We start from the raw sequence: 71,564 nt of genomic DNA on the forward strand, positions 1-71,564 counted from the left end.
CTGTGTATCAGTTCAAGTCTTTTACCCATCTAGCATACTTGGGTTGATTGGGTTTTGTTGTTGTTGTTGTTGTTGTTGTTGCTGTTTTAATTACCAGGTAAGAAGATCTCACTATACATCATAGTTACAGGGTTTGGGGGTCAGATAGGTTTTGTGACTGTTTTCTCCCAGTCTGAGGCTGACTCATTTCTTCACTTTCTTTGTGGTGTCTTTTGGTGAGAAGATATGGCTAATATTGATGAAGTCTAATTTATCAAGTCTTTCCTTTATACATGTTTTTTTCTGTGCCTTGTTTAATAAATCTGTGTCTACCAACAAGTCACAAAGTATCCTCAAAATGCTTTATATCTTCAGCTTTTAAGTTTTGGTCTATAATGTCCCTCAAGTTACTTTCAGGTATAGTGTGAGGGAGAAATAACCTTGTTCATCTCCTCCTTCTCTTTTATGAAAGTCAATTAATTGAAACTATTTCCTTTGCCCCTTGAACTGCTTTTATTGAAAACCTATGGCCGGTCATGGTGGCTCATGCCTATAATCCCAGCACAGTAAGAGACTGAGGCTGGTCGATCACTTGAGCCCAGGAGTTGGAGACCAGTCTGAGCAACATGGCGAAACCTCGTGTCTACTAAAATGCACCTGTAGTATGAGCTACCCAGGAGACTGAGGCAGGAAGATCACTTCAGCCTGGGAAGCAGAGGTTGCAGTGAGCCGAGATCAGGCCACTGCACTCCAGCCTGGATGACAGAGTGAGACCCTGTCTCAGAAAGCAAAAAGAAATTAATAAACAAACAAAAAAACCCTATGGATCTTATAGCTGTGGGTCAGTTTGAGGTCTCCCAAGTCAGTCTGTTTATGTATTTGGGTCTCCCAATGCTGCTTGCACATTGCCTTGTTTATAACAACTTAGAGTGAGTCTGAAAGTCAGGTTGTGCAAGTCCTCTGGTTTTCTTTTTAATACAGCACAATAAGCTTTGAATTAGGTCACAACTTATGTAACCATCACACAGATCAACATATGCTGTCACCTCATCCCTCTCATTTCAGTGTGGGACACAAGCCCTCGCTCATCTATGCTGATTGCCCCCTTGGGGCCAAGGATCCTTGTTATGGAAAATCAGGGACCCCAAATGGAGAGACCAGCTGGAGCCATGGCAGAGGAACATAAATTGTGAAGATTTCATCTTAATATTTATCAGTTCTCAAATAATACTTTTATGATTTCTTATGCCTGTCTTTACTTTAGTCTCTTAATCCTGTTATCTTTGTAAGCTGAGGATGTACGTCACCTCAGGACCACTGTGATAATTGTGTTAACTGTACAAATTGATTGTAAAACATGTGTGTTTGAACAACATGAAATCAGTGCACCTTGAAAAAGAATAGAATAATAGCGATTTTTATGAAACAAGGGAACATAAGGTCTGGCTGCCTGTGGGGTCGGGCAAAAAGAGCCGTATTTTTTTCTTGCAGAGGGTCTATAAATGTACGTGCAAGTAGGAAACATATCGCTAAATTCTTTTCCTAGCAAGGAATATTAATATTGATACCCTGGGAAAATAATGTGCCCCGGGGGGGAGGGCTATGAATGGCCACTGTGGGAAGGTCTGTCTTGCACAGTTGAGATAAGAAATGAGATAAGCCCTGCTCTCCTGCAGAACCCTCAGGCTAGTAGGGTTGGGAAAACTCAGTCCTGGTATATTTGTGGTCAGACCAGTTCTCTGCTCTCGAACCCTGTTTTCTGTTGTTTAAGATGTTTTCCAAGACAATACACGTGCCGCTGAACATAGACCCTTATCAGTGGTTCTGCTTTTGCCCTTTGCCCTGTGATCTTTGTTGGACCCTTATCAGTGGTTTTGCTTTTGCCCTTTGCCCTGTTCCCTCAGAAGCATGTGATCTTTGTTAGACCCTTATCAGTGGTTCTGCTTTTTGCTCTTGGAAGCATGTGATCTTTGTACCTAGTCTCTGTTCTTAACACCACCTCCCCTTTTGAAACCATTAATAAAAACTTGCTGGTCTGAGACTCAGGTGGGCATCACAGTCCTACCGATATGTGATGTCACCCCGGGAGTCCACCTGTAAAATTCCTCTCTTTGTACTGTCTCTCTTTATTTCTCAGCAGGCTGACACTTACGGAAAATAGAAAGAACCTACATTGAAATATTGGGGGTGGGTTCTCCCAATAGATCTTCTCTTCTACCCTCTGGAGAGAATAAATTTTCAGTTGTCTGCAGGGAGGATGAACACGCAAAAAGTCCACAACACTCAGCACAGAGTCCAGATTTTAGTGGTGGGTTTGGTTGGGAGGAAGCTCACATTTCAGACCTTTCAAAATCTTAGGAAAAGTTTTCTTTATTTCTGACTGTGAAATGTACAAAGCTTTGGATCATTTATAATTTCTTCTTTTTCTAGAACGATCACAGGAGACCTAATATTTGTGTCCCCCAAAAATGCCTTGGTTGAAACGATAACCTTCCCACACCCACCCCTGGAAAGTGTTAAAATTAGGAGGAGGGGCCTTTGGGAGGTAATTAGATCCAGAGGGTGGAGTCCTCCCGAGTGGGATTAGTGCCCCTATAAAAGGGACACTAGAGAGCTCTCTCAGCCTCTTTCAGCCACCTGCAGATACAGTGGGAAGATGGTATCTACGACCAGGAAGAGGTTCCTCATCCTAATCCTACCATGCTGGCACCTTGATCTTAGATTTCCAAACTCCAGAACTGTGTGGAATGTCTGTTGTGGATAAGCCACCCAGTTTATGGTACATTGTTATAGAAGCTCCAACTAAGACAGAGATGGAGTCCCATGGAGGGTGTCTAATTTTTGATGCTGGTCATTGCGTTCTTCAAGTGGGATGTTGCAAATGAGAAACTGACAGAGAGCTGACCTTTTACTGCATATGAAAGAAGAGAATGGAGGGGCAGAGATACAGAACGGGGAAGAATAAGCTGGAACCAGAAAACTGGTTTCAGGGTCTGGCACTTGAATGTCTGACTTTAGGGAAAGAGAAGACACTGGTAGGTGTATCCAGAGAAGACCTTCAGTGGAAACAGCAAATATTTAAAAGCCATTTGGTTACATCTTTCACTTGTTTGTATGTAGTCCCTCTTTTGCCATCTTTGTAAGTCTGGCACAGATGAACTGGATGTGTTTGTCCAATGTGTTTTTGGAATGCAACTGTAAATAAAAATGACTGTGTTATACTTCAAATATTCATCCCAGAACCTCCTAGAGTTCTCTTAGGTTCCGACAACTGTGCATTGAAAGTACAACAGGCCCATCCTGGGGATTAATTTTCATTGCACATTTCTAGGAAGAGGGAGGAGGAGGAGGAGGGGGAATGTGACAGTCTCAACAACAGTTGCTATACTCTTACAGAAGTGGTTTTCCTATGTGCTTCTCAACAGATCGGCCCTTTCTTCAAATAAGAGCAGTTGGAACAACAAAGGCTGTTCAGTTGTATCCTTGAAATCCATGGAAATCCTGGGTAGGGAAGCTCCAGTACCACCAACTAGAAAGACTGGGGATTCCTAGTAGCTGGTACTGGCCGTTGTCGTAGGCTTTTTCCACGTTGACAAACTGAAGACGGGGGACATGAGTCACATTCACCAGCCAGGGGAGGACCTCCAGAGGAGGTTTGGTCGACTGCATGGTAACTTTAGATCCTGAAACCTCACAGGATTTTTCTTCTCTTCCCTTTGATCTCTCTTCCGCTTACTCAACAGGACAGGACTCGCCGCCTTTCTTTCCCATCAGAAAGGGATCCCTTGCGGACAGGACCTAAGTGAGTAGCCGTTTTCCCCGACGTCACCTTCTGGGCCTGGGTATCTCGACATGTCTTTCTGGGCCTGGGTGTCTCGGGAGCTCAGGCTGACCGGAGACCTAACTACCAGCGAGTGGGACCAGTAGGAGCCTGGAGGGGTGCGCCCCACCAGGTTGGAGATTTGGCACCAGGGTGGAGGTTTGGCGCCCGGGGTCGGGAACAGCAGTCAAACCCTCTTCTTCCCCGCATCGCGCACCTGCCCCCTCCCGCCCACCCCGCCCGATGCTGAACGAAGTGGCCCCTAAGGCGTCTCTGCAGGCCCAACCCAAATAGGCCTGAAGCTCCAGGAGGGGCGAGAGGATCCTCTTTGAGCGAAACCAGCCTTCTGCCTGGCTGGCCCTGGTTGACACACTCAGAAGAAGCTGAACTGGCGGAAAGAAGGGAAGAAAAGACCTAACGGTAGAATCTCATGATGTCGAGATGTTAAAACCCTCCAATTTTAAGGTCCAACTGTGCGGGGGAGCGAGGGGTTCTCGAGCTGGATCGACCCCTGAGCCTTAATCTGGAGAGTCCTCAGCACAAGCTCAGAGGACAGGACTATGGTTCTCAACAGGCAGCAACTTCACCCTCACATGCTTCCCCCATCCCTGCTGGGACACTAGGCCACGATGGGGGAAGCCCGTAGGGAAAATGTTAACCCCTGGTATCTATCTAGTCAGCGGAGGCGAGGGATGCTGCTAAACACCTTACAATTCACCGGAGGGCCCCTCCCCAACCCCGAAGTAGCCATTCCACGGAGGTGGAGAAACTCCCGTGTAGATCAATGCCCACGCACTTGGCCGACGGGAAATCACGAATTGGCGACCAATTGGATCTTGGATATGAGGAAAAAACTCCAGCATCAGAGGGAACTCTCGGGGTTCTGCCCGGAGCATAAGGAAGGGTGGCGTTGCCATCGCCTAAGATGGGAAAATGGCAGGTGTCGCTGGTTGCAGGGGAAGGTAGGAGACCAGTTGAGGGCCCCGGAGCCTCCCTGGAAAGAGTTTTCCATCCCATCTCGGTTTCCGCATCCGTGTGAGTCCTTTATGGTGTCAGGCATGCCAAGCTCTGAGTCCTTTATGATGTTCGGGTGCCTCGGTCTCAACCCGGGAGCCTCCTCGCTCCTACCTGCTCCTGGCTACCCGGTGCGCGGCTCTGACCCCGGCGACCCGTGACTGTTTCTCCACGCGCTGCAGCTTCACAAAGGCATATCTGTAGGTCAGTGTTCAGGTACAGCCGGGACACTGCAACCCGCTCCAGGACTCGCCTCGCGGAGTGCTGGGTGCGTCGCCTGCGGGCTCCTCTTTCGGAGAAAGGAGGGAGGAAAAGGCCTTGTGAGACGACTCCAGGAGCGACCAACGACGCCCACAAGGCCCAAGTCCTCCCAGCACACAGGCAAACAGTCACTTATATGGCAAGAAGGTTGAGAAAGACCCTCCCGTGCGCCCCTGCTGGTCTAGTGGCTAGCATTCAGCTCTTTCACCACCGCATGGGGTGCGATTACCGGTCAGGGAATTGTTTTGCACTGACCGCCTACCCGCAGGAATCTTTCTTTACTCCGCTGTCAGCCGGCTTGCTCCAAGGGCCAGAGGCAGGACAGTCTCCGCTGCGAGGTGCAAACCCTTGCGAAGGAGGGTAAGTCCTGGTGGACGGCCTCTCATGACACACCGCTCTTATTTATCTCCGTGTCCGTCATCCGCAGAAGGGGCTTTAGAGAGCGACTGAGCGTCTCGCTCAGGTGTACACTGCCGTGCAGGGATGCCAGCCCTCGTGGAGCTGCACCCAAGAAGCCCACCGTCTTTGCCGCCTCCGCCGTCCTGGAGGCGCTGATTGGGCTGAGCTGCAAATAACAGAGAGGCCAAGCCAAGCTGTGGCGTTTGTGCGTGCCACACATTGTCAGCTGACACAATCGGTCAGCTGAGCCTCCTCACCTCCGTTCGCAGCTAACGTGCTTCTTAGGCCTTGGAACAGGCGACCGGAGGCGATGTCCGCGAGGTTGGGAGGGGGGTGAGAGGCGGGTGAGGTCCTCCAGGACCGCCCGTTTGCCGATTAAGCGGCAGAGGGGGGCCATGTTCGCTTACCCAACAAAGACAGCAGGTGGAGTAGACACAAATGGAAAACTGGCCGGTTCCCTAAGCAGAAGGCAGGTGTAAAAATCACTAGGACGTCTAAACGATGGTACCACAGTCAAATCCCGCAATGTTTGTCTACATTCGACCAAGCAATTGCGCAGGCTCCCCCTTTTCCATTCAGTACTCCCAAGAAGGGTTGGGACGAACCCCGCGTCCACTATAAGCTCAGGGGAGAGCGGGAGCCAGGGAAGTGAAGTGCAGAGGCAGCGGGCAGAACCGCCGGGGTGAGAGGGCGCGGTGGCTGAGGGGCGGGAGCCGCTGCTGAAAGGAGGCCTGGGTTGTCGTGTGGGTGACTGTCGGTGGAATCTTTGGCTGAGAGTGGTTTGGAAGAATGGCGACAGGCGAGCGGAGGGGAAGGTGGTGACCCTGAGCCTCCTGCCAGGGCGAGGAGGCTGTGCTGTCCCTCCTCTCCCCTTACCTGGTGGGGGACAGACCATAGTCAGGAAGGGAGTTCTCCCTGGACGAGGCTAGTCCACCACTCTCCGGCTGCGCTGACCCCTGCGATTTCCCCACACGCGGGGCCCTCCTCCGGGATGCTGTTTGTGCCACCGGGCGACTGGGTTCGCATTCTCTCCTGACATGCCTTGGCTCACTGCCGACGCCGATATCGCCGCCAGAGACCCTTCGCTGCCCTCCTAGGGATCTTGAGGGCCTTGTTCTCACTCAAGTTCACGAACAGACAGATGTGAGCTGTCTTTTACACGCTGAATTTGGCTATCGGCAAAAAAGCCTGATCCAGAGCTTGGGTCTCCTCCCGGCCTGCACACTTCCCGACTCCGGCCTCCTAGCGCGGCTCTGGGCTCGCGGCCGGCAGCCTCCACCCAGTGTGGAACCGCGGCGGCCACAGCCCCCGCAGGCTGGTGGTCAGACACTAGCAGGAAAAGGGACACAAGGCGTCCGTGGTGGGAAAGCATGGGAGACGTGTCTTTCCCACCGGGTGAGAAGGTCTCCCTACAGTCTTTGGAGACAAGATGGTGGGAGGCACCTGTTGCAGGAACAAGGCGGCTGCTCCTGAGGCCTGGCTCTGCACCGAGGCTCCTGGGTCCCGCGCGCCCTCTCCCTACCCGCTGTAGCAAGAGCTGCTTCACACATCTCAGCCGGCTTCCTCTTCCGCCTCTGCCTCCTCTTCCTCCCCAGCTGTCCGTGGGACAGCAACGCCCCCAGCCCATGGGAAACACCTAGCCTCCTCTCCAGCACTTGTAGAGGGAGTTGGATGCACGTCTCTTAACCCCAGGAGGACAGAGACCCTGAGGCGGGAGGGGACCCCTTCCCTTGCCAGGAGAGGGTAAGGAAGTGAGTCAAGGACAGAATTTTCTTCAGCAAACAGTAAAAGGGGAAGTCTGGGGACGCTAAGAGTTTTTAAAACCTTTGCCCCACCACGTAAGTAATCTATGATTTTCCACTACACAAATCGGCACTCCTACTCCTCCCTCCTTCCCTACCCCCAATCCTGATTCCTGTTTACAAAGAATGCTCAAGAACACAGAATTATGTATAACAGTTCCCAGTTTACTCAGGAAATTCTGAGATTACAAAGAGACTTTACAAATAAACAAGTGAAGAGAAGAACCTTGGTGGGTCCAACATAGTACGGCCATGGTTTTACACTGAAAATATAGAAAGACAACCTCAGAATAAGGAAACTTTTGGAATTGAATAAGTCAAGTTTATCATTAGAACGCAGAGAAAAAAACTCTCCAAATGTTACTGATCTTCTGTTTTAAACTACTGGTTGGATTGGGGAGCGGGAGAGCAAGGGAATCCGCCAAAGATTTTTGGATGAAAATTAACCACCCCTTGTCTACCATAGTCACACCCCAGTGTTCCTCAGATCGGAATCCTTTGGAAGGAGCATCCAAGCAGTATAAAGCAAAACCAGAAAAAAAGCAAAACTCACCAATTCTGTAGTTTGTTTTCTCTCATTAAAAATACAAATATTAGGCTAACACCTGTTGACACACAATACCAGGAACACAGAATCCCTCCCGAAAGACCGACGGGCCCACGGAAGTCGCAGATGCCAAGGTGGTTGAGGAGGTTAAGTAACTTGGTGTTTGGGCACACCTCTCTGTGAGACTGTCTCCGTGGCTCCCCTCATCTCTAGGCAGATACCTCCCCACACGCTTCCCTTTTCCTTGGGCCGCTGAAGCCTCTCTGACCCACTACTGAAGAGTCTCCCCCGGCCCCGCAGCTTCTCTCCTTCCCAGACCTTCACTTCTTGATCCTCGCTCCATAGTGAGATGTGGCCTAATGTAGCGGAAAGCCCAGCAGGCGAATCTGTCTGACGAATGTCTGACGGCCTTTGGATTACCCAGGGGTTTGCCCTGAGACTAGATGAAAGTAGCAAAGGTTTTAATTCCCAGTATTCAAAACTGCAGCAACCCACCGGAAACACTCCCCACTTTCAAAGACAGGCTTCCAGCACAGGAACTGTAAACTCCGGGATTAGTTCCAGCAAAGAGAATGCTCCAGAGGTGGCACGCCCCTCAGGTTAGCTTCCAGCCTCCACAACCAAGGTCCATAAGTGCAGTACAGCCTGTGTAATATAATAACTTTGTTGGGTAGAAACATAGTAGCTCTTCCTGCCTGAAGGGTAAGAAGGCCTACATGGCCGGAAGTCGGACCCGAGTCTCCTGCATGGGAGACAAAAATTCTGCCACTGAACTGTAGCAGGAGGAGCTGAGGAGAAAACCCCTCAGACACCGAGATAGTGAAGGGAGTGGCTTTAATCAATCAGCTAGGAGGATTGGCAGGCTAGCATCTTAAAATCTGAGCTCACCAGGTGCTCAACTTCTGTCTCTTTTAAGAGCTCACAACTCTAAGGGGGTCTGTGTGAGAGGGTCATGATCGATTTAGTAAGCCAGGGGGTACGTGATAGGGGGTGCGAGCAGCAGTGGTCAAAGTGAAACAGAACGGGAGGTTTCACAATGTCCCTCTATACAACGTCTGGAATCTGTAGATAACAGTTGCTAGATCGGGGTCGAATTTTAACTACCAGGCTTAGGTCAGGCAGGCCCAGGCCTGGTTTTGGGTCTGGTTCCTTGGTTTCCGGTCTGGTTCCTAGGCACTGGGCTACCTGCCTTTAGTTTTGCTTCTCTTTCCTTTTCTGAGTATAAAACAATATAAAACAATATGAAAGGGTCTCTCTCTTCCCTCATTTCCCCCCTTTGAAACTGTCATTTTTTATTAGTGGGAGTTCTCACTCTTAGTTTTGCTACTTATGTCTTCTTGTGCAACAGACTGATAGTGATTCATATAGTACACTTGTGTTGAAACATTTTGGTGAACTAAGGTAGCAATGAAACTTATTATCATTTGAAGAAGTACAGGTAGCAAACAAGGGAGCAGTAAGCAGGTTTCTATTACTATTATAACTCCGATTATAAGAGTTTTAAATCCTCTTAGTGCTGGGAACCACCTTCTAAACATGCCTTCAGGGTCGAATCCATGCTACACTTGTACGTGCACATGTGCCAGTTTTGTCAAGTTTTTAACAATGTCTTTAACTATTTGCCTTTGATTATCCATGTGTAGACAGTAATTAGTAAGGTTAAATTTCTTATAGACCTCTCTTTCAGCTGCTAGCAAGTAGTCGAGAACCAATCTATTTTGATAGATAGCATTTCTTATCTGAGTTTCTTGCCAGGCCAGAATAGTCAAGGCTTGATCGGTTTTATTAGTGATGAGTTCTAAAACAGCTTGCCAACCATGATTCGGTTGAGCATGTAAATGGGAGTCCGGTATCCCCATGAGCCGTCTTGTGTCTAGGTGGTAGGACTATAGTATAATTTTTTAGGAGGTCATTCATCATATTTTTAATTATCTATGGCTATGTTTCGCTTTTCACGGGAAACAGAGACAGGGAAGCCCAGGAGTTTGCCTGTTTTTATGGGCAGTAGGAAGAAAGATGGTTTAATAGTGCCAATAACACAACTACCTGTCCACTGGTCAGGCAGCTTAGCATAGGCTCTATGTCTACATATCCAGTATAGCCCAGTGGGGGCCATCCAGTCCCAGTGGGATTCTGGGTGGGCCTAAACAGTCTGTAACTTTGGAAATTTACTGAATGGATTTTTATCTGTATGGTTTGAAATCCACCATGTAACTGTTTTTGTGGTACCATTATACAGTTTTTGTCCTAGGCAACTAAGTCATCCTACAGAATGAGTGAATTCTTTCCTTTGTTTAGCTATGCAATATTGTCTAATAATTGAGACTTTTAGAACCTAGAAATGATCAGGGTGATTCTTTTGGGCCAGGAATTCATCAGGAACTGGGTCTGTAGGCACTAATTCTCAGGCTTCTTATGGCCATTGATCTCCTATTACAGTTTCTCCACAAACATAACATGAAGTGACATTTGGAGACTGGGCTACATGCTTGGCTAATTGCAAAAACACATTTCTGGTTTTTCCTGGAGTCTCTGGTACTGGCACATTTAGTTCATCATAGAAAGTCTGAAATACTGGTGCTGGAGAGAGTTTACGAACCTCCTCTTTTACAAAGATATTTACTCTAGGATCTAGTCCTTTTCTATTGATGCCCAGAGATACGTGTTCTCCTTTTTTCTACCTTGGGTTTAAGGGATTTGTAATTACTAATTTCAAGGGGTTGCAGCTTCCACTCGTACAAGAGGGGGTGCCTTCTCCTTTTTGGAGCTAAAAAGGATCTTTTTCATCCTTTTTCTAAGTAGTCTAGATGACACAAGACCAGTAATTACACACATTTGCACCTGAGCTTAATTCATGGCAGGTATACTTATTTCCTGCCGTGTAACTTTTTTTTTTTTTTTCCAATTTAAAGAACCACATCTTATTGTATGCCAATTGCTATTGATAGTGGCACAAGCATTAAATTTTAGGGTTGTATGCTTGGGGACCCCTCTTTCTTCTGTCCTAGCTATTACTTTACTTATGTCGCCTAGAAAAGGACCAGTCCTGAATTTTATTTTAAAAACCGTGATCATGGGAGGCTTAAAATGGGTCATAACACACATCAGGTTGGTTATTTCCTGGGTTACATACCTTAGATAGAGTACCATTATACAAACAAGTTTCTTTTAGAGTCCCGGTACACTCATAATAACCATAAAATAATAGGACTGTAGCAATCTTTTGTCCTAACTCAGTGACTTGATGTATACACTGGGAACAGCCCTCAGTCTAAGGAAGGTCAGCTGAAGTCCTCACTGTACAAGTCCAAATTTTAAGGAAACTGAGTCCCATGATGAGTTTTCTCATGCTTCAGCCATGTGTGGGCCAGTCAGCTTCCGGGTATGACTGGAGCAGGGCTTGTCGTCTTTTTCAGAGTCACTTTGCAGGGGTTGGCAAAGCTGCTCCCTTCCACATACAGCTCCCAGTCTACTGATGTTTAAGGATGGTCTTGGAGGTTGGGCCCACTAGAATAAACTGAGTCCAATACTTCTACACAGTTATGTTTAACTGGGCTCTCGATACCAGAAGCAAGGTGGCGGGGTTTAGGGTGTTGCAAACTTCAATGCTTATGTGGGGATTTTCACAGAACAAGCTTTGGTATCTAGTTAGTCTAGCATTCATTAGCTAATGGTGTCCTTTGGTATTTATTAAAGTCACCACAGCACGGGGGACTTTATGTTTAGGTTTTGCCTAAGCGTTAGCTTATCTGCTTCTTGTGCTAACAGGGCCATTGCTGCCAGGGCCCTTGGACATGGGGGCCAGCTTTTGGAAACCCCGTCTAGTTGTTTTGAGAGATAGGTCACTGGCCTTGGCCAGGGCCCTACAGTCTGGGTTAAAACTCCAACTGCCATATTTTTTTTGACACATAGAGTGTAAAAAGTTTTGTCAGGTCAGGTAGCCCCAGGGCTGGGGCCGACCTGAGTTTTTCTTTTAACTCATGTAAAGCTTGTTGCTGTTGGTTGTAATAAATGTTGTTTATCTAATTTATGTTTTTATTGACTGTCATCTACCAAAATATTGACTTACATCCTGTAACTATTTGATTTCGAGCTTTAATTTGATCTGGTATTCCTTGTGGGGCTCCAATTGCATCTAAATAGATGTGAGAGTTGAAAGACCTATAAGGGGTTCTCTCGCTTTATGATGTCTTATTTTTCTTCTTCCTCTGGTTGATGAAATGCCAGGGTGAAAGGGATCGCCAAATGGACTAAAGCACAAGTGCCACTCTAGTTATTTGGCAGAGTGCCCAGTAAAGGTCCACCACAATACCACCACACATCTACTTGGGGATGAACAGGGGCTGACTGATTGATAAGCTCTTGAAAATTCTTAAGCTCACTGCATCCCGTTGGGTCTCCAAGGAATGCTGTTTCCTCTCTGTCATAAGAGACACGAAGTGAACTTAGTGTTGGGAGACGGAAGCTGGATGGCCCTTAGGAGCTGACCCACAGGGTGCTGGACTTTAGGATAGAGCAGAGAGAGCTTGGCACGACTTATTACTCCAGGCTGTAGAATCCTGAAAAAGAGCTACCATGGAGCCCATGTTGGGTCAACTGGAGGACCACCTTAGTGGAAAGGGGACAATCTGGGCCTCTGGCCTGCCATGTGCACAAGCATAACAACTGGTACTGGTATTTTGATTTTTTGAAGGGCTTTTTGTGTCTCTATCTCCTTCAGTTCTGCTTTGATCTTAGTTATTTCTTGCCTTCTGCTAGCTTTTGAATATGTTTGCTCTTGCTTCTCTAGTTCTTTTAATTGTGATGTTAGGGTGTCAATTTTAGATCTTTCCTGCTTTCTCTGTGGGCATTTAGTGCTATACATTTCCCTCTACACACTGCTTTAAATGTGTCCCAGAGATTCTGGTATGTTGTATCTTTGTTCTCATTGGTTTCAAAAAACATCTTTATTTCTGTCTTCATTTCATTATTTACCCAGTAGTCATTCAGGAGCAGGTTGTTCAGTTTCCATGTAGTTGAGTGGTTTTGATTGAGTTTCTTAGTCCTGAGTTCTAGTTTGATTGCACTGTGGTCTGAGAGTCTGTTATAATTTCTGCTCTTTTACATTTGCTGAGGAGTGCTTTACTTCCAACTATGTGGCCAATTTTGGAATAAGTGTGATGTGGTGCTGAGAAGAATGTATATTCTGTTGATTAGGAGTGGAGATTTCTGTAGATGTCTATTAGGTCCACTTGGAGCAGAGTTGAGTTCAATTCCTGGATATCCTTGTTAACTTTCTGTCTCATTGATCTGTCTAATGTTGACAGTGGGGTGTTAAAGTCTCCCATTATTATTGTGTGGGAGTCTAAGTCTCTTTGTAAGTCTCTCAGGACTTGCTTTATGAATCTGGGTGCTCCTGTAATGGGTGCATATATAGTTAGGATAGTTAGCTCTTCTTGTTGAATTGATCCCTTTACCATTATGTAATGGCCTTCTTTGTCTCTTTTGGTTTTGTTGGTTTAAAGTCTGTTTTATCAGAGACTAGGATTGCAACCCCTGCCCTTTTTTGTTTTCCATTTGCTTGGTAGATCTTCCTCCATCCCTTTATTTTGAGCCTATGTGTGTCTCTGCATGTGAGATATGTCTCCTGAATACAGCACACTGATGGGTCTTGACTCTTACCCAATTTGCCAGTCTGTGTCTTTTAATTGGACCATTTAGTCCATTTACATTTAAGGTTGATATTGTTATGTGTGAACTTGATCCTGTCATTATGATGTTAGCTGGTTATTTTGTTCGTTAGTTGATGCAGTTTCTTCCTAGCATCAATGGTCTTTACATTTTGGCATGTTTTTGCAATGGCTGGTACCGGTTGTTCCTTTGCATGTTTAGTGCTTCCTTCAGGAGCTCTTGTAGGGCAGGCCTGGTGGTGACAAAATCTCTAAGCATTTGCTTGTCTGTAAAGGATTTTATGTCTCCTTCACTTATGAAACTTAGTTTGGCAGGATATGAAATTCTGGGTTGAAAATTCTTTTCTTTAAGAATGTCGAATATTGGCCCCCACTCTCTTCTGGCTTATAGAGTTTCTGCCAAGAGATCTGTTGTTAGTCTGATGGGTTTCCCTTTGTGGGTAACCCGACCTTTCTCTCTGGCTGCTCTTAACATTTTTTCCTTCATTTCAACTTTGGTGAATCTGACAATTATGTGTCTTGGGGTTGCTCCTCTTGAGGAGTATCTTTGTGGCATTCTCTGTATTTCCTGAATTTGAATGTTGGCCTGCCTTGCTAGGTTAGAGAATTTCACCTGGATAATATCCTGCAGAGTGTTTTCCAACTGGGTTGCATTCTCCCCGTCACTTTCAGGTACACCAATCAGACGTAGATTTGGCCTTTTCACATAATCCCAATTTCTTGGAGGCTTTGCTCATTCTTTTTACTCTTTTTTCTCTAAACTTCTCACTTCATTTCATTCATTTGATCTTCAATCACCGATACTCTTTCTTCCAGTTGATCAGGTCGGTTACTGAAGCTTATGCATTTGTCACATAGTTCTCGTGTTATGGTTTTCATGTCTATCAGGTCATTTATGGACTTCTCTGCATTGGTTATTCTAGTTATCCATTCGTCAAATCTTTTTTCAAGGTTTTTAGTTTCTTTGCTCTGGGTTTGTAGTTCCTCCTTTAGCTCTGAGAGGTCTGATCAACTGAAGCCTTCTTCTCTCAACTCATCAGTCATTCTCTGTCCAGCTTTGTTCCATTGCTGGCGAGGAGCTGCGTTCCTTTGGAAGGAAGGGGAGAGGTGCTCTGATTTTTTGAATTTTCAGCTTTTCTGCACTGCTGTTTCCCCATCTTTGTGGTTTTGTCTACCTTTGGTCTTTGATGATGGTGACATACAGATGGGGTTTTGGTGTGGATGTCCTTTCTGTTTGTTAGTTTTCCTTCTAACAGTCAGGACCCTCAGCTGCAGTCCTGTTGGAGTTTGCTTGAGGTCCACTCCAGTTAGGCTACTCCCAGTTAGGCTTTCCCACTTAGACTACTTGGGGGTCAGGGACCCACTTGAGCAGGCAGTCTGTCGGTTCTCAGATCTCAACCTCCATGCTCGGAGAATCACTACTCTCTTCAAAGCTGTCAGACAGGGCCATTTACATCTGCAGAGGTTTCTGCTGCTTTTTGTTTACTATACCCTGTCCCTGGAGGTGGAATCTACAGAGGCAGGCAGGCTTCCTTGAGCTGCGGTGGTCTCCACCCAGTTCGAGCTTCCTGGCCGCTTTGTTTACCTACTTAAGTCTCAGCAATGGTGGGCGCCCCTCCCCCAGCCTGGCTGCCGCCTTGTGGTTAGATCTCAGACTGCTGTGCCAGCAATGAGGGAGGCTCCATGGGCGTGGGACCCTCCGAGCCAGGCGTGGGATATAATCTCCTGGTGTGCCGTTTGCTAAGACCCTTGGAAAAGCACAGTATTAGGGTGGGAGTGACCCAATTTTCCAGGTGTTGTGTGTCACGGTTTCCCTCGGCTACAAAAAGGAATTCCCTTCCCCCTTGCACTTCCCAGGTGAGGCAATGCCTTCCCCTGCTTCGGCTCTCGCTCATTGGGCTGCACCCACTGTCCTGTACCGACTGTCAGACATGCCCTGGTGAGATGAACCCGGTTGGAAATGCAGAAATCACGTGTCTTCTGTGTCACTCACGCTGGGAGCTGGAGGCTGGAGCTGTTCCTATTCGGCCATCTTGGCACCCCCTATTTTGTTTCTACTTCATTATTTTTATTTGAAGATTATTTTTACTTTTTTACTCAAGCAGAAGGTTCTATAAGCACACGATGCTTTATCTAAAATTACTGTCATGTTGAAAAATGACTGTCAAAGGTAGAATAATCCAGTATGAGAAAGAGTCTGTGCTCCTGAAGAGAAAATGGAATATTATATCATGCTAAATACTATTAAATGATGTGTTCAACACCCAAAGTTGTTAGACCAGCAAGCTCTCCCCAGATAACACTGTTTATAAGCCTCATTCCAGCTATCTAGACAAGAAAAAGTTAGTGCCAAATTTTAGTCACACTTATGAGAGTAAGATCAGACTTTTAATTTATCCTTCTATCAATCTACTCTTGCTGGAGGTTGACAGAAGTAGAAGTGATTATTAACATAAACTGTAATCACTATGAGCCATTAGAAACAAAGAATCACCCAGAGCTGAATGTTAATAGCAGACTCAGAGAGCTTCCTTGGTCTATTAGTAAAATTAAGGAGAGATGTTCCCTAAATGCCTTGTTGTAACGACATGACAAACTAGTCTTTGATGGGTTGGCATTTCTACAGCTCCATTACCTTCCTCTTTACTTCTGGAAAGTTATAAAACATTTTGTGCAAGAAATGGTTTCTTAAAATTGGGAGACTAAGAAAAGTGGATGGATCTGCCTACATTTCCTATCTCCTTCCTTAAATGACTCCTTTTTCCTCAAAAGCCATTGAAACTGAAATGGCAGATCCATTACGAGTAAGGCTTACGGCTGTCAATCTTTTGCAAATTACTTAATCAGAAGATTCCAGAGTGCTTCCCCAGTAGAACATTTTCTCCCTGTCCACTCTAGTTTGACTGACGCTCTATCTGTTATAGACACAGCTAAAGTTACAGAAACAGATGAAATTTACAATGTAATACAAGCCATGTCAACATGTGAAAGAAATAAAGTGTCATGTAAAAAATAATGGAAGGAAAAAAATCATTGTGCCCCACTTAGTTTAGAAAGGGTATTCGGTCACATTTATTATGCTACAAAGCTGTTCCACAATTCCATGTTTAAAGTAACAGAAACCTCAGCTCCTAACCTAGGAAACTTAAAACTAGAGGAAATAAAAACAAATTCATGATGTTGAACCCACAAAGCTGCAAAGCAATCTTGGTTACTTTTCACACTCTTGACTGTCAAGACATCAGAGGTACAATCTCCAGTGCCCCTCTCCTTATACCTGTCATGTTGCCACAAGAAAACATTGAGACAATGATTAAAACTATAAACATACATCTGTAACATTGCTTTTTAAACTATTCAAGCACTTCAAAGCCTGAAGCTGATTACTTCTTTTTATATGGAGAAATGTATACATACTAAATAGTGAAAAACTTAGGACCCTATCTAGTGCCACAAATGGAAGAAGCAATACCCTCCTTTGGCTATAATGAGTTATTTGGTGAAACACTGAATGTAAAGAGGGATACTACATTTGAAATTATCTTTGTAGACAAAGAATTCTGACTCTGGAAGACCATTCTAGAAGTCATGTTCTGACTAAATAGCATGACTTTGGTTTAAAGAAACCTAAAGGTATCAATAAAGAACAAATTTTAAATAGAATTTAATCTGTACCTAATCTAATTTCACTCGTGTACAACAGTCAACTCTGAGACAGTACTGGAGATAAAAGTTTACTATGATCACTTTCACAGCTTTTGCCTCTGTTCTTTAACTTGGCCTTCTTAATACTTGCAGTCTACTATTACAAGACTACTTTCCTGGTTTTGATTACCTTCTGATAAGGATTGTATCACTTTTACGAAGTCATTCTTACAGACTCTCAATCTCCTTCCCACTCTCTCATCTTAAAACGGGCATTCTTTTGATTTAAAAAATGCTCTCACTCAAAGAGGAGTTGACTGAAAGGCAAAAATAATACACACACATGCATTTATGATATGATATGGAACATATGAAATGGATTGTGAAAGTGGGGGAAGAATAAACTTTATTGGCCCACAGAAGGGATGAGGGAATGAGAAGGGGCTAGGGATAAGAATGAATAAAAGTGGAAAAACTAAAACAGAATGATTTAAAATGTGCAAATATATTTTGCAACCTCTACCATTCAATTTAGGAATATGCATGTACAGTGAGATCCATGTAGACTAAAGTGAGTTTAACTTTGTAGTTGATGCTACTTGTACAAGTTCCATCATTAGTAAGTCACCATTTAATTCTGTCAAAGTCAGACAAGGATCTTTCTGGTTAGTGCAAACAAGGTTTTCCATCCTGGGCTGCAGTCTGACCTGCCAGTGCTCAGTAGGCATGCTTGTGATGAATTTGCACAGTTTCCAGTTCCCCACCTCCAATGGCGGCCAGGGTCTCCAGCCTGTTTAAGCGGTCCAAGCTTCTTCCAAGAACTTCTTCTAGCCGACTGCGTAACACCTGAGCCCCTTCCAGTTCCACCTGCAGAGTTCGGTCTCTCTCAGAGCTGATTAAACATGCCACACGGAAGGAAAATGGATTAGCCATCAACTGTAGTGAGTCCATATTTGCTTTCAAAGAACCATCAATGCCACTTTGAGCCACACGACTTTGTAAAGTAATTGTTCTCCAGGACACAATAAATGAATGTAGTCTGTGTGGCATTTGTGTTCACTGCTGATAGATGAGTAAGGACTGATCCTTTTTTTAAAAGCTTCCCCCTTACACTAGATTCTGGGCCAATTTCACCTAAAATTATAGCTTCTAAGACTTATCTCACACACCTATACCCCAAACAAGAGATATTTCGTTATTTGACTAAAAGCTCTTGTTTCTGAAAAACTAAAACCCAGGACAAACTAAATATAAACTGGAACAAGACTGAGTGAAGTAGAACCACTACTGAAGAGACTTGTTTTCTCATTTGTTACCAAACTTGAGGTGGGATGGTGTGCTGAAAAGGAATCTGGTTCATAAACACTAAAGCTCCAGAGGTTCTTTAAAAAGTAACACAATCAACTGGTCCTATCAGACCTTTCCTCTGCCTTCATTTTCTGGTGGAAAGAAAACATTTTTAAAGCCCAACAATAAATTACAAGAAACTGAATAGCAAAAATAATAATAATAAAATTGAAAAAGAGTAAAAAGGGCTAGTAGGGAAGGCAAAATGAGAAAAAAAAAATGAAGAGAATATAAAATGATCCAGAGAGGTATCATATATGCAACCAAAAATCAAGAGGTAGAAGAAAATATATTCATCATGATAGTTATCGGTGGTCCCAGGATGATTTAGCCATCCCAATTAATATATTTTCTTCGATGATATTAAAATGAATATCAGTGTCCATTATAGCCTTACTTTTTTTTTTTTTTTTTTTTTTTGAGATGGAGTCTCACTCTGTTGCCCAGGATGGAGTGCAGCAGTGCGATCTTGGCTCACTGCAACCTCTGCCTCCCGGGTTCAAGTGATTCTTCTGCCTCAGCCTCCCGAGTAGCTGGGACTATAGGTGTACAATACCTCATCCAGCTAATTTTTGTATTTGTAGTAGAGACAGGGTATATATAGCCTTATGTTTATAATAGAACAGCTTTTAATAGGACATGGATCACAGAAGAGAAATGAACATACATTGAGTGGCTACTCTATGCAAGGCATTGTTTCAGACACCAAAGCTGTCTTCTTATTTAATCTCTGCAATAGTTGTGTGAAACAGGCACTATTCCCAACTTGAGATTTTGACACTGAGGCTCAGAGCAATCCATAAAACAAATGACAAAGTGGGTAGCCCCAGTAATTGTCCCTGTTTTTTCTCCCCTCTTCAGTATCATAAGCATCTGCACTTAATGAAGAATAAAAGGCATAAAAAGAACATGATAGTAAAAGAAATAAAAATTTCAATAAAGAATAAAAGGAAAAACAGCCACTCTCTTACCTCTCTGGATGGGCATGGAACTTCACCAGACTGCTATACAGCTGTCTCTCTGCTTGTAAGGCCTCATTGAGCCGACTCCGTTCATCCACTAGTCCTTCTAGCATCAGCAGCAACTGGGGAAAGAAGAGAGAAGAAGCAACACACAAATGGCACAGTGAGACATGAAGCCACAGTTAACCCTGAGAAACAAGAAAATGCATTAGCATGTACTAGGACTTAAAAAGCCCACTATCTTAGTACTTAAGCTTTTGATACTATTTTATAGTTTTCAAATCAATGTCATATTATCTTTTTTTATCTTTAAAAGCCTGTAAGGTGGAATTCAAACTAGGCTGTAATGTCTTTCCTGTAGATCCCACATATCCATACAGTCTTTATGGTAAGGACAAGTTATTTTAAAGAAACCATTTAAAGGAATTTAGCAATAGTTAAATATCACCCACTCAAAATACCCATTCACAGGCATTTCAATTTCATGATCCTGAAAACAGGACAGAACCAAAAAGTAACATTACTCTGGATTTGATAAATGTGAGAAAAACAGGAAGAGGATGTGGAAACTAAAATATCTGATATGAATAATCAGATAATGGCTAAGGTAAAACCACAAAAAGGGAGACTAGGGGATTTTTAAAACTGGTGTTTCTTAAACGCCACACATTCTCATATCCTGAAAACTAATTGAGTCATAAAACATGAGTCTGTTTGTAAGCAGAAATATGGTAATGAGGCCGGGCACGGTGGCTCAAGCCTGTAATCCCAGCACTTTGGGAGGCCGAGACGGGCGGATCACGAGGTCAGGAGTTCGAGACCATCCTGGCTAACACGGTGAAACCCCGTCTCTACTAAAAAATACAAAAAACTAGCCGGGCGAGGTGGTGGGCGCCTGTAGCCCCGGCTACTCGGGAGGCTGAGGCAGGAGAATGGCGTAAAAACCCGGGAGGCGGAGCTTGCAGTGAGCTGAGATCCGGCCACTGCACTCCACCCTGGGCGACATGGCGAGACTCCGTCTCAAAAAAAAAAAAAAAAAAAAAAAAAAAGAAATATGGTAATGAAATCAAAAGATAAAATATGATAATTCCATCACAAATACAAACACAGGTTTTATATTAGAGATCTAGCTATGGCAAAAGGTAGAAAAAAACTAAGGAGCTATTTGGACTACCTAGCTCAACTGAATTCAGGAAGCCATGACACTGACTGATCTTCTAAAAGAGATGCCAACACAGTAACAAACAAGCTTTCAGTTTCAGTCTGTAACTCTGTGCTAGCATTTCTTCAACATCATAGTTGAGTATGCAGCTAGTGTGGAGGAAACGCAGGGGGAAGGGAATCGCTAAGGCTGAAAGGCCTCTTCTAAAAAATTTGATGAGAACTCTATGCTAGAGAGAGTTAAAGCGTAAGGTGGGAAAAAGGTGGGAAATGAATCTTCTTAGGAAGTATGTGAAGTCACAAAAGGCTTGAGTTTAAATCATAGCTCTGGCATTTATTAGTTACATGACTATTCTCCACTCCCATTTTAAAGGAGAAATCAGTGTTTCAGCTTCTTCATCTATAATAATTGGGCTGACACTACTTACTTTGTGTAGAGTTGTGAGCATTAGTGCTAATTTAAATACCTAGCACAGTACATAGCTCATGAATACTTGATAAACTTTGATTATACTCAAATTTCTCATTTCATGTTTCTAAAACTAATTTCATGGGTCTAATATCATAACTCTAAGCAGCAATCACATAACACTCCCTTTTTTCACTAATGCTTTATAATAATTATTATTTATTATATAATAAAAATATTAAAATTTTAATTTTTAAATAAAAATAATAAATATTATTATTATTATCTTGGAGGCAGAGTTTTGCTCTTGTTGCCCAGGCTGGTGCGTGATGACATGATCTCAGCTCACTGCAACCTCCGCCTCCCAGGTTCAAGCGATTCTCCTGCCTCAGGCTCCTGAGTAGCTGGGATTACAGGCGCCCGCCACTACACCTGGCTAATTTTCATATTTTTAGGAGAGACGGGGTTTCGTCATATTGGCCAGGCTGGTCTCAAATTCCTGACCTCAAGTGATCTGCCCACCTCGGCCTCCCAAAGTGCTGGGATTACAGGCATGAGCCACCGCACCCGGCCTTTACAATTATTTTATTCCATTTAGCAATGGGGAGAGAGGGTTACGGTTTTCTAGCACTTAATAAGTTTTAATGGTCCCGATCTAAAAACAGGAGCATCTTTTTGAGATAATGTATATATAAAATAACTTATATTTTTCTCCAAAAAGAAAAAAGTCATACCTGGCATTTGGACTCAGATATTATACTTGGAAAATTATATACTTTTAAATATAAACTATTTTGAAAGAAAAAATAATAGGGATTTAGAAATTAAGACTTGACTAGAAAATTCACTTGACTTTTTCTTTCTTTTTTAGCCATGAGTTCAAATTCCGCTTTGGCATTACTCAGTTCTTTTTCCAGCCGTGCAATTGTGTTCAAGTCTCCTAAGATGAAAATACAGCACTAGTTTTAATTGCTATTAACATAATGTGATATCTGCTGCCTCCTCTAAGTAATTTACAGAGGACACATTCTAATAATAAGAAAAAAGAAAACATACACACAGGTTGTTCTTTGTAGCATTATTTATAATAGCAAAATATTGCAATCATCCTAGATGCTGTAAAGATTGAATAAAACATATTCACAGATGGCACTCTATACTACTGTAAATAAAGAATAAGGATGATCTTTATGAACTTATATGAAGTGACTTTGAGATTCTAAGAATACGTTAAGTAAAACAAGCTATGTGCTTAAGAATACATCTAAGGTAGTAGGTTTTCTATTAGGAAAAAGGGGAAATAAGAATGTACATATATACATCACATATACACAGATGATTCATTTGCTTATTTTTCAAAAAGATATATAGGAAGAATAACCCAGAAATGAAACTGATTACCTTCAGGAGACGAGTGGAAACAGGAGAGAAGGGATAGGGAAATATGGGACATCTGAGTATATCATTTTATATACTGGAGTTTTGAACTGTGTAAATGTTTAATTTTTTTTTTTTTTTTTTTTTTTTTTTGAGACAGAGTCTCGCTTAGTCGCCCAGGCTGGAGTGCAATGGCGCGATCTTGGCTCACAGCAACCTCCGCCTCCCGGGTTCACGCCATTCTCCTGCCTCAGCCTCCCGAGTAGCTGGGACTACAGGCGCCCGCCGCCTCGCCCGGCTAATTTTTTGCATTTTTAGTAGAAGCGGGGTTTCACCGTGTTAGCCAGGATGGTCTCGATCTCCTGACCTCGTGATCCGCCCGCCTCGGCCTCCCAAAGTGCTGGGATTACAGGTGTGAGCCACCGCGCCCGGCCAATGTTTAATTTTTAATGTATAAGTCAGCTTGACAATTAATGGGAGAGAAAATGTCTAAAACTGAGTATTAATATAAATATATATAGCAAATAAATAAAACCACCCAGAAGATACTAAAAAATTAATCCAAATAATTTTTGAACTCACTACTCTAACTGAACACTGTCAGTGCAAAATATCCTAAGGATAAAAAGAATTACAAAAAAATCTTAAACATTACTTAATACATTTATTGTTGATGGTAGTATTTATGTAGCAATTCTGAAACAACTTTTGCATATTATAGTATTCTGCAAATGTGTAAATATTTTGAAACATATTGATGCTCTAAGTAACCAGGGCTCTCAAAGAGATACAAACATGAAATGAGGGAAAAAAGAACCTATATTGTTAAATTGGAATTACAGAAATCAGTATCAAATCTTCATATGTATACAAATACACACACATATACTTAAAAATATTCATTGCTAGCTCTGTTCACTTAAAAGGGCCTAGAAGCAAAAGGCATTCATGTAGCAATGAACACATCTTGTGCCCAGATCATAGTTTCTAAATGCCATTACCCACCAAAAGGAACCAGGGAGCTCTTTAGGATAACGGCTGATTCTGGGACTGAGGCAGGTAAAGCAAAAGGTAATCACAGAACATTTTACTGTGCCAGAAACTATGAAACTATGCTAAAACAAAAACAAAAACAAAAAAACAACAAAAAAAAAACTGATGGGGATATGGCAAAGCTTGATGAGGCTCCCACTGACCAAATATGGGTTAATTTGAGCATTAAAGGAAATAATGACCAAAATCAATAATATAATGATTTTTAAAACTCCATATTGATAAAAACAAATGGGGTATAGACATACGGAAAGGACAGCTCTTCTTTATAAATAATACCCACAAATAAACAAAGAAGAGATTTCACAAACAGAAAATCATATATATATATATATTTTTTTTTTTTTTTTTTGAGATTGAGTCTTGCTCTGTCATCCAGGCTGGAGTGGGGGAGGGTGGGGGGGGCGGGGTGGCGGTGGGGAATCTCTCCACTTTCCAGGTTCAAGCGATTCTCCTGCCTCAGCCTCCTGAGTAGCTGGGATTACAGGCATGCACCACCAAGCTCGACTAATTTTTGTATTTTTTAGTAGAGACAGGGTTTCACCATGTTGGCCAGGCTGGTCTCAAACTCCTGAGCTTAAGTGATCTGCCCACCTCAGTCTCCCAAAGTGCTGGGATTAAAGGCATGAGCCACCGCGCCCAACCCTGAAAATCACTATTTTTAAACTACCAATATAGTGTAAATTCAGCCAGCAGATCACTTATATACTAAGGGTGAAATAAACCTTTTACAACAGAGAGATTTGACAGCTACAACCTTAACCAAATGACTGAATTTAATATCACCAATATTTTGTATCACCAATATAAACCGATTATCACGCACTGATGTGATGCACTAAAAAAGACGTCATCCAGTCCAGGCACAGTGGCTCACGCTTGTAATCCCAGCACTTTAGGAGGCTGAGGTAGGTGGATCACTTGAGGCTAGGAGTTCCAGACCAGCCTGGCCAACATGGCAAAACCCTGTCTCTAAGAAAAAATACAAAAAAACTAGCCAGGCATGGTGGCGCATGCCTGTAGTCCCAGTTACTTGGGAGACTGAGGCGGGAAGATCGCTTGAAACTGGGAGGCAGGCAGGCAGGCCAGATGGAAGGAAGGGAGGGAGGAAGGGAGGAAGGGAGGAGGGGAGGAAGGGAGGAAAGGAGGAAAGGAGGGACGGAGGGAGGGACGGAGGGAGGGAGGGAGGGAGGGAGGGAGGAAAGAAGGAAGGAAGGAAGGAAGGAAGGAAGTCAGTCATCTGTGTGGTATTCCTGCCAAAAATGTTTAACTCAAATCTAAGCATGAGGAAACAATCACAGCTAAATTGAGGAATATTAGCTGGCCTGGATTCTTCAAAAATGCCAATCTCGGCCTCTGCCCCCGGGCGGGCCGGGCCTGCAGTGGTGAGGGGAGCCAGGCTGAGGGTGGGAGTGGGTGGCAGGCAGGTGGAGGGCAGGGAGAGGTGGTGGAGGAGGAGGAGGAGAGATGAGGGCAGCGGAGGAGCGCCAGGTACCAGGCTAGGGAAGCTGCGGGCTCTCAGGGAAGAGATGGATGATGAACAAGCTTTACATTGGGAACCTGAGCCCCATGGTCACCACCGACGACCTCTGGCAGCTCTTTGGGGACAGGATGCTGCCCCCCATGGGACAGATCCTGCTCAAGTCTGGCTATGCCTTCGTGGACTACCCCGACCAGAACTGGGCCATCCGAGCCATCGAGACCCTCTCGGGTAAAGTGGAATTGCATGGGAAAATCATGGAAGTTGATTACTCAGTCTCTAAAAAGCTAAGGAGCAGGAAAATTCAGATTCGAAACATTCCTCCTCGCCTGCAGTGGGAGGTGTTGGATGGACTTTTGGCTCAATATGGAACAGTGGAGAATGTAGAACAAGTCAACACAGACATAGAAACCGCTGTTGTCAATGTCACATATGCAACAAGAGAAGAAAATAAACATGGAGAAGCTAAGTGGGCATCAGTTTGAGAACTACTTCTTCAAGATTTCCTACATCCCAGACGAAGAGGTGAGCTCCCCTTTGTCCCCTCAGTGAGCCCAGTGTGGGGACCTCTCTTCCCGGGGAGCAAGGCCAGCCCCTGGGGGGCACTTCTCAGGCTAGACAGATTGATTTCCTGTTGAGGATCCTGGTCCCCACCCAGTTTGTTGGTGCCATCATCAGGAAGGAGGGCTTGACCATAAAGGACATCACTAAGCAGACCCAGTCCCAGGTAGACATCCATAGAAAAGAGAACTCTGGAGCTGCAGAGAAGCCTGTCACCATCCATGCCACCCCAGGGGGGACTTCTGAAGCATGCCGCATGATCCCGAAATCATGCAGAAAGAGGCAGATGAGACCAAACTAGCCGAAGAGATTCCTCTGAAAATCTTTGCCCACAATGGCTTGGTTGGAAGACTGACTGGAAAAGAAGGCAGGAATTTGAAGAAAATTGAACATGAAACAGGGATCAAGATAGCAATCTCATCTTTGTAGGATTTGAGCATATACAACCCGGAAAGAACCATCACTGTGAAGGGCACAATTGAGGCCTGTGCCAGTGCTGAGATAGAGATTATGAAGAAGCTGCGTGAGGCCTTTGAAAATGATATGTTGGCTGTTAATACCCACTCTGGATACTTCTCCAGCCTGTATCCCTATCACCAGTTTGGCCCGTTCTCGCATCATCACTGTTATCCAGAGGAGGAGATTGTGAATCTCTTCATCCCAACCCAGGCTGTGGGCGCCATCATCGGGAAGAAGGGGGCACATATCAAACAGCTGGCGAGATTCGCCCCTGCAGAAGGCCCAGACGTCAGCAAAAGGATGGTCATCATCACCCGGCCACAGGAAGCCCAGCTCTAAGCCCAGGGACGGATCTTTGGGAAACTGAAAGAAGAAAACTACTTTAACCCCAAAGAAGTGAAGCTGGAAGCCCATATCAGAGTGCCCTCTTCCACAGCTGGCTGGGTGATTGGCAAAGGTGGCAAGACCATGAATGAACCGCAGAACTTAACCAGTGCAGAAGTCATTGTGCCTCGTAACGAAAAGCCAGATGAAAATGCGGAAGTGATCGTCGGAATTATCGGATACTTCTTTGCTAGCCAGACTGCACAGCGCAAGATCAGAGAAACTGTACAACAGGTGAAGCAGCAGGAGCAGAAACACCCTCAGGGAGTCGCCTCACAGCGCAGCAAGTGAGGCTCCCACAGGCACCAGCAAAACAACAGATGACGGAGCCCTTCCAACACCTGACAGAATGAGACCAAACACAGCCAGCCAGATCGGGAGCAAACCAAAGACCATCTGAGGAATGAGAAGTCTGCGGAGGCGGCCAGGGACTCTGCAGAGGCCCCGAGAATCCCAGGGGCCGGGGAGGGGTGGGGAAGGTCAGCCAGGTTTGCCAGAACCACGGGGCCCGCCTCTCGCCCCCCAGGGCTTCTGCAGGCTTCAGCCATCCACTTCACCATCCATTCGGATCTCTTCTTAACTCCCACGACGCTATCCCTTTTAGTTGAACTAACATAGGTGAACGTGTTCAAAGCCAAGCAACGTGCATACCCTTTTCTGGTGGCAAATCGTCTCTGTACATGTGTGTATATACTAGAAGGGGAAGATATTAAGATATATGGTCTGTGGGTTACACAGGGTGCCTGCAGCTGTAATATATTTTAGAAATAATATATCAAATAACTAACTCCAATATTTAATCAATCAATTTTTTTTTCTTTCTAAGGAGAAAGCAGGCTTTTCTAGACTTTAAAGAATAAAGTCTTTCTTTGGGAGGTCTCACAGTGTGGAGAGGAGCTTTGAGGCCACCCACACAAAATTCACCCAGAGGGAAATCTTGTCGGAAGGACACTCACAGCAGTTCTGGATCACCTGTGTATGTCAACAGAAGGGATACCGTCTCCTTGAAAAGGAAACTCTGTCATTTCTCATGCCTGTCTAGCTCATACACCCATTTCTCTGCTTCACAGGTTTTAAACTGGATTTTTGCATACTGCTATGTAATTCTCTGTCTCTCTCTGTTTATCTCTCCCCTCCCTCCCCTCCCCTTCTTCTCCATCACCATTCTTTTGAATTCCCTCATCCCTCCATCTCAACCCTGAATCTATGCACCCCACCCCCTCCCAGGCAAAGCAGTGCTCTGAATATCACATCACATGAAAGGAACAAAAGCGAAACACACAAACCAGCCTCAGCTTACACTCGGTTACTCAAAAGAACAAGAGTCAATGGTACTTTTTCTAGCATTTTGGAAGAGGAAAACAGGAACCCGTCAAACCAACCAATCAACCACACAAAGAAAAAATTCCACAGTGAAAGAATGTATTTTGTCTTTTTGCATTTTGGTGTATAAGCCATCAATATTCAGCAAAATGATTTCTTTCTTTAAAAAAAAAATGTGGAGGAAAGTAGAAATTTACCAAGGTTGTTGGCCCAGGGCATTAAATTTACAGATTTTTTAAATGAGAAAAACACACAGAAAAAGTTACCTCAGGTGTTTTTTACCTCAGCACCTTGCTCTTGTGTTTCCCTTAGAGATTTTCTAAAACTGATAGTGGGAGCATTTAAAAAATTTAATAAAAATGAGTTGGAAAAGAAATAAGATATCAACTGCCAGCCTGGAGAAGGTGAGGGTCCAAGTATGCAACAGCTGTTCTGAATTGTCTTCTGCTAGCCAAGAACCTATATGGCCCTCTTTTGGACAAACCTTGAAAATGTTTATTTAAAAAAAAAAAATGACAAAAACAGAGAGAGAGAATATTGGAGATGTCTTGAATTTTAATAGGGTACGCGCCATTAGGGCTTTCTGTGCTAAAGGATGAACAGGTACTGGTTTCTGTGAACAAGCCATTATACCACCAGACTGCAATGTCAGTTTCCTCTACTGCAAACAGTATTCTGTGACCAAAAAAAAAAAAAAAAGAAAGAAAAGAAATATATCCAGCTAACAAGAAAAAAAAAATGCCAATCTCACTAAAGAAAAAAAAAAGCTAGACAGTCGTTCTAGATTAGAGACTAAGAGACATGACAACTAAGCACCTGGGTTGGGGGAAACCAAAGTAGCTATACAGAACATTATTGGGACAACAGGAACTCTGAATGTGGACTGTATATTAGATACTAAGCCTATACCAAGGTTAATTCTCCTGAGTGTGATAATTATATTGTAGCTATGTAGGAGAACGCGCTTGTTCTTAGGCAATACTTACTGTAGTATTCAGGAATAAAGTGTCATGATTTCTGTGAGAAATTCTCCAATGGTTCAGAAAATACATTACAACCACAAATGTGTGTGTAATAGAAAGAAAAAAGGCAAATGTGGCAGAATGTTAATAACTGGTAAATCTGAATAAAAACATCTATGAGTATGCACTGTACTATTTTTGCCACTTTTCTGTAGGTTTGAAATTTCAAAAATAAAAAACTTTGGGGAAAAGTACATTTTTTAAAAAAGGCAAATAAAGAATAAATAAAACAAATCCAACATTGTTTTACCCTTTGATTAGTATAAAGTTTTCCTACTAGAGGATGACTACTTATAAGACTTTTCTAAACCATCCCCTGAATGGGGCTAGGCTTGGCAAATAACTCAATGTACACTGCCTATCCTTCCTAATGGTTTAATGTAGGTGATGTCAACTTACACTGAGTGGCCCCAGACTTGAAAGATACCCAGGAAAAGGTGTCAGCTCATGGCCCTACTCTGCAGGATTGGAACCACTACCTCCTGCATTTCTGAATCCCTGCAAAACTATCTGAAAAGGAGAATACGGTCAAATTGTGAACCCAAAGCAATAACCTCAACTCAACATAAAGTAAGGACAGTGCTTCAGCCTTTCAGAGGAATTCCAAACTTATTTGTTCCATTAAGATAGGAAAAGAAAAGAGTCTTGTCCAAACCTATTAATACAGAGATTACTAGAAGGAAAAACAAGAGAAAAACAAAGTCCCTTAATGAAATGAAATTTGATACTTACCTAATGTGGATCTGGGTATGCTGGCATCCTCTTTGGCAGTCAGTGAAGTGCTATCATCTCTGGAAGGTATCTGCATTGAACCCTAAAAAACTGGAAAAGTTGGGGGACTTAGGAAGATGCAGGAACTATGATCACAATGACAGGACTGAGAATATTCTGAGATTTTGGTATTAAAATGATCAAACTTACACCTCAAATGTAAAAAGGAAATGTAATCAGCATGAATTATCTAAGTCTATAGTTCTTATTTGATTAGTCTTTTCTCCAAGAGCAGGGGCCAATGTAGGTAACTTCAGCTTGTTGGTTAGAGATGGGTACTTGGGACATCAGGGAGTCTCTCCCTCCTAAATATTGGCGCAGGGCCTGTAATTCTGAATTTCTTTCCATTAAGGCTTGCACTGTCTTCTCTCTTCTCAAAAAAAAAAAAAAAAAAAAAAGGAATTTACTTCTTAAATATTGTGAAATTAATATACCCCATACTATTATGAGATTATTCTCACCATGGCCTCTGAAAAATGCAATCTTTTTTTCCTCTTAAGATGACTCAGATTTTAAATGATCAGATTATTAAGGAAAATAAAATGTATATAATGAAGTTAATGGATACATGTATTGTTTAGGCACCCTTCCAAATGCAAGGTTTTCAAGAAATTTTTCATACTTTGATGATTAATGTAAAACTGTGGTCTAAAGCCAGGCACAGCAGCTTACACCTAATAATCCCAGCACTTTGGGAAGTCAAGGCAGGATGATTGCTTGAGCCCAGGAGTTCGAGACCAGCCTGCACAACACAGCGAGACCCCCACCTCTAAATAAGTAAGTAAATAAATAAAACTGTGGTCTAGGTAATAAATAGAAGGAAAGAAACTAACAGAGTTGACTGTAAAATATATAAATATACACACATCTATAGTCTGCAAATACTTCCTATTTGCAGACTATAAATGCACTACATGATACTTTACTGATCTGTGCATTAATCCTTACTTGGCTTTCCTGCTCCCTGGTGCTCATAGACTGAAGCAGGCCTTGAATCTCCATTTCATGTTCCACCACTAGTTTGTTTCGATCACTTAGAAGGTCCTGCAGCATCCTTTCCTTTCGCTGTAGACGCTGGCACAGCTCCTCTGCTATCTCACTCTGCCCTGGTCCAAGTTTGCACAGCAATGTTGCACTAAGATCCTAATGCAGAAAGGACACTGTAAGTTTCCAGAGGAAAGAACTGCCTCTACTAAATATTAAAGGGCTTATAAGAATCTATCATAGAAGAAGAAGGTGCGAGATTCTTGAGAATAAGTATCACGTTTTACTCATTTTTGTTTTACCAGATGTAGCACAGGCCTGCAACACAGAAGTCTCTAAATACATGTCCCAGGAATGAATACAAACAATACAGAAAACTATCTCTGGTGGCCACTTACATACATATTGTTTTCTGAAATAAGCCTTTTTCTATTTGTTCAGGGCATGTAACAATTAATGTTAGATGAGGATAAATGGACCCTCCTTTCATTTATTTGTTTTCCCCCAGTGTAACTTTATAGGAGGAAGCATAAAACAAACTGCTGAAAGGAATACTAAACACTGTATTTGCTCTCATAGTGATGGTTTCTATTTCTGTACTAACCACCGGCACATGGTGGAGGAAACAGAGGAGCCATACTGCCTAGGTTGATACTGGATCTGCTACTTATTAGCTATGTTAGCTTGGACAAGTTACTTAGCTTCAGAAGTCTGTTTCCTCCTCTACAAAACAGGGATAATAGAATGTGCCTCATGGCCTTGTGAGGATTCAATGAGTTAATATCTATTGAGATCTGAAAACAGCACCTGCCCCAGCATGAACACCGTAACTAATAAAGGTTAATAGCTGCCAGACGGAAGAGGCAATGCTTAGGTCTCATTCATTCTCACATAACTTCTTTGAGAAAGTTATTGCCAACTTAAGTTTCTAGATGTGGGGGAAAAAAAAAAAATTCCCAGTGAAAGTCAATGACTTGCCCAGGCACAGAACTGCTTGTACCTGGAGAATCGCTTGTGTACCTGGGAGGTGGAGGTTGCAGTGAGCTGAGATCACACCATTGCACTCCAGCCTGGGCAACGAGAGTGAAACTCCATCCCAAAAAATAAAATAAAAGAATATCAAGCAACCAAAGAAGCAGGGAAACAAGACACATAATGAAGAATCTAATCATCTAGTTGAAATTGACACACATGTTGGAAATAGCAGAAAAGGACATTAGAGCAGTTATAATTGTATTTTGATTAAATAGAGAGGTTGAAGATTTTTTAAATATCAAATTCTGTAGATAAAAAACTATGATTTACAGTCTGAAATGGAAGAAGGCACTGCATTAAACATTGCAGAAGAGAAGAGTATTGAACTAGAAGGAAAAGAAGTTCAAACATAAATGAAACACACAGTAACAAATGACTTGAAAACATAAAAGGACCATCAGCATAAAAACTTTAAACACCCTAGTATAGGGCTAAATGGAATCCCCGAAGGGCGTGTAGTGGAGAATAGAGACAAAAATATTTAAAACATACTGGATGAAAGATTAAAGGAGTTTCATGGAAACCATAAACTTCAAATATTACAGAAATATGATTATCCCAAGAAGAAACATGAAGAAAACTTCACCAAGGAACATCTTAATCAAATCCACCAAAACCAGTGATAAAAAGGAAATCCTAAAAGGAATAAAAGGGGAAAGAACATGTTACATACGGAGGACTGAAGATAAGGATGGCATAAGATTTCTCATAAGAATATTCTGGCCAAGATTCTCTTTTCAAAACAATTCTGAGTCCAGTCAACAGACAGTTATACTACATCATCAAGGTTCACATTTGTGTTCCATAATTGGGTGAAACATTAGCATGAAAAAACAGGTATAACTGAAGACATGTCTCAGACTGAACAAACCCAATCCTCTATATAGCACACAAAGAAGAACCAGATTTTAGCAATGCTACGTCTTATCTTCTTTAACTAACTAAGAAATTTAAGACATATACACCACAGTATGACTGATGTTTCTTACTATATGGGTTATTAACTATAAGTTAAAAGCTGGGGGACATCATCTACCAAAAACAGTAACTATAGCTTTGGAATATCTGAATCCTCTGTATCTGTATTTAGATGAGTAGTTGGCAAACTATGGCCTGGCAGCCACCTGCTTTTACAAATTAAGTTTTATTAGAGCATGGTCATGCTCGTTTGTTTATATATTGCCTATGACTACTTTCGCTCTACAACAGCAGGGCTGAGTAGTTGCAATAGAAACCTTCTGGTCCACAGAAGCCTAAAATATTTACTATCTGTCCCTTTACAGAAGAAAGTCTGCCAACCCCTGCTTAAATAGCAGTGAAAGATGCAGGTTGTGATAATAAAATTTAATAACCATTATGTAAAATAATACTTGTCTATTCTCTATAGTCAAAGGAACTATATCTAGCTCATCCAAAAAAAGGTTTGTATTATTAAAGTTTAAAAGTAGGAGAATCAGAACATACTTCTATTTTACTATAATACATGTTATTCATTGTTCTATCAAGAGACCATTATTATCAACTCTGATTCTCTCTCTCTCACTCTTTTTTTTAAGAGATGGGATCTCACTGTCTTGTCCAGTGATTATAGCTCATCCTCAAATTCCTGGGCTCAAGGGATCCTCCTGCTTCAGGCTCTAGGGTAGCTGGGACTACAGGTGTGTACTACCACACTGCTAATTTTTTAAATTTTTTTGTAGAGACAGGTTCTCACTTTATTGCCAGGGCTGGTCTTGAACCCCTGCATTTAAGTGATCTTCCTGCCTCAGCCTCCCAAAGTGCTGGGACTATAGGCGTAAGCCACTGTGTCTGGCCTCTCTCTCTTTTTTGAACTTTTCAATGTTTTGTGATTAACCATTTGTACAGTAAGTTTTTCTTTTTAATTTAAATTTTGTTTTCAACTCTGATTATCAAAGGATTTGAGAGTACAGTCTCTCTACAAGTCTCAAGTGTCAGGGGTCTACAGTGAACTTACTTTGGCGCTGAGTCCTAACTTTAGAGTGAAAGACTACTTTACTCTTAAAAGGTTTTTCCAGGTGGTGATAAAAAAGTACAACAAAGTCTGCATAGCATAGTTGATGAACCCTACATATAAATGCTGGCCTAAAAAAACACTCAAGCTAGCAGATTAAGAAGCAATAAATAGGCTGGGCACGGTGGCTCAAGCCTGTAATCCCAGCACTTTGAGAGGCCGAGACGGGCGGATCACGAGGTCAGGAGATCCAGACCATCCTGGCTAACACAGTGAAATCTCGTCTCTACTAAAAAATACAAAAAACTAGCCGGGCCAGGTGGCGGGCGCCTGTAGTCCCAGCTACTCGGGGGGCTGAGGCAGGAGAATGGCGTAAACCCGGGAGGCGGAGCTTGTAGTGAGCTGAGATCCGGTCACTGCACTCCAGCCTGGGCGACAGAGCGAGACTCCGTCTCAAAAAAAAAAAAAAAAAAAAAAAAGAAGCAATAAATATTTTGGATAGACTGTCTAATAAACCAACAGGTCTATTATTTGGAGGGGAATAAAGAGTTACTTTAAAAAAGTGTTTTAAGAAACACTTTAAATTCAACCAAACTTGATCAATACTGTAAAATCAATAAAAGTAACTAAGTTAAGTAAGAACTGGAGTTCAGTCTTCAGAGAGATTGTTAAGTATCTCTGAGGAATTCTAACCTTTTCAGGTAGAGATTTTCAATCAGCAGAACAATGTGAAGGGCTGTTACTGGGATTCAGTCAGCGAGCAGTCCCGGAAAAATAAAGCTTCTAGGAGTGAAGCTTAGTCTGTGGCTTCACAGCCTTACTCCAATGAGTTCTTCAGAGTTAATGGTTAGATCTTTTTTTTCCTGGTATCTCATAATCTTTGTCAAACCAGCTATTAGGTGGCTGTGACCCATATCTGCTGTGATCATTGTAGCTACTGAGACTAAATTATTAACACAGTGTTTTTGTTTGTTTGTTTTTGATTTGTTTGTTTTTTTCAGTTATGAGATCCAGATAGCTTTTCCACCGTAAAGAATGTAGCACAGAACTCTTTAAGAGGAGTTATTCAGTACTCTTACTCACCTGCTATTCAATACTCCTAAGATTTCAAAGATGATGAGCTCAAACATGGTGCAAGAAAATGCAAATATCAGAGAAGATCACCTGTACAACATACTGACATTACCTGTTAAAAGCCAAATAGAGACTAGAAGTTATTTCCTTGTTTAAAAACTGAACTGATAACCTCCTTCTGGTTACAAGTCAGAAAACTTATTTTGAGGAAATTCTCAAGTCACTGGAAGTAGGTGGCACTTCTGAATCTTGAGTCACTATTACCAGCATCCTCTTGTGGATGAAGAATTTTGAGGACAAGAAGATGAAGTGACAGGGTCATAGGTAGCACTTAGAATTCCTGATGCACACTGACAAAAAACTGACACATATAATGGTTAATGTTTAAAGGGGTTCTTCAACACTCTGCAGATCCTGATCAGTTCTGGAACCTCCCCTGGGAGGCCTTAAAGTATTGGGCAGAAGAAAATCTCCAGAATTCCAGGCTCTTTCAGACAATAAACTCCCTGGGAAAATTTAATGGAGAACATCCTAGAAATGACCCAAATGTAGACTGTAACCCCTGACCTTACTACTAATTGTAGGGACCAGCCCCACAGGGTCGGTGGGTATTTCACCCCGTGTGCGGAGATGAGAGACTGTAAAAATAAAGATGCAAGACAAAGAGATAAAAGAAAAGACAGCTGGGCCTGAGGGACCACTACCACCAAAACCCGGAGACCGGTAGTGGCCCTGAATGCCAGGCTGCGCTGATATGTATTGGATACAAGACAAAGGGGCAGGGTAAGGAGTGTGAACCATCTCCAATGATAGGTAAGGTCATGTGGGTCATGTGTCCACTGGACGGGGGACCCTTCTCTGCCTGGCAGCCGAGGCAGAGAGAAAGACAGGTGAGAGAGAGAGATCTTAGGCCATTATTTCTGCATATCAAAGACTTTTAATACTTTCACTAATTTGCTACTGCTATCTAGAAGGCAGAGCCAGGCGTACAGGATGGAACATGAAGGCGGACTAGGATCGTGACCACTGAAGCACAGCATCACAGGGAGATGATTAGGCCTCCGGATAACTGTGGGTGGGGCTGACTGATGTCAGGCCCTCCACAAGAGGTGGAGGAGTACAGTCTTCTCTAAACTACCCAGGGAAAGGGAGACTCCCCTTCCCGGTCTGCTAAGTAGTGGGTGTTTTTCCCTGACACTGATGCTATCGCTAGACCATGGTCTGCTTGGCAACGGGCATCCTCGGGTCACTTCTCATTATGTCCCCCCCAGCCCCTGTCTCTGTATGGCCTGGTTTTTCCTAGGTTATGATTGTAGAACGAGGATTATTATAATATTGGAATAAAGAGTAATTGCTACAAACTAATGATTAATGATATTCATATATAATCATATCTATGATCTATATCTAGTATAACTATTCTTATTTTATATATTTTATTATACTGGAACAGCTCGTGCCCTCGGTCCCTGCCTAGGCACCTGGGTAGCTTGCTGCCCACAACTAATTAGGAGAACTAATTAGGAAATGTCCAATCTAGGGTGGTGATCTTCTGAATCCAAAGCTTGAGATAAAAACAACACCAGCCTTGGGATTTTGGTTTTAATTTAAAACATAAGACTGGCAATTCAGGGTCAGATAGACAAACGAAAGGGAACATTTGTGAGACATTATGAATTAAATTCTCTCCTACAGAATAACTATTTGCTATTGGTGCATATCCTGATATGACTAAGGCATGACATTCCTTGCTCCTAACTTCTGGGCTATATTTGATTTGTCTTCCCCCCCCCTTTTAAATCAATTAAGCCTAATTATATTCTCCAATCTAATAGTTATATAGTACTTATTTGGTAAAAGCTTCCCATCTTGGAAATGAACATAATGTTTCTTTAATGGAGGCATTTTTCTTGTCCCATTTTAAAACAATCTAAATTCATATAGTGTAAATATGACAAAGTGATTTCTTCTCACCTCATAGTGCTTAAACAATTGGCGCATGATGAAAAGCCACCCAAATCCAAAAAACAGTATCTGGAGGAGAAGGAAAATAGAATGTCAATCTATATTTTCTTTTGAGAAACGTTTTATAGAAACTCTTTCATGATAAAAGGTCTGCTAACTAGATGGTTAACTTATTTCAGGGATTAAAGATAAGATCCACTCTTATAAGACCTACTTATTAAAGCTCATGACATTGGAAATAAATGTTTAAATGCTCTTGGATTTTTGAAGCTATCCATGTTACAGAGTGTGCTTTAAGTAAGACAAAAATGGAAGTATGTATTTTCCCATAATCTTATGATAATCACTATATGAGCCACAGAAGTTCGCAAATAGAAAAGGAGTCAGTGGCCAGGCGCGGTGGCTCACACTTGTAATCCCAGCACTTTGGGAGGACAAGGTGGGCAGATCACCTGAGGCCAGGAGTTCGAGACCAGTCTGGCCAACATGGCGAAGACCTGCCTCTACTAAAAATACAAAAATTAGCTGGGTGTGGACACCTGTAATCCCAGCTACTCCCGGAGGCTGAGGCATGAGAATCACTTGAATTTTGGGAGGCGGAGGTTGCAGAGAGCCAATATCGCGCCACTGTATTCCAGCCTGGGTGATAAGAGTGAGACTCGGTCTCAAAAAAAAGAAAAGGAGTCAGAGTGAGACTTGCTTCTTACGGATGATCCCTGATTGCAAGTATTTTTAAAAAAATACCAGCCTGGCCAACATGGTGAAAACCCATCTCTATAAAAAACATGCACACATAAAAATTAGCTGGAGGTGGTGGGGTGTGCCTGTAGTCCCAGCCACCTGGGAGGCTGAGGTGGGAAGATCACCTGAGCTTAGGAAGTTGAGGCTGCAGTGAGCCATGATTGCACCACTGTGCTCCAGCCTGGGCAACAGAGTGAGACCTTGTCTCAAAAAATAAATAAAAATAAATTAATTTAAAAAATAAAAACTTCAGGGGAGAGGAGACCAAAAGTAGACGAGCAGTAGAAAGCCTAATATTTTTTATATCTGTTTCCTTCAGAGAGTTTTCTTAGCTTCTCCACCATCCTGCCTAATCTACATAAAGTGGTTTTCATCTCAGTGTAAAGCTGAGAGATTGCAGGATCCCTCTTTTGTCAGTTTTGTTTCAAACTGGCAGAGACCATAGCCACATGACAGCTGACAAAGCTGGTCTGTAGTAAATAGAACTTTCTATACATAGACATGCACTGACACGACTAATCTTTTCTTCTTAAACTGGCTAGGACCTTTATGAATAAAATGATTTTATGTCTTCCTAGGGACTACTTTACTGAGCAAGTGTAAACTCAGTAGTTTAGCACAGACTACTTTAGCTTCTTATCGTGCCCCTGCTGCCTAGCAAACTCATGTGTTCAGCCCCCTGGAACTTCCTTTGGTTCTTTAGACCCATATTCTTTCACATCGAGACCTCTGTAAATGTCCTCTGACAGGAACTTCTCTCTAGCCCTCTCCCAGTTATGCTATTTACTCCCTCTGGAAGGCCCTCGCTGCCCTCCCAAACACAGATAAATTGCTCTTTTTATATAATCCTATTCTACATTGTACTTCCCTCATCAAAGTGCTTACCATACGGTTTTGTAATGCCTGATTTAAATATTTTTTGACATTAGATTATAAGCTATATGAGGACAAAAACCATGTTTGTCTTGCAATCTTTGTATCCTTGGCATCCAGCACAAAGCCTGGTACGTAGCAGACTCTCCATAAGTGCTTGCTGAATGGCTAAGTGGTCTACATAAAAGACGGTTTATTCTTCAGCATTCAATCTTAAATCTTCTGTAATAACTCTGATGTGCTATGCTAGGTGCTGAGGATACAAAGATAAGTAGGATGGTTACTACCCTCTACAAGCTCACAATATAGTGAAGATACTACATAAATAACTATAACATAATATGGATGTGCAATGATAGAAATACATACACGATATTGTAAAACAATATGAAAGAGGGAGACCAAACCAATCTGTAGGGGGTTAGGACAGATTTTCTGGAGAAGATAATGCCTGAGCTGAAGGAAGTTTTAATTTGGGGTTAAAACCTGATATTGTGTGCAAATTTTGGGATTATGTGTATTTTTCTAGAATGGTTTCAAGGTATTCATCACACACTCAAAGGTTTCCACCACCCCTAACATATTAAAAACCACCCTCTCAAAGGATGAATAAGAATCAAGTAGGGAGGCTGGACACGGTGGCTTATGCCTGTAATCCCAGCACTTTGGGAGGCCAAGGCGGGTGGATCACTTCAGCCCAGGAGTTTGAGAACAGATTGGGCAACATGGTGAAACCCCATCTCTATAAAAAAATACAAAAATTAGCTAGGTGTGGTGGTGCGTGCCTGTAGTTCCAGCTTATGGGGCGGCTGAGGTGGAAGGGCTACTTGAGTCTGGCAGGTGGAGGCTACAGTGAGCCGTGAGCACGTCACTGCATTCCAGCCTGGGTGACAGAGCAAAACCCTGTCTCAAAACAAAACAAATGAACAACAACAAAAAAAAGAATCAGGTAGGGTAAAAACAGGTGGTAGGGGTAGGAGGACAGGGCTTTCCAGATAGCAAAGGGCATGAAAAAAGGCACAGAGTGAAAAGCATGGTATATGCTGGGAACCACACATGGTTTGGTGCTGCTAGAAGATGAAATTCAAAGAAGGAAGAGGTTAAAAATGAGGCTAGACAGGAGGAGTGGATGTCCAACCACTGAGCTTTGAAGGCCACCCTAAGATTATAGTCTGTAGGTGGTGAGGGTTATTTAAGCAGGGAAATGGCATGGTCTGATTTGTTGTATATTATAGAGAGCAGTATGGTGGCTGTGTGGAAGACACATTTGAAGGAAACAACATTGTAGGAAGAGAAACATCATAGAAATGTGTTATGGGAGTTCAGATGAAAGATGAGAAAGCCCTGAATTAAGACATTTGGTGACAGAAGAGGAGACGACAGATTTGAGAACTATTTAGAAGATAAAATCAGCAGGGAGAAGTCAAGGATGACTAGTTTGGAATACAGGATGAATAGTGAAGCTACCCAATTTATATAAAGAACACTGGAGAAAGAAGAGGTTTAGGAAAGGGGGCAGAGGATGGGGAAAATGATGAGCTCATTTCTGAACACACTAAGGGCCTGAGGGACAGTCAGCAATATGGGTCAAGATATCCAGCAAGATGGGTCAAGATATCCAGCAAGCATCTGAATAAAAGACAGATTGCGAAGACACATCTAAGATATACCTATGAGTTGAAACTACCAAAGTACATGAGATCACCCAGGAACAGTATCTAGAGTAAGGAGAGCAATGTGCCAAGAAGAAAGTACTAGAGGATAAGGAACACAGTTTGAATGGTGAGGTAGGGGCAGGAACCAGAGTGTAGCAGGTCAGAATGAATGGGAGCTAAACCAGTGGGGATAGTAAATGCAAATTACTCTAGGAAGAGCCAGGAATGAGAAAAAGAGAAAACATTAGCTAATAGGCTAGAGAAGAATGTGGAAAAAGGGCAAGTTTATTGGCCAAGGAGAAAGAAAGCAGTCAAGTAAGGAGAAAAAGATGAGAAGGATGATGGAATGCTAGAGGATGAACTGATACTATTAATTTATTATTATTATTAGGTAACTTTTATTAAGCATTTACTATATTCCAGGCTCTCTAAGTAGTACTTAGCATTATAATCTTATAAAAACCAGTAAAAAACCTACTAAGGTAGGTTTTATTGTCCTATTTTCACAGAGAAAGATGAGGTTTAGAGAAGTTAATCAATTTATAGTAAGTGTCAGAATCAAGAATGAACTCAAGCTTGTTTGACTCCAAAATCTGTGCTTTTTGTTTAAATATTATTTTTTCAGCTCTTATTGAGTCAGTCTGTCTAGAAAACCTGTGCTTTTAACCACTTCAAAACAAGCTACTCTAAGATCAAAGTAAGTAAAATGGCCTTAAACCGGAGTAGGGGAACCCCGTTTTCTGAAATGGAAGGAAAGGAGGTGAGAATGGTTGTGAACACAGATAACCTTTTAGATTAAAATGCAGAAAGTATTCATAGTAGGAGAACATACCTTTTGGCTTCACTTTTGTTGAGTAAGTACGAGGCAAGGTTACCTGCTAGGAGTAAGACAGGTGAGTATAGAAAAGGCAGCTTTGAGGAGAGTGACAAAGATTCAGAGAAACTTTGAGAGGAATGAAACAAGTAGCTGATTAAGGTCAAGAAAAGGAATAATTCAGTGAGTTGAGGGTTAAACTCATGGCATTGGCAAACTATACAGCTGTGTGATTTTCTACAGTAGCCTTCAGGCCTCTGTATTAGTAGACAAACTATAGCAATGATCCAAGTATGGACTTACATATATATGAAGGTAAACGAACAAGAGGTTGTAAGAAAGTAAGTTGGATCCAAGCATCTAGATCAAGTAGAAAAGGAAAGAGTCAAGCAGATTAGGAGAAAATGCCAGGATATCCTTTGGCTATTATAAATGGTTACCCGTGGAGACAAATGTAAATTCAGAGTTTAGAGACCATATTCATATGACTTACGAAGCCACAACTGAAAACAGAGAAGTTGGGTAGTTAGGACTGAGAATGGTATGTATAGTGGAAATGGATGATTTAAAAAAAAAAAAAATCACCAAGATTGCTGTGAAATGGAACTTTAGACAAGAAGAGAAAACAAGCAAAACTTTTAAGTTTATATGGTGGGGAGGGGAATGGAAGAAAAGAGAAACAGATATATACCTTTAATATTTCATTGTGGCCTCCTTTCACATTGACAAAGAAAGCTTAAACAGTCTTTCAGAACAAAATTATGTCTTTTGCAGCAACATAGAGGCACCTAGAGGCCATCATCCTAAGCAAATTAACACAAGAACAGGAAACCAAATACCACATGTTCTCACTTCTAAGTGGGAGCTAAATATTGGGTATTCACCAACATAAAGACGGCAAAAAACGAAACTGGAGACTACTTGGGGGCAGGGGAGGAGAGAAAGGGGAAGGATTGATACAACTAATTATTGAGTACTATGCTCAGTACCTGGGTGACCGAATCATTTGTACCCCAAACCTCAGCTCCCACAATATACCCAGCACAAGTACCAAATCTACAATAAAATAAAAGTTGAAAAAAAAAAAAAAAGACTTTTGGCCGGGCGTGGTGGCTCAAGCCTGTAATCCCAGCACTTTGGGAGGCCGAGGTGGGCGGATCACGAGGTCAGGAGATCAAGACCATCCTGGCTAACACAGTGAAACCCCGTCTCTACTAAAAAAAATACAAAAAACTAGCTGGGCGAGGTGGCGGGCGCCTGTAGTCGCAGCTACTCGGGGGGGCTGAGGCAGGAGAATGGCGTAAACCCGGGAGGCGGAGCTTGCAGTGAGCTGAGATCCGGCCACTGCACCCCAGCCTGGGTGACAGAGCAAGACTCCGTCTCAAAAAAAAAAAAAAAAAAGACTTTTAAACTACAGACATACACAAAAGTAGCTGGAGAATTCATCAGATCCAAGATAAACACAAATTCTGGCAAGATTATAGAGGATCCAAAAAGAATGCAGAAGCAAAACACAATTTCAAATAGCTTTGCAAATAAAATGGAAGGCGCATAACTTCGTATTAAAAACGAGACTTAATACTTTCAGAATTGTAAAGAGTAAAATCTTGACCTTAGGACTTAAGAGTGTACGGTAGAACTGATAAGTCTTAATGACTGTACAGAGGGCTCAAAACATGAGTTAGATAACAGTTGTTTTATAAGTGACTTCTGGGTTGAAAATTAGCTACTGTTAAAAAGAAAAAAGAGGCCATCAGCAGGATAGTTATTAAAGAATTAACTATAAAAGATAGTTTATTCTTGGATCATTTATTCATCCTTTTAATTATTTAACAAATATTTATTAGTGCCTAATATGTGCCAGGTCCAAGGGATAGAATGGCAAACGAGAGCATGAATGCTACTCTCAAAGAGTTTATAATCTATAGAGGAGATAAACGAGTAATTACAAAACAATGTGGTAGCGTTGTTACAGGGGAAGTAGGTGAAGGGTACTATGGCAGTATGTATAGGGACATCTAGTCCAGTCTAGGGGAAGCTTCTTGGATGTTCAAGTTGAGATCTGAAAGCTGAAAAGGATATGAGGAAAAGGCCCAGAAAAAGAAAACACACTGTGTGGAAATCTGGAGGCACCACAGCATGGACAGGTTAGGGAACTAAAAGAAGTTCAGGAAGTCTAAAGAATAAAATGGTGAAAGCCACAGCTGAAGAGAGAAGAGCCAGGGTCCCATAAATAAGGGACCTGATAAGAGCGAGGGTCCCATCAATAATGGACCTGAAAAGCCACGTAAAGGAGCGTGAACTTCATCCTGTGGCGCAGTGAGCAAGATTCAATATGGGATCTCTGATTTCAGATTTCATTTCAAATCAACCTTTCAGTTAATACAACAGAGAAAAAATGAGTGGGGAGGGGTGCGGGGGGCAATGGTGGTGTTTCCAAGGTAACCGCACCTCTCTAGAGAAGTGCTTTTTATTAAATACATATTCACTACAACGCTACTGTGTGCCCGCAACTGATCTAGATGCTGGTGAATACAGGAGAGAACAAGAAAGACAGTGTCTTGGACTTCATGGACAGACAACAAACACATGAACATACAAATGAACTATAGTAATACATGCCAAGAAGAAAATTAAAAATGGAAATGAGGAAGAAGGCAGCCGGAATGGAAAGCTACTTTGGCTGCGGGCAGGGTGTCAGGTAAAATCTTCCTAAAGTGACATTTTTACTAATACCGAAATGATGATAAAGTAGCCACATAAATATTTGAAGAGAGAACATTCCATGCAAAGGAATCTTTGGGTCTTTCTTCCACATTTGTAAAGAGCAGGTTTAACAATTAATTACTGCATGTAAAAGTCTATGATTACAAGGCATACAAAATTAGAAAGCCACTTCTTTGGTTCAATGTATCAATTATATCCACGCTAAAAATCCTAGAGGCTGCAATGCAAAGCCAATTTTCTACTGACATTCTTATCTTTATTCTAAGTGGAAAAAAAAGCTAATTAAATATTGTTATTTTTCTTAAATTGGTACTAGGGTTAAAAATAACCCTGAGTTGTCACCAAGGGCACTGGGTAGTCTTAGCAAGGTTTTAAGCAGAAGAGTTACATGCCCAGGTTTTTTTACGTTAATACATTTGAATACTATGAAGCCAATAAAAACAATAATTATGAAAACTATAGCAAAGGTGGTAAATTCAAAACATGAAACAAAAAAACGATTGCATTAGAGTGGTAGGATTATGGATGGCTTTTCCTTCTTTCGTAATTTCTTAAATATCGTAAAAGTTTTTGAAGAGAAAAGGACAATGCTCCGCTCTACGGAGACGAGTATTAGGATGAAGCAATACAAAAACTGAATCAAAGAACAAAAATCTAGTTCACTTTAAGCCCCAAAAGGTAACTGTTTCTGTTATTTGCCATTTGAGAGAAAGAACAAGTAAAAATAACCACACACAAAAAAACCATCTTTAAATTATTGGAAAGACGAGGGGAAAAAAATCAATAGGTAGTCTGAGCTTCACAAATATTAACAGTTGGCCAACAATTATTTATTGAATGCCTGCACTTGGAAGTGGGGATACAGCTATGAACAAGGCAGGATCTCAAAAAACAAAACCATAAACATATACATAAATGATGCCAGTGCTATGATAAATGCTAGGAAGAAACAATAATTAACAATGGATTACATGGTAAAAGCAAGAGGCTCACTAGACGAAGCTTCTATTGAGCAGAGACGGTGTCTTATATGTTTGTACGCTCAGAGCTTTATATAATGGTCGATAAATGTTTGTTGACTGTACAAACAAATGAAGGTGACCAATGGAGAAATGAGGGTCAGAAAAACATCCGAAAAGTGTGGGTAAGTAAGCAGAGGATAAAGGATGAGGTGTCAGCGCAAAAGCGAAATCTTAACTTTTAAGCATAGGCGTAACCTTATATTGATACTTTGAAGCAGCAAATTTCTCCACACCGGGATGCAGATTTGACATCTAACAGCAAAGCCTGCACTGACGTGTCCTCAGTATCCAGCCCTGATTGGCGCGCCGCACACCCGGTGCCCGGAACCACACAGGCTTCCCTAGCCCAGGGTCAGCGGCGCAGCCTGGAAGCTCTGAGGAGCTCTGAGGACCGCCGCCTTAGCTGGCGGCGCCGGCTCTAAGCGTGGAGGCCGGCGGACCCCTTCCAAAAGTGGACCGAAATTCCAGGGACGGATGCCGGGTGGGACCGCGGACGGCCGCAGGCCAGCCTCCTGACAGCCGGGGCTGAGAGAACCGGAGGCAGCAAATCGCACACCCTCTTCGCGCTCTGGGTCCCGGAGTAACTGGCGCAGGCCGCTTGAGAGAGACGCGAGACCCCCGACCAGCCCGCACCGCGGAGGACCCGAGAGGGCGATTCGGGAAAGGGAGGCGGACGGGTGTCGGGGCGGGAGGCGGTGACTCACCTGAGAGGTAATCGTGATGCTGGAGTCGATCAGGAAACTCATGGCGAAGGGTAAGGAGGGCTCCTGCCTCCACTTCCCACTCCCCGAGGCCACGGCACGCTGGTGCCACCGGACTCTCTACAGGCTGCCTTCTCCCAGGTGCCGCAGCCGGAACGGCGGCTCTCCAGGCTGAAGCCATCAAGCTGCGCCCGAGCCAGCCAATCAGCGGCTACATCCAGAGCCCCGCCTCGGGCTCGGCGTGGGTGGGGCGGACGCTAGGCTCCAGCTGCAGAGGTCCCAGGGGCGGGGCTTATTAGGGGCAATACTAAAAAGCCGATGCAATGCTAGGTAGCCTTAACGTTTCTGAGGCTGAAGAAGGTAGGACCTGAGAGCTAAGTGGTAATTCTGTTTTGTAATGATCATAGCTAATAAGATAATTATAGTAAGTCAGGCATTGTGTCCTAAATATTATAACTTACTTGACTCGGCAAATATGACTGCACAAAGTGAAGGAAGACTGGAAAGTCAGATGAGATGTTAACAAATATAACTAACCAAATACATTCCTGTGACAACAACGAAAAGCACACCGTCTGTAGCAATTTAGTGATAATATTGTACTGCATATCAGTTAGGCCACAGGTGGAGTACTGCACTCCGTGTACCACACTTTTAAGAGATTTTACAGGCCGGACACGGTGGCTCACGCCTGTAATCCCAACACTTGGGGAGGCCGAGGCGGTCCGATCACCTAAGGTCGGAAGTTCCAGACCAGCCTGACCAGCTGAAAATACAAAATTAGCCGGGCGTGATGGTGCATGCCGGTAATCCCAGCTACTAGGGACGCTGAGGCAGGAGAATCGCTTGAACCCGGGAGGGGAGGTTGCGGTGAGCCGAGATCACGCCATCGCACTCCAGCCTGGACAACAAGAGCGAAACTCCGTCTCAAAAAAAAAAAAAAAAGAGGCCGGGCGCGGTGGCTCAAGCCTGTAATCCCAGCACTTTGGGAGGCCGAGACGGGCGGATCACGAGGTCAAGAGATCGAGACCATCCTGGCTAACACGGTGAAACCCAGTCTCTACTAAAAAATACAAAAACTAGCCGAGCAAGGTGGCGGGCGCCTGTAGTCCCAGCTACTCGGGAGGCTGAGGCAGGAGAATGGCGTGAACCCGGGAGGCAGAACTTGCAGTGAGCTGAGATCCGGCCACTGCACTCCAGCCCGGGCGACAGAGCGAGACTCCGTCTCAAAAAAAAAAAAAAAAAAAAAAAAAAAAGAGATTATACAAAGACATATTGGAGCTCGCTCAAATGTGAGCCACCAGATAAAGGCTGGTGGAAGGAGGCAAAGAAAGATGACTCAGAACATGACATCTGTCTTCATGTGAAAGAATGGGTAGAACTGATGTGGCACTGACAGTTATCTGTAGGGCAAATGATTGGAAGTTAAATGAAGACAGATTTTAACTCAAAACAAGGATCAGTTCTTTAAGAGTCTGAAGAAGGGTTATTTTAGGAAGTAGCTCCCTCTGCCCCCTTCCCACCTGTTACCGTGGGTCAAATATACACTGAATCACTACCTCATTCATTCAACACTCATTTCATGAAGGCTTAGTGCATTGCTGTGGGGCTTACTCTGCCGCCGCCCTGGGGCCTAGCTAGTCTTTGTAGTCCACATAGTCTCATAGTCCTGCAAACTGGCTCCAGCCCAGGAAATCACCCTGTGTAGCAGTGGCTGCAGTCAAGACCCAGGAAGACAATCCTGAGGGCACCTGACATCCAGCGTCTGAGTTCAGACTACTACAGTTTGAATAAGTGACTTGCAGATTCATTACACACAAGGGACCGTGTCTTCCTTTCATTGGATTGAACTCTGTCATACTAAGCAGGCAAAACTACCTGTTAGATGTCCAATCCCTGATCCAGAATTTCAAGGAGCTGTGGAGGCAGCTCTATTATGGGAGTGTCATAACCACAGAACTTTGTGTCCTGACTATATCTATTAGGGAAGCAGGTAGATTCCCACATAGCAGCACCTAACCGACATTCAAGACTGTGTATAGTGCAGAGTGCCGAGAGAGACGATCAAGGCAAGCAGTTTACCTTGGTGGCTTACTGGGGTGCACAGTGGGGATCAGAGTCTCAGAAACCAGGAATAGCAAAGAAAGGTGTGCAATGCCTGTTGACCTAAGGCCTATGCAAAGCTTTGGGTGACACCATTCAGAATTCTCTCTACTCTACCACTTGTGTCCAGGTAAAGGACAGGCCTAGGTGATTCAAGGGACTGCTTTACCCTCTGATTTTGATTGAGGAATGTCTTTAGAAACCTTCACACTGCATTTAGTATCCAATTGACTCTCCTCTCAAAGCAAGTCTCTACTGCTGATGGTGGACTCTGACACTAAAATGGCTTGTCCTCCCATCTCTACTGCTGGTAATATTCTCCAATCCACTCTAGCTGCTGCCATCCTCTTAGAATAGTGAGATCTTTTGGTTCTGCCTCCATGGACAGTAAAACCAAATCTGGGTTCTGATTCCCCAGTTCGTGCTATTTTTCCAAGGGAGCTTTTCAAAATATGTCATGTTCATAACTAGTAGCCATTGTTTGCCACTCATCCAGAGACTGACAGCCAGTCCCATAGATGTGCTATAAAGAGTCGATTGACAAGGTGATCAGTCTGTGTCCTTTGGACAAGTGTTTGCTCACACCACTTTACCGTCCTTTTTCATAGCAACTGCAGTGTTCATACCTACTGTACTCTCACACTTTCCAGCACCATCCACATACTGACAGCTAACTATTTCACCCCCTTCCTCCAAATTAATGCAAAGGACTGGGCCCAGGAGTTGACACTAACACCGGATCCCTGGGAAACACCCTAGTACCTCTTCTCCAGGCACATATATAGCACCTGCCCATGCCAGTGGCTGGATGATCTCTGTTAGGGATTTTCTTTTGAAACTTTTTACTTATTGTGATATAGTTGTAGATTCACATGCAGTTGTAAGTCTGGGATCTTTTGAGACATATGATATCACCAATTCCGTGGCATCCTATTCCAGTTGTCTCCCTTCATGGATAGACATCCTATCTTGTAGTTTTGCCCACTGTGCCAGGTTCACTGAGTCTCAGAACTTCCCTGTGTGACCCACTAAGTCACCAGTGTAAGCTGGACAGGAAACCCCAAGTATTCAGAGGAAAAGTGTTTATTTCCCAATGGTCCCATGAACAGTATCTATACTTGATAACTAGAAATGTATAGGTGCAGTTTTCTCCACGTGTGGTTCTCTAACGACTTGGGGAGCTTATTTAAAATGTAGATTCATCAGCCCTAATGTAGACCAGTGGACTTGGGATTTCTGAAAGTGACTCCCAGGAGGAATCTGGGAGTCATAATAAATAAAAATTATATACATTTATCATGCACAAAGTGATGTCCTGAAGTGTGTATACATTGTGGAATGGCTAAATCAAGGTAATTAGCATATGTATTACTTCAGATACTTATTTTTTGTGGTGAGAATACTTAAAATCTACTCTTAGAGATTTTAAAAAATGCAATACGTTGCTATTAACTGTAGTCACCATATTGTACAATAGATCGCTTGAACTTACTCCTCTTATCTAACTGAAATTTTGTATCCTTTGACCAACATCTCCCCAACCCCACCCGAGCTAGCCCCCCCACCCCTAGCCCCTGGTAATCACCACTCTACTCTCTGCTTTTGTGTGTTCAATTTTTTTTTTTTTTTTAAGAAGGAATCTGCATTTTTAACAGCTTCCCAGGAGATTCTTATGTATACTGACTGGGGACTGGCTGTGAGACTCTGCTCCCCACCTAAAAACTTTCCTAGAGTGAGTGAGCACCTTCACACTAGGAAAATGCCAGCTCCGATTTGCCTAGAGAAAGGAGACTAAGGGCCAGTGCTAGCCTTGCTCTTTGCTTTTTTCCACTCCCGCCCCCCTTTCTCTAGATACGCTCACTGCATAGCCTCAGGAAGCCTAAGAATCTTTTCCAACCACTTGTGCTTTGGCTCAAGAATTCCCCTTCATCTTCCTTGAGTCTACTTTGAACCTCTTCCTCAGTTGGTTCTCGCTTTTCCAGACCTTCTTGGAGGTGCGTTCTAGTCCTTTCCTCTTATACAATCTCATTTTGGATATATCGACCTTAGTGCTGACCTGGTATGCACCGCCCTGTCCAGGGCCTTGATTGGTTCATATGAGTTAGAGTTAACTCTGTATCAAGTGCGTGGTTGTTCTTGAGGCCGTGTTCCTGAGGAATAAAGAAGATTAAATATTGTGTGCTTTTATGCAAGTCACTAAACTCTCTGTACTTCAGTTTCCTCATCTAAAAAATAGAGATAGTAATAGTATCTTTTCTCCTAAGGCTATTATGAAGATTAAGTAATATATATAAATCCCTCAGGAAAATAAGCACTTTATAGTAAGTATGCAGTAATTTTTACCCATTATTATTATTATGAGTATACATTCAGTTTTCCTTCATTGTTAATTAGTTTCAATGTATATTTATTTATTAATGTTTATACATGTATATTTAAAAGTTTTGGTTGTCAATAAGTTCATATTCTTATTGTATGAACTGTTCCAAACTTCTGGTCGCCTGCCATCTGTGCTCAGGCAGAGCAAAAAGCTCTCCCTACTGCCCCACCAATTCTTGCTCCAGGACTAACCTCTTCTTGGGATGACTACCAGCAGGGACATTCGCTTATTTTAAAGAAGTCCCCACCTTTACCACTGGATTGAGATTTGCCACCATGATGTTAAGACAGTTGCAAAGGAGTACAACACTGGCATATTTCCAAAGTCTGGGATATTCATTCCTATTCTTGGTTAACGTGACGCATACCCACACCAATGCACATATACCTTTGGATTTTCCCAAAATTGGATCACAAGGAGTCCATAGCACTCCTTGTGATCCAACATTGAGAAAATGGATCCTGTTTGTGTACCCCCAGAATGCATATGTTGAAGCCCTAGTTCCCGATGTGATAGAATTTGGAGGAGGGGTCTTTAGGAGGTGATTAGGTTTAGAAGAGGTCATGAGAGTGAAGCCCCATGATGGGATTTGTGCCCTTCCAAGGAGATGAAGGAACCAGCATGCTCTCTTTCTAACAGGTGAGTATCTGGTGAGAAGGCAGCTGTCTGTGAACCAGAACGAGGGCCCTTACTAAGAAGTGACCATGCTGGCACCCTGATCCTGGACTTCTGGCATCTGGAACGGTGAGAAATAAATGTTTGTTAAATATATACACCTACTATATACACCCACAAAACTTAAGAATAAAAAAATTTAAAAACTGTTGTTGAAGCCACCCAATGTACGGTATCTTGTTATAGTAGCTTGAACTAAGACAATGAGCATGCTATGTTGTTATATAGTTTTCATTATACTTCATTTTAGAAATATATTATGGGACTGGGCACGGTGGCTCATGCCTGTAGTCCCAGCACTTTGGGAGGCCGAGGTGGGCGGATCACTTGAGGTCAGGAGTTTGAGACCATCCTGGCCAACATTGTGAAACCCCGTCTCTACTAAAAGTACAAAAATTAGCTGGGCATGGTGCAACATGCCTGTGATCCCACCTACTCGGGAAGCTGAGGCAGGAGAATCGCTTGAACCTGGGAGGTGGAGGTTGCAGTGAGCTGAGATTGCACCACTGTACTCCAACCTGGGTGACAGAGCAAGACTTTGTCTCCAAAAAAAAAAAAACAACAACAACAACAAAAAAGAAATATATTATAGTCCAGGCATGGTGGCTAAAACTTGTAATCCCAGCACTTTGGGAGGCCAAAGTAAGAGGATCACTTGAGCCCAGGAGTTTGAGACCAACCTGGGTAACATTGGGAGACCCTGTCTCTATAAAAACAACAACAACAACAACAACAAAATTAGCCAGACATGGTGGCACACACCTGTAATCCCAGCTACTCTGGAGGCTGAAGTGGGAGGATTGCTTGAGCCTAGGAGGTTGAGGCTATAGTAATCTGTGATTGCACCACTGCATTCCAGCCTGGGAGACAGTGAGACCCTGTCTCAAAAAATGTATATTATGAATATTTTCTCATGCCAAAGACTTTATAACATTTTTATTGACTCAATAACATTCCATCATATGGTTATGTCATGAGTAACTTAACCAATCTACCTTTTGGATTTATTATTTTTTTTTTTTTGGTGTTGTTTACTATAATAAAATAATATGATGGTGAAGAATTTGGCCTGCAAGAAACACATTCAAGCCTCCAATTTTCCCTGGGTAAGGGAAGGTCACTGTGTCTATGTCCCAGCAAATTCTGAGGACACACATCAAGCTCCTGCAAGATTGGCTACTGTGGCAGCCGGAGGTAAACCTGTGAACTTCTGCAGACGAATAGGCCGCTAATGACTAGTGAGAAAGAGGTCAGGCCTCCCTCCCAGCAAGTGCTTCCCAGAAAAGTCTCAGGGGTTTTCCTTGAGCCCCTCACTTGGAGGGGAGTAAGGGAAGGGGATGAGAAACACCACAATTCTTTCTTCCAGTCTGACAACTCTCTTCAAAGACTGCTCCTATCGATTAACCTTTATCTTTCTTTTAAATAACCCAGAGGTGGATTATGAGCTAGGAGTTGCAAGACCATTTGGGGGCTACTTTTTTTTTTTAAAGGAATTCTAGATTGTGCTTTGTACCACTTTTTAGAAAGTGTAGGCATTGGGCATTTATTGTCCTTGGTTATGTAACCTTACTGAAACTCCAAAACATAGGAAATATTTTGTTTAACATTTCATTACATATCCATTAAATCAGACTTGTAAATTACATTGAAGTCCTCTATATTTTTGTCTTCTATCAATTCGTCAAGGACTGAAGTCTTTTATTGCTACTATTTTTCTGTCCATATCTCCATTTTTTTCTGAAAGTTTCATGCAGTCCAGTGCCTTATTTTTCAGTGCAAAATGATTCATAGTATGTCTTTGTTGCATATTATATTTTGTATTAATAAAGATCAATATTTTGGTTTGATTTAATGATTCTGCTCTCATATTTTGTGTGTTTGGTCTTTAGTTTTGCTTTTTTTTCTGTTTTTTTCTTCTTTTTTGCTATATGGACTGTATAGTCCTTGTTTCTTGTTTTGTTTCCCAGTAATCTGGAAGGCATGCAGTTTGTTTTAAAATGACACACACAACTTTATATTTTTCTTATTACTAACATAGAGAATAAAATAGCATCTTTGTAAGTTGAGAATACCAGGACACTTATACTTTCTCACATTTCTCCTTCTTTGTTACGACCTTCACCCCACACAATACCCAAGTTTATGTTGGTGTAATCTGGGATTTTAAACCTTACTTTAAAAATATTTTTTTGTTAAGGATTATTTATGATATTTGTATTCTGTTTTGTAACTATACTTAAAATAGTTACATTTAATTCATTTCATGCTTAAATGTCTTCAGTATTCATCATCAGCCTCTTTCATACTTTGCCTTCTTGATTTCTTTCTTTTCTTTTCTGAGACAGCATCTCACTTTGTTGTTCAGATTGGAGTGCAATGGCATGATTACAGCTCACTGTAGTTCCTGGGCTCAAGTGATCCTCCCACCTCAGCTTCTCAAGTAGCTGGGACTATAGGTGTGTGCCGCCATGCCTGGCTAATTTTTAAATTTTTGTAGAGACAGGATCTCACAATGTGCCCAGGCTAGTCTCAAACTCCTGGACTCAAACAGTCTTCCCACCTCTGCCTCCCAAAATGTTGGGATTACAGGTATGAGCCACTATGCCCAGCCTTGAATTCTTTTAAAAAATATTTCTCTTGGGCGGGCACGGTGGCTAATGCCTGCAATCCCAGCACTTTGGGAGGCTGAAGTGGGTGGATCACCTGAGGTCGGGAATTCAAGACCAGCCTGGCCAACATGGTGAAACCCTGTCTCTACTAATCATCCAAAAATTAGCCAGGTGTGGTGGCGCACACATCTAATCCCAGCTACTCGTGAGGCTGAGGCACAAGAATCGCTTGAACCCGGGAGGTGGTGGTTGAATGAGCTGAGATGACGCCATTGCACTCCAGCCTGGGTGACAAGGGTGAAACTCCATCTCAAAAATAAATAAATAAATAAATAAATAAATAAATAAATAAATAAATATTTTGGCTTATGAAATAAATTTTTTCTTTAAAGAAGGATTTGCAGGTATTTTGAGCTTTTGCATAATTGAGAGTGCCTTTCAATTGGCTTCACACATGAATGAAATTTGGCTTGTGGAGTTTTCAGCTTAAGTTTTTCATCCTCAATATTCTGTGGATAATCTCTTCTTTTCTGAGATTTAATGTGTTATGTAGAAGTATGGTGCCAGCCTGATATTGTTTTTCCTTTGTAAGTAACTTGGTAAACACTCTGTTCATCCACAGTTGGCATTGGAAGGACTAGCGCCACATTGAGAGGGTTGGCTGAAACTGAGAGCCGTGAGTTTTGGTTCCTTATGCTCACTCCAGCTTCTCTTTTCCTTTTAAGCTATTACTCATCCCCATGACCAACAGCGGCCTCTGAGGGAGAGGAGGAATCTCTCTCCTTTACCCTTCAGATTACATAAACCTTTTTCTTAAATCACTATCAAAGCTGAGTCTAAGGTACATCGTTTAATAATAAGACGAGGCCAGGTGCAGTGGCTCCTGCCTGTAACCCCAGCACTTTGGGAGGCCGCGATGGGTGGATCACGAGGTCAGGAGTTCAAGATCAGCCTGGCCAACATGGTGAAACCCAGTCTCTACTAAAAATACAAAAATTAGGCATGGTGGCATGTGCCTGTAGTCGCAGCTACTCTGGAGGCTGAGGCAGAAGAATTGCTTGAACTCGGGAGGTGGAGGTTGCAGTGAGCTGAGATTGTGCCACTGGACTTCAGCATGGGTGACAGAGCAAGACTGTCTCAATAATAATAATAATAATAATAATAATAATAAGGCTATGCTAAATTACAGTAATCATATCACATAGAATGATAATTATGAAGGTGATGACAGCTAATATTTGTGAAGTGCTTACTACGTGCCAGGTACTGTTTTAAGATCTTGACTTGTATTAACTCATTAACTCCCCAACTTAGTTCCTAGCTTGCCTCCATATGGCAGATGCCATTTTCCCTTCTTTTTTGGAAGCACTAGTGAGCAGATTATGACTTTGGATTGCAGCCTCAAAAGAATGAAGCTCAGAGAAAGGAATTCCCTCTTGTTCCTGTTTAAGGCCCACCTTCCAAATTCTCTTTTCTCACCTTATAATCTTTCTCTTTTCAGCCGTTAACATTTGAAATATCTATTATCTTCAAGGAAGCCTCACCTCCTATTGAGAGAGGTATGACCCTACTCTGTGTTCACAAGCAGACAAGAATGTGAAAACAGCTGTTCAACAGTGGTACAAAAACCATTGCAGGGGTTGTTTCATTACTTTTCTAAATTATAGAATTATGTCTTTATACTTGCAAATCAAAATTTATCTAGATTTTTTTTCCTGGTGCATGATGAGTCCCTTCCAATTTGCAATTTCAGATCTTTTATCAGCTCAAGAAAATTTCTTTCTATTGTATCTTTAGAGCTTATGGTTCACTTGTCCTGATTTTTCTTCAGGAGCATTGATATTCATGTGTTGGATTTTTATTGTCTTTCCTCCATATCTATTATTTCTTCTTTGATAATTTTCATCTCTTTGTCCTTTCTTTTGGCATTTGGGCCAATTTCTGATATTGATTCTTTACAAAATTGATTTGGTTTTATGTATTGCTAATTCTGCTCTTTATTCTTAAATTCTGCTGTAGCATTGTTTGCTACTCTGCCAGCTCCTTTTACAATTCAGTCTAGTACCTTATTATCTTGTGTTTCATGTATTGTTTTATAGAGTCCATGTTTTCTTTAACCTTTTTTTTGAGAGTACAAAACAGATTTTAAATAAATATATTTTTAAGTAAAGATTTTTTGAAATTATGCCATTATTTTACTTTCGGTGTTGTTTTCTTCTCATGTCTCTGAAACCTTCCACAGACTCCAGGTTATTCTCTGTCTAGTTGTTGTCATTTTCCCTATTACTTATCTATAAAACTGAGAATCTCGTCCATTCCAGAATAGGTATAGTACCTGACTAGACACAGTAAAATTAGGTCAACAGAATTAATAAAAATGTAAAGAAGAATCCTCTTTGACTATTGGATAAGTAAATTTCTAAAAAATATTTAAAGGAAGACAAGCAATCTGTAATTCAAGAAAAATATAGAGTTGTCCTAGAACTTAGTGCCATAGGCTGATGCAATTATGAAAAAAAAATGGAGAAAGTTGACCTTCTGATCTGAGAGATCTTAGAGAGATGAACAATTGTTGTAATATCATAACGACATTCCCTGTCATAGTGTCTGCCTCATAGATATTACTGAGTTTTTTAAATGTTAAGTTATATTGCATTGGTTCAGGTCTCTTGTGTTTATCTAATTTCATCATTTTTTGTTGGTCACGCTGCTCTAACTCAATTTCGGAGGTACCTCATTGTTTCTTCCATCTACAGATCTAGCTAGTTTAAAGATGAAAACTGCAGTAGATGAGAAAGAAAAATACAACTGGAAAATTTGGATGAATTAGAAATGCTAAACAGTTTTCAGGAAAGCTGAGTGTCAGAGAAAAACAGATGCTGGAGGAAAAGACAGAAAAGAGGACACAGAAACTGTCCTGGTCAAAGGGGTCATGACCACACATTATCCTCGGATGAGGGCTTCCTTTATGGTGACAATTGAACAGAAGCATTTAGAGCAGATTACAATGCATATTATACGTACAATGAAATCATTGAAACAGAAAAAAGAGCCAAAATTGATGTCTTTGCCTTAAATCTTGCTTCTTTCTAGTTTATTCTCTCCACAGTGGTTGGGGCAGTCTGAGAGAAAATGACCAACAGAATATGGTGGAATCGATGGTACACGACTTCCAAGTTTAGGTCATAAAAGACATTGAAGTTTCTGCTTTGGTCTCTTGAATCAATTTCTCTGGGGGAAACCAGCTACTGGGTCATAAGGACACTCAAGCAGCCCCATGGAGGGGCCCAAGTGGAGAGAAACTAACTTGCCAGCATTAACTTGGTAGTTGTGCAGACGTGTGAATGAGTGGATCCTACCATCCCAGTCAAACCTCTGATAACTGAAGGTCCCACCTATACTTGACTGCAATCTTCCGAGAGACCCCACCCAAGCTGCTCTAGGATTCCTGACCTACAGAAACTGTGAGGAATAAGATATGCTTGTTGTTTTAACTCTCTAAGTTTTGGAGTGATTTGTTACACAGCAATATACAACAAATACACAAGTCATCATAGGTAATATTTTTATTAAATATTTGCATAGTACAAACCTGGGTCTCCATCTTTGTAGGTCTTGATTTTTGTTTTTTATCACTCGCTGACTGTTAAGCCACATATTTAGGTTTTGTTACAATCACACCTAACCTCAATGTACCAATTTCTGTAAATAGATAATGCTAGATACTATAACAGATAAATCTTGACATCTGAGTGGATTAATACAATAAAAGTTTATTTTTCATCTCATGTAAGGTCTAAAAGTCCAATTAATGGGAATTGGCAGGGTGGGAAGCCCTCTGATCCACAACTGTTCAAAAACTGACTGACACCTTCATAACATGGCTTCCAAGGTTGCTCTGGGTGACAGCGTCTTTAACATAAGGACACTATCTTTAATATGTGGCTTCTGGGGTTGCTCTAAGTGACAACATCCAGTAATTCATATGAAAAATACCTTTTTCTTCCTTTATTTATGACAAAGAAAGTTTGCTTTCTTTCAAGCCTGGAACTCCTGGGACTTTCAGGGAACCTCTTCCTCAGATATATGCCTGTGTGGTGTCAGCTTGCTCTATTGCTGGGGAGTGCTTGGCTGATTATCTGCTTCCTGTCCTGGGAGATGTCTCAGTAATCATTCATTAATTCAGCAAACATACAATGTTCCAGGCACTGTGCTAAGTACTGAATATTCAGCGATATAGGATAAAATCTCTGTCCTAAAGTTGCTTGCAGTCAGATGGGAGAAAAGCAAGTAAATACAACAATTTGGTAAGTGCTGTGATAGAAGAGCACAAAAGTACTGAGGGACCACAGAAGTGGGGGCAACTGACTTTTCTTGGGAAGTTTGTAAAATTTCATAAAGAGAAAGACAACTGAACTGACTCTCATAGGATGAGAAGAAGCTGACTATAGGAAAAAGGCAGGACAGAGCACAGAGTCCTGAAACAACATGACATTCATCATGATCTGCCAGGACTGTCCATACTGGGGAGTGGCCAATGGTTCTGTAAGCCTGGGGCACAGGTATGGGTAGATGAATGTGGGAGGTGAGGCTAGAAAGGTGGTGTACTAGTTGGGTTGTGCTGGCAAGCAACGGAGATGATTTTGGCTGTGTTAAATTAGAAAAATAAAAAGGAACTCTGAGGTAGCTTAGCAAATTGAAGGAAGGCTGAAGAACCATGATCTGAAAAATGTGGAGCCAAACATCTCCTGGAAATCTAGGTAAGCAGAAACTAATTGTGAATTTTTCTTCCGGAGCTTCTGCCAAGATAAATTAATTCCAACCGATTTTCAGTTTCTTTATTACTCTTATTCAAGATTCACATTCCAGGGAGAGAGTGTCTGACTGGCCCATTTGGGTCAAAAAACCTGACCCTTTACCAGGGGATGTTGGGTTAACATGACTAAGGGTTCACTAAGACTACATCTAATTGAGGAAGGATGTTTCCCATAGGTGAAATGGAAATTATAAAAGAAGGAGAATAGATTCTGGTCAGTTAAAAACAGACATAGTCTCTAGGTGAGTTGGAGTCAGTAACAAAGGGCTTCGTAAGTAATGTTTTAAAAAAATCTAGAATTTATTGGGTAAGCAATGAAGAGCTATTGAAGGAATTTGAGCAGAGAAGTGACATGATGAATCCCAGACAGAAGCTTTTGGCTAATTTTATTTTGTTATCAGTTTATTTTTACCTGTAATGAACAAATTTAACTCTTTCCGTAGTTCTCATTGACATGGAAGAGAACAAATATCATTCTATTGTACCTTTCCATAGTCCAAACAAATATATCTTTTATTTTTTCTTGAGATTTGTATAGTGAAAGAGAGGGGGAAAAAATGGACCTAATCTCAATTGATCAAGAAAGTTTTCATGCTCTTTCTGAATCGGATTCTCTTCCATCCCACCCAGTGGTGTGTTGGAGCTGGTTTGTACTGGCTGACAAGAGTCATTTGCTAAATTTTCAGGAATTCTGTGAGTCATTTGTTAAGAACAGTCATTATTAACAGTTAAGTTATATGAATTTAAACAAAAAAGATATGAAACACAAAGGTAATAAATATTCAAAGCTAATCACTTCCTAATTATTTTACTATCATCTATGTTCTTGAGGTTATTTATACCTACTGAATGGTATACATCCATCGTATGGTGGAAAACTTTATTATGTTATGCTACTGCACGTCTTCCCAGCTCTGCGTTCAGTGACATTATGTTGGTAGCTTGAAATTGGTGGCAGTGGGAAAATTTATACCAAGGAAATTGGCAAATACTACAAAGTTGGCCTTCTTTGCCCTGGAGAGAGCTGGTGGTGGAACACTTACTAACATACCACCCTCACCCACTTTACCCCACTCCCCTTGTTTTCTAGGCCCTCAACTCCAAAGGAAAAATAACTAGAAACTGAGGCAGTCTCTTCACAGTCTAGTTCAGCTGACACGGAAAAAGAAAAAACAAAGATGGTGAAAAGTCAAGTTAATTTTGTTTTATAACAGTCTAACACACGACTATTAGCTCTGACACGAGAATGTGGAAGGTTGGAGAATACAGGACCACCATCCCAATAATGCCTCTCTCTTTTGCCAGAGATTTCCCCAGGAAGTTTGTTATGAATGTGCTTCATAACAAACTGAGTCTTTACCACTTTGTTTCATAGGTGAAAAAATTGCAGAAAAAGGCCATGGGGCCATCTACTTTTCCCTTCAGGCAACCTTATGAATTCTTTTAGGATCTTCTTTGTCTGCTCTGTAGAACTTCCAGAAAGCAGTGGCGCTGGAGGCTATGGGATGTCCCACTGCAACTTGGTGACTACTGCCAGAGCTGAATGCCACTTTTTCCTGGCTCTGGGAGCCGCAATGTCTAGTAGAGAGTGAACTGTCTTTCATAAAAGTTTTTCTTTCCTCTTACTCAACCGCTGAACTGAGAATTTTGTTTCCTTTTTCTCCTCCCTTCCCCAAGTACATATTTAGTTATAATACAATAGTTGCAAAAGGGGAAAGTCTCCCTGCCTATTTTGCTATCATTTCTAGGTACACACTTAACTAGTTTTACAGATTGTATTTACACGCAGAAGAGTTTTTCTTCCAATCAGGCAAACCTTTCTCATCTAAACTTTGCTAAGTTGGGTTGGGCAATCATTTGCACATGATATGCATCGAGGGTAAATCATGGTCAGGGAAATGAGAGAAGAGGAGGTTGGGGGAATGGAATGGGACATGCAGTTGGAGTGGTGTTCTCATTCTTAATTAGAGCATGCCTATTGACCCTTCTCAGGAACTGGAGAGGAGCAGTGGTTTGTATCAGTCTTCTCCTAGGCCTTCCACATGGCCTGGACTGAAGAGTTCTTGCATGCAGCTTTTTCCGTATCCATGGAGCCCCTTCTGCCATGAGTCAGAGATTGTCTCAGGGGTTGACGCTTCTCCGTATGTGAGCTCTAGTAAGCCGAGTACCTTTAGCATCTCTTTTGGCAGCCAATTCTTGAGTGATTAAAGACATTCTTTTTTTTTTTTTTTTTGTACCGTAATTCTTAGGAATTCAAGACTGCCTGCTGCCCCTCCAAATTTATTTCCCTTATTTTAGTTATTGGCTCACTTTTTATCAGTATCTTAGTTAACAATCTACGCAGTATTTGAAAGTGATGACTGTCACTGCTTCAGTATACATTTTACAATATGGACTTACAAATTTTGATGATGGCTTCTTTCTTTTCCATTTATTTCCAAATAAGTGAGTTTTTAAAAGACCTATAACATCTTGCGAAGGAGGGGCAGAACTTATCATCCTCAATTAACATAGAGAAAATTGTCTCATAGAGCAGGTAAGTGGCATTTGGCATACGCAGAGTCAGGAGGGGCAGTCAACACCCCTGACTTGAATGGCAGTGTTCTTTGTAGGTCCCCAGGTCACACAGACCTTCAGGAATATCTGTCCAATGCTATACTGGATGCTTCCCCTGTGTGGCAGGGGACAAAGACATGGTGAAAAGCAGACAGGATTTTTTTTGTTTTTTTACAACGCCCAAAACACTAGACCAGGGTTTACACAGCCAGGCTCAAACCTTTCTCACTGAACTTTGAGTACCTCTATCCTTGGTCACAGATCTCCCCTGATAGTGGTGTTAGAACTGCTCTCAAGTGCTTAGCGCTTTTCCTCTGAAAAGAGCTGTACTACTGATGTCCCGCTGTCTAATGCATCTTTTTATTGGTAGGTCCATGTGCCCAAGGGTTTTTATCTAACAAGGGACCAACTAGGAGTAGAAATGAAATCTGGACATAATGAAGCCCATGGGGATTATAATCCTGAGTAGTCATAATTATATGCCTCAAAACAGATGCTGAGGGGTGCAGCTGCCTAGAGTAAGGACTACCACAGACATGCAGCTGCTTCTGAATGGAAACTGGCTGCATTTGTGTGGCAGCTTAAGATGGGACCTCTTTCTCAGAGGATGAAAGTAATTGGCAATCTGTCTCCAATCATTTCTTAAGGTCAATGAGCCTCAGGTTCCTACTAAACATATGGGGTTAAGATTCTGTTTTGAATCTCTTCTGAGAAAACTGATCTCTAGAGTGTCTATTTCATGTTGAGAAACTCACCAGCTAACTACGAGGCAGGTTGGGGGGACAGATGGAAACCATCCACTTGCCCTTGTTCCCAGTCTCACTGCTGTTGGAGGAATCTCTCAGGGAATGGCACCACTCAGCAGGCTTCATGCTTGGCGGCCAACTCAATCTTTACGACACCCCTGGACATAGGTAGGTGGCAAATGCCAGCTCTAGTCTGTAGACAGAAAACTGAAGTACAGAGAGCTCAAGGCACAATAATGACAGAGCTACTAATTGGCAGAAATAGAAAAAAAAAAAAATGCAGCCCCTTGATGCCTGTGTCTGTTTCTTCCTAAATAGGCTTCTTCTTTTATTGGGAAGACTAAGAGGGAAAATGTGGGGACAGTGTGGGTATGTGCATTGAAGCAGGATGCTGCTTCATCTGAGGAAAGACACTCACTCACACACTTATGTCTCACCTGAGATAAGGAGACCAGCAGCCCACATTTCTACAACTGGTAGCAAACAGCAGTTTTACTTAGAACAGGATATCGTTTTTCTTTTTCTTTTCTTTTTTGTATTAGACTCTAGTTGAGATAGACACTTTATTCTGGTAATGATCAAGCTATTCATAAGGCTCTTCCTAAAATGCGTCTTCAGGAACAAAACTATAGGAGCAATAGTGCAGACATTAGGGTCAAGGATGCAACTCTCTGGTTCTCAGGCCTCGGATTTTCTTCATCGTCTCACCATATAGGAGAAGGTCTGTGTGGAATAAGGTTGCCTGCTAGGGGTAAGATCAAGCAGTAGCCAGAAAGTCACGTGTCTCCAAGATAAACATACCTCTTCTATTCAACATCCTTCCACTGAAGGTTTGTTACTTTGGGTTACCTAGGTCTTTCTCTTTTAAATGCAATTTTCCCGGGAGGAGTTACCAAACAAATAAACTTTAGAATGAATTTAATTTTTAGACTATTTTGCTTTAGAATGGGTCACCAAGGAATGGACATTTTGTCAAGGGGGAGGAATAGTTTTGGAAAAGGCCTGCTTTGGAAAAGTATATCTTGAATGAATATCTTAAAAGGAAGGTGGTAACCAGAGGGCAGCAAAGGGGATTGCAATACTTTGAGATGGTGCTGATTGGGGTTGGGAAGATACAACAAAGGCAGTTTTTCTAAGTGCCTCTTTTGGGCCCCTTGCTGGTCTCCTGTCTAGGTCCCTGCCATGTCAACTTGGTTTCTATACCTCCAACCCGATCTTTGGCACTGCAGTCCATGAAGCATCGTGTTGGTTTAGGTGAACCATCTTAGTTTTCTCTCCCTGCTCTGGAAATCGATTGGCTGAGGGTAAAATTGCTCCTGTTATGAAATATGTACATGTACATGAGGATTCCCCCTGAATAGACTCTGTGTTTGAGGAGGGTGAGTTGTGGGAACATGAGGACTGGAGCCCTTCAAGATTCTTCTTGTTCCCTTTAGCCTCTGTGTCCTTTCCAGGGATGAAGCTTTGCCTGAGACTCCACTTTGGGATCCTAGCTGTGTGAGCACCCACTTTGTGAGAGGCTCCCTCTGGCACCACTCTGATGGCCCTTTTGATCTCATGCCTGAATAAGGCCTGAGAGCTGCCTCTTCCCAGGACACACCTGTGAGCAGGCGTCCTCCAGCTCGAAACTGGGCTTGCTTCTAGTCCCTAATGAAAAGAGGTATAGCTTTTAGGCTGAGCACTGATGATGCAAGAAGGGAGTAAAGAAAGGATCTCCTTTGCTTTCAGGGAAAAAAAAAATTACAATCAGGCCTCAAAGCCTTTTGATTTCAAAGAGAGAGTTTTGGCAACTTGCTCTCTTTCTCTGATGGTACCCAGGGCAGAATTCCCACCAATACAAAGCATATTATTGCTTCAGAATCCAGGGGCTACAATAACCCAGAAGAATGGTCAGTGAGAACTCTAGATAGCTCCTGGACTGAAGATTTAAACAAAACACTCTAAAGTAGTGAAATAAGGTTTGGGAGCCACTGAAACAAGTTGAGACCATAAATAATAAGACCAATTCCATATGAAAGCTGGGCTAATTAGCATAAGCTGATAATGCAAATTGGTGCCTCACAGGTTAAATGTGGCTTGCACATATTTAATTTGGCCTACATGTTATATTTAAAATTTAGTTGCCAACATTAACAGTTTTGAAAATTTCAATTAAAATTTAGATTTCATGGGCCAGGCATGGTGGTGTACACCTGTAATCCTAGCATTATGGGAGGCTGAGGTAGGTGGATCACTTGAACCCAGGAGTTTGAGACCAGCCTAGGCAACATGGTGAAACCCTATCTCTACAAAAAATACAAAAATTAGCCAGGTGTGGTGGTGTGCACCTATAGTCCCAGCTACTTGTGAGGCTAAGGTGAGAGGATGACTTGAGCCTGGGAGGTTGAGGCTGCAGTAAGCTGAGATTGTGCCACTGCACCCCAGCCTGGGCAACAGAGAGTCTGTCTAAAAAAAAAAAAAAAAAAAGTTGGATTTCTGGCTTCCCTTGAAAACTCAGAAAGACCAGGTAACACTTCATGGTACTCATTGTCTGGAAGTGAGCAGCAGCTCCCCCTGCTCTCCAACTTCCACAGCCCCATTCTCTCCCTTGCATTAGAACAGGACTGCCTTGCAACTGAAGTCACCTGTCTGTATTTTGTAGGCTTTTGAGTGTGGATCCCTGAAATATGGTCACATGGTATTTGCTTCAGAAACGCTGGGATGATAGATTCTGGCTTAGTGAGCTTGAGACAAGACTGGTAAAAGGCTATGATGCAACCCCAATTCTGATTTAAGGGTTTCTATGGATAAATGGGGATGAAAGAAGAGTACCCCATAGCTGTTGGGGTTGGAGGAAGGGGTCAGTCCTATGAGACTGGGGAACTTTAGTGGGTCGATGGGTTTATCTTGGTAGCCCTTATGTTGGATGTGGGAAAGACTGTTTCCTAGTTGCGTGGCATGCACTGCCCGGCTGCAGTGCCTGTCCAATCAGGGGCTGGGGCGAGGGCAGGAGACAGAAGATTCAGATCATGTTGGCACCTTTTCCTTTCATCTTGCCCTATGTAAGCTTGGGCGTTTTTTTTTTTTTTTTCCTTTGGCATCACTTCATACGGTTAGATCGTCTGACCTGGCTCGGCTGCTGGCTTTGCTCAGCCTGCTCAGGGGTCTGGCCTCATCTGTTGTCAGCTCTTGACAGAGTGAAGGCGTCTTCTCAGCTGGCAGCCCTTGCTTTGACACCTTCTCCGACTGCAGCTCTTCTTTTTCACCCTCCTTCCCCACTCCGGGGGTCTCTACTTCCTCCCCCTCTGGCACAGCCACCTTCTCCTGCTCCTCCATGGTCAGCCTCTCTTCTTCCGGCTTCTTCTCTCCCACCTCCGGTTCAGCTCCCTCCTCTGCAGGCGGCCCCTCGCCCTCCACTTCCTGCGCCCCCACCTGAGCGTAGGAAGGCAGTGTCTCTTGGTAGCCCCGGGACAAGTCCTCCGGGGGTCCTGTGGTGATCTTCTCCTCGAACTGACTGAAAGGCTTGGCAGTCTCCACCATCCCAACCTCGGTCAAAGGGAAATAGTGGGAAACTATTTTCTCTTCTTCTAGGAGCTGATAGCCCTTGGCTTTCTGGATGGAGGAGACAGCAATGGAGTGGAGGGATTTCTCAGGAATCTCCCCCAGGGGCTGCTCGACGGGCCTCTTGAAAGCAGACCGGATCCCCTTCAGGCCCAGGTGGCCCAACTCCATCACATTGAGGAAGAGAGACACAGAGGCCACAGACAACATGAACAGGATGAAGATGGTCTTCTCCGTGGGCCGGGACACAAAGCAGTCCACCACATTGGGGCAGGGCCACCGGCTGCAGCGGTACAGAGGCAGGATCCGGAACCCGTACAGGAAGTAGTGGCCCACGATGAAGCCCACTTCAAAGAGGGTCTTGAAGATGATGTGGCAAATGTAGGTCCTCAGCAGGGTCCCCTCCAGCCGGAACTTCTTGGTGCCTTTGCTGCCGCTGCTCTTCTTGACGTTGCCCTGGTCCGGGCTGAGGGGCCCCCTCTCACCGCCGTTAGCTCCCGCCTGCTGGCCCAGCTCCTCTGCCTCACGGCTTTTGCGCTTCTCTTTCATGCGGACGTAGTGCACCGCATGCCCCACGTACATCAGGGACGGGGTGGAGACGAAGATGATCTGCAGCACCCAGAGGCGGATGTGGGAGATGGGAAAGGCCTCGTCGTAGCAGACGTTCTCGCAGCCAGGCTGCTGGGTGTTGCACACGAAGTCAGATTGCTCATCCCCCCACACGAACTCCGCGGCGGTGCCAAGGATGAGGATCCGGAAGATGAAAAGCACGGTGAGCCAGACTCTGCCGATGACGGTGGAGTGCTCATTCACCTCCTCCAAGATGTTCCCCAGGAAACTCCAGTCGCCCATTTCTCACCCACCTGAAGAAATGAGGGAGAAGGCAAGAACTGAGCGGCCGCAGTGCAACCCTGAGTCAGTATCTGTTTTTGCTAACGCGGGGTACCTCTCCTTTCCAAGTTGCCGGAACAGTCAATGTGCAAACAGCGTCTATCCAGTGCTTCCTCTGTGCAGACTAGGACTAGGGAACAAAGGAGGCCCCAAAGAATCTGCTTCCATTCGCTTCCTCATCTGTGAAGTGGGTTTAATAATAATAATACCTATTCTCATTCACTTCACAAATGGTCTGAAAGCATCAGTGAGGCAATATCTGTATAATTCCTTAAACTGCACCAAAAATAAGGATTAATTGTTGACCATAAATAGAAATCCTTGGTTACATGGATTTAAATCAAGACCACACACTGATCTAAGTTTCGTGAGACATAATACTGAAGAATTATCGTATACTATGGGTGTCTGGGCTCCAACAAAATTCTTGTATGTATGAAATTGTCTGTGGCCATCTTGTGTTTGACTGTGTCAGAATATATAATGATCATATATTTGAAGGGAAGCGGAAGGGGATTAGCATTTATTGAACATCAACTTTGGGAAAGAACTTTGACATTATATTATTTCATTTAACTTGATTCGGCTAGACTGTAATTTCCATGAGGGCAGGAGTCACGCCTATCTTATTTACTGCTATGTACTCAATGCCTGACATACAGCCCAGCACACAGTGAGAACTTGATAAGTATTTGTTAACTAACTTGATTCCAACAAAAAAGAAAACTGAAGGCCAGGCACAGTGGCTCATGCCTGTAATCTTAGAACTTTGGGAAGCCGAGGCAGGAGAATCACTTGAGCCTAGAAGATCGAGACTAGCCTGGGCAACACAGTGAAACCCCATCTCTACAAAAAACTTCAAAAATTAGCTGGGCTTGGTGGTGCATTCCTGTGTTCCCAGCTACTTGGAAGGCTGAGCCAGGAGGATTGCTTGAGCCTGGGAGGTCAAGGTTGCAGTGAACCCTGATTTGTGCCACCATACTCCATCCTGGGCAACAGAGAAAGACCCTGTCTCAAAGAAAAAAAAAGAGAAAAGAAAAGAAAAGAAAAAATAAATCTGAGGCTCAGAAAGGCTAAATATATTGTCCAAGATTAGACAGCTAAATAGCAGCAGTTCTGTTCTCTTGATCACAAAGGCTGGGTTCTTCCCACTACACCATTGAGATAAACTGCCTGGAATCAGAGCTACACAATTCTCTGACTTCTGTGCTCTTAATTTATGTTTCCTCTTCTCTAGGTTGAAATCTGGAAACCCTTATTAATAGCTTTACACATTGAAGGCCGTATATTTTTATTATTACTCTTTTAAATCCAAAGAACAGAGAGAATGCTTTGGGAAGGAATCATGTCACAGGATGAGGAAGGTCTTCTAGGACACTTTTAGTGTCCTACAGAATGAAAATGTTTCAGGGTCTGTAGTATATGGCTGTTTTAATAGAGTTAAAAATTTGGTCTATAGAAAAAATATCATTAAACATGATAGTATATAATGCCTCTAGCACAGCAATGGCTAATGGAAATGGCATTGAGCTGACAAGGAGCTGCTTGCAACTGGGTCATTCATCCAGTGCAAACCTGTAACCTATAAAGAATCACGAGCAAAACTTCTACCTCAATGAAGAACAATTGTTCCTCCAGCTTGAACATCTCTAGAGTTATAAAGTTTGCTCATCACTGCCATCAGACCAGGGCAAGAGCCCATGTTAGAGGATCCTGCTCTGGGCTGCTTCTGGCCATGCCCCACGCTATAGGACCAGGAATTCATGGGGCTAAAGGGATATGCCTACTGTTTTTTAATCACAGTGATATTTGTTAAACATGAAAGCCTATTTCCAACCTGTGATTTGGAGTCTGGCCAGACAGAACCTGATGGCAGGATACTAATTGCAAGCATCTGCAAAGTCCAGCCTGTGCTGACAGGGCAGGCACAATAGCTGTTTGCTTCTTCTTGTGGGAGAGCAGAAAGTGCTTCTCCTCTTGAGGCCTCATAAACTCCCAATCAGGCAGGGCGTCCTACAGCAGCTTCTCTTCTCCTGAAAAGGTGACAGCAGCTGTGGCATCCCCAGTCATGGGTTTGGCATTGGGAAGAGTTCCTTGTAGGAATGGGTAATGGAGAGGGGGAGGGAACCAGCAGCTCAGAATCAGAACCAGCAACTCAGTCCCAGCCACATGTATCTATTTTTAACTCTTAAGACTACAGTTAAGTCTAGTACTTGCCCTGGTAAGAGTAGTAGTGGTTCCCATTGCCTTTTGGAAAATAGGTGGGAAACATCACAATCAGGTAAGCAGCCCAAGCATAAAGCTCACCAGTGGCAGAGCCAGGAAAAAGTTCATTTCTTATCAAATAATTCATTCTAAACTTTATGTTAAAACAGCAATTTCAATAACTTTACTTCTATAAGATTTGGTTAATATCTTACTATCTTATTAATATCTTACTTAATCTTAACTATCTTGCTAATACTTACCCTCATTGATACATCAGTTCATTTTTGACAACCTTACTTGTATTGTACCATACAAGTATGTGTATTTCACTCACATACCCACATGAATGTGCGTAATGAGCACATGCTCTCAGCCCTGTATGTTAACCAATCTTGTTTCCCTCCCTTTAGTATCAAAAGGTTCTGGAGGGCAGGAACCATTTTGGCCTCATCTTTTGTGAACCATCACAACACAGAACAAAGCTCTTCACAGAGTGGGAGTTCCACAGACAGCAGTGCATGGTTCTGATGGTAATCCTCCTGAAATCTGAAATTTTCAATCCCTAAATTCCTGTAATATGAGTACTAGAGACCGAGGAGCTTCAGTCCTCTCGTTACAGCTAACAGCAGAAAAATTAAGAACTTGCAAAAAATGGTAAATAACAAAAAGGATAGTAAATTGATCCCCAACCAGCTGCTCTGAGACACAAAACTGCTTATTTTGTATGAGATCAAAGATATAAACTGGAAGGCCAACAATTCTTGACACAAGAGTCATGATACATGTCCATGACACAAGAAGTCGCTCCTGACCACCTCATTAGTAATTTCGAAACCAAAGCCAAACAAGCCGGTGTCTATACTCTAAGCCGCCATGCTAAGATTGTATTTTTTAAAAATGTCTAGTTACAAAGTTTCGTGTGATAACTGAAAGAGAGAAACTGTCACTTAGGACACAATCTTTCCAACCCCATGATGTTGAAACAGGCCTACTGTGCTGTTAAGGAGAGACACTTTGGAGGTGTGAAGGGGAATGTCTTGGTTTCCTGACCTCTAACAGTGAAAATCTAAAGGAAGTCAGAGCAGAGAAGCAAAGCATTCTATGGGAGCAGAGAGAAATCTGAACTGAAGGAATAATACTTCTCTTCTCTTTTTCAGAGATAATTCTCTGTTTTATTTTGCTTGTGAAAATTTAGTGAACAGACCTATTACAGATGGAAAATCAATGGATGGAGTTCAAGCTTCCAACCCCAGGGTGTCCATATATGGCCAGGAACATCCCACCAGAAAATGATGGCTAGAGGTAATGATTAAAATAACACCTTATGTTTGGGTATCCTTGATCTAAGTAATATATTTTCACGTATCTTATTTCAGTCCTCATAACAAGCTGTGAACTAGGCCAGTGGTTCTCAGACTTAGATTTCACAGACTAGTATAATCAAAACAAACTAGTGTGACCAACATAAGGATGCCAACTCCTTATTTTGCCAATCAAGGACATAAAAATAAGAGTTATTGGCTGGACGTGGTGATCATGCCTGTAATCCTGGCACTATGGGAGGCCGAGGTGGGAGGATCACTTAAGGTCAGGAGTTCAAGATCAGCCTGGCCAACATGGCAAAACCCTGTCTCTACTAAAAATACAAAAATTAGCTGGGCACAGTGGTGGGCACCTGTAATCCCAGCTACTTGGGAGGCTGAGGCAGGAGAATTGCTTGAACCTGGGAGGTGGAGGCTGCAGTGAGCCGAGATCACACCACTGCACTCCAGCCTGGACAACACAGTGAGACTCTGTCTCAAAAAAAAAAAAAAGAGTTATTAAATCACTAACTACAACTACAGTCTGTTTTCATCATCATTTCATAAAAGAGGATTTTTAACACTATAAAACCAGAGAGGACATAATTTCAGAGTAAAAGACAAGCCTTTAAATTGAACACACTTAACTTGGTGAAACATTTACTACATCATTAACTTCGTCATTGTCGCATTTTGGTCACAGGCTGTGTGTCATCTTGGGCTAGAACTGACAGACCCTCAGGTGGATGTTTGAGAACCAGTGAATTTGGCATTATCAATCCCCAGACAGAAAGACAGGCTGGGAGGTTAAATGAGTCTCCAAGATGGGGCTTAGCTAGTGAGGGCAGAGCTAGGATGTGAGCCCTGGTCTTCCAGATCTAAGCCCATTATAGCATAGCCCTCCTCTGGTTTTGAAGAGGCAGAAAAACACATATACATCCATTAATAAGTTCTCCAGAGCATTCAATGGCCACTTACCACTCCGGTTAGTAACCAAGTGGAAATGTGCCTCTCTTCTTGTTTCTAGAACAGCCACTAGCCAGCAGTTCTCATAGACAGACAACAGAACATACTCCTAGGAAGAATTTTATGGTCCTTAGCCAGATCCATTCCTGTGCTCCATTAAACGCTCCAACAGGGAAAATGCTGAGCACAAAGCCTTCGCTACCCCCACAGCATTCAATAATTAAGACTATTATTCCTATTGTAGAATTGAGTGAAAAGGGCACAGAACTTTTTCATAAATATCAAATACTTGGTTTAGGTCCCTGTGGATTCCTGTAGACGTGTTGATTCATTCTGAAAAATGAAAAGAGCTTAAGAAGTCAAATTGTAGTTTGAGTTTGGACACCTCTGTTTCCCTAACCTCCCGATTATTCCAGCATTCCTCTCCCTTCCAAACCTCTGCCAGTTCTTAGGTCAACTTGAAGAGGGTTTTCAGAGTTGGAGTGTAAGTCCAGCCATCCCAGCCCAAGACTGAATCTTATTGGCAATCTTTTTCCTTTTGGAGAAGCCTATATATGGCCCTTAGATTAGGCTGAGAAAGAACAATTGGGGGGAAGGTTACAAACTAATATCACTTAAGGAAAACTTGCCAATATGAGGAGTGTCCCACGGAGAAATATGTGCTGTCTTTCTCTCTTGGCGCTCAGCAGCAAAATGGCAACTTTCGTCTCTTTCCTTTGCTGCCTAAAAGCCCACCTCCCACTTCTCTACCCCGCCCCTACTGTGCTGCACGACTGAGCAGATATGACTGGATTGGCCCTGATGGGTAGGTTTTACTGTCCAGCAATATTTTAAGCTCCCAGCCAGACAGCTTTTATGAAGGGAGGGATGTTTGGGAAACAATGGGAGTGAGAGAATGGGAGAGCTGTGTTGGGCACTGAGGGGAGGAGGATGGGAAAGCTGATGTGTGAAAGCTTAGATGGGGCTTCTGTGCCTCCCAAAGTTTCTTTTAGCAGCAGACTGGGCCTGTACATCAGTAAACCTTTGGCGTCTCTCCAGAGCACTCGAGCCTAGGGGCATTTTCCTGAGGCCTGATCATCAGCTTGGAGAATCTTAATGATGTAGGGACAGTAAGTGGTCACCTGTGTGCATCCCTCTGGCCCGAGTCAGACGGAGAGTGGTTGGTCCTTTCCAAAGGACCATATTTCATCCTTTATTGGTGGTTTGCTCTTGTCTCTCAAAGCCTTCAACAGAATGGTGGATATTAGAGGCCGAGAAGGGTAGTAGTAGGGGAAGAAAGGATGGGGAACATGTTGCTAATAGATTCAAAAGCACAGCTAGATAGGGGGAATGGGTTCTGGTGGTCTGCAGTGCTGTAGGGTGAATATGATTAACATTAATTAATTAATTAATTTATTTATTATTTTTATTATTTGTGTGTGTGCGTGTATGAGACAGAGTCTCGCTCTGTCACCTAGGCTGGAGTGCAATAGCAAGATTTTAGCTCACTGCAACTTCCGCCTCCCAGGTTCAAATTATTCTCCTGCCATAGCCTCCTGAGTAGCTGGGATGACAGACGCCCACTACCAAGCCCAGCTAATTTTTTTTTCTTTCTTTTTTTTTTTTTTTTTGGTATTTTTAGTAGAGATGGGGTTTCACCATGTTGGCCAGTCTGGTCTCAAACTCCTGATCTCAGGTGATCTGCCCGCCTTGGCCTCCCCAAGTGCTGGGATTACAGGCGTGAGCCACCGTGCCAGGCTGTTAACTATTTTATTGTATAGTCTCA

General features: G+C 42.6%; 2 protein-coding genes, 1 long non-coding RNA gene and 1 pseudogene across 8 annotated transcripts; 2 read left to right on the plus strand and 2 right to left on the minus strand.

Annotated features, from left to right (window-relative positions):
- Nucleotides 1-16,539: 16,539 nt before the first annotated feature.
- Nucleotides 16,540-45,197, minus strand: PDE4DIP (phosphodiesterase 4D interacting protein). 5 transcript variants are annotated; one of them, XR_013398856.1, is made up of 7 exons: nt 45,012-45,197; nt 36,485-36,544; nt 30,394-30,588; nt 29,596-29,815; nt 29,407-29,496; nt 19,455-19,567; nt 16,540-18,028 (listed from the first exon to the last, which is right to left on the minus strand). XR_013398856.1 is itself a non-coding variant. In XM_015149812.3 (3 exons), the coding sequence occupies exons 1-3, from the start codon at nt 45,051-45,053 to the stop codon at nt 17,854-17,856; spliced, it is 330 nt and encodes a 109-aa protein (XP_015005298.2). In that variant the 5' UTR covers nt 45,054-45,197; the 3' UTR covers nt 16,540-17,853. The 5 variants fall into 5 exon arrangements, 1 of the variants encoding a protein (XP_015005298.2); XR_001447693.3 differs by lacking the exon at nt 29,596-29,815; XR_003720673.2 differs by lacking the exons at nt 29,596-29,815; nt 36,485-36,544.
- On the plus strand, nt 24,874-26,745 carry LOC701536 (insulin-like growth factor 2 mRNA-binding protein 2 pseudogene; annotated as a pseudogene).
- LOC107000582 (uncharacterized) lies at nt 44,633-56,563 on the plus strand. Of its 2 annotated transcripts, XR_013398858.1 has the most exons (5): nt 44,633-45,061; nt 50,131-50,235; nt 53,398-53,451; nt 54,277-54,334; nt 55,869-56,563. It is a non-coding gene; the product is annotated as an uncharacterized LOC107000582 (long non-coding RNA). The 2 variants fall into 2 exon arrangements; XR_001447699.3 differs by lacking the exons at nt 53,398-53,451; nt 54,277-54,334.
- Nucleotides 56,564-63,965: 7,402 nt separating this feature from the next.
- On the minus strand, nt 63,966-70,497 carry GJA8 (gap junction protein alpha 8). Its single transcript, XM_001095298.5, has 2 exons — nt 70,429-70,497; nt 63,966-65,296 (listed from the first exon to the last, which is right to left on the minus strand). Exon 2 carries the CDS (start codon nt 65,283-65,285, stop codon nt 63,978-63,980), a length of 1,308 nt encoding a protein of 435 aa, XP_001095298.1. The 5' UTR covers nt 65,286-65,296; nt 70,429-70,497; the 3' UTR covers nt 63,966-63,977.
- Between the last annotated feature and the right edge of the window lie 1,067 nt (nt 70,498-71,564).

Source organism: Macaca mulatta, chromosome 1 (genome assembly GCF_049350105.2).
Source record: "Macaca mulatta isolate MMU2019108-1 chromosome 1, T2T-MMU8v2.0, whole genome shotgun sequence".
NCBI lineage: Eukaryota > Metazoa > Chordata > Mammalia > Primates > Cercopithecidae > Macaca > Macaca mulatta.

Coding starts and splice junctions, on each gene's coding strand:
- PDE4DIP (XM_015149812.3), bottom strand. CDS start 45,053: ATGAGTTTCCTGATCGACTCCAGCATCACGATTACCTCTCAG. Junction 19,568..45,011: donor GCATCACGATTACCTCTCAG/GTGAGTCACCGC, acceptor TTCTTTCCCCAG/TTGCTGCTGATGCTAGAAGG. Junction 18,029..19,454: donor TTCCATGCCCATCCAGAGAG/GTAAGAGAGTGG, acceptor ATGTTTAATCAG/CTCTGAGAGAGACCGAACTC.
- GJA8 (XM_001095298.5), bottom strand. CDS start 65,285: ATGGGCGACTGGAGTTTCCTGGGGAACATCTTGGAGGAGGTGAATGAG.